At 43.7% G+C, this 72089-nt stretch overlaps 1 protein-coding gene across 4 annotated transcripts; it reads right to left on the bottom strand.

Annotated features, from left to right (window-relative positions):
* Nucleotides 1–35239: 35239 nt before the first annotated feature.
* TGIF1 (TGFB induced factor homeobox 1) lies at nucleotides 35240–61693 on the bottom strand. Of its 4 annotated transcripts, none has more exons than XM_069219954.1 (3): nucleotides 61621–61693; nucleotides 43024–43244; nucleotides 35240–36266 (listed from the first exon to the last, which is right to left on the bottom strand). In XM_069219954.1, coding segments are annotated over exons 1-3 (801 nt in total). In that variant the 5' UTR covers nucleotides 61622–61693; the 3' UTR covers nucleotides 35240–35687. The 4 variants fall into 4 exon arrangements, with proteins under 4 accessions (XP_069076055.1, XP_069076053.1, XP_069076056.1 ...); XM_069219952.1 differs by lacking the exon at nucleotides 61621–61693 and adding an exon at nucleotides 59873–60479; XM_069219955.1 differs by lacking the exon at nucleotides 61621–61693 and adding an exon at nucleotides 59575–59844.
* Between the last annotated feature and the right edge of the window lie 10396 nt (nucleotides 61694–72089).

Here is a 72089-nt window from a genome sequence, read left to right as displayed (position 1 = left end):
ATTCCATATCATAGTTTTGATGTAACATGGAGCTCCTAGCTAACAGCACTGCAAGCATCTTCCCACTTAAAATTAAATTAAAATATTAATGAAAGTTAATGCATATTGAACTGAAGTCAATAACATTGTACTAAAATACAATAACTAACCCAAAATATAGTCCTAGAGTCTTGTAGGAGGATTTATTGAATGATGTAATCAACTTTTTAAACTTCGATTTTTCCGGCATAGTTCTGAATCATGTACTGAAGTCTAATCAGCATTAAGATTGCCTTCAACTCCAACCATTCCACATCAGTCTGCTGGAGTGGTGGAACATGTGGTTCACAACTACCAGTTTACAAGAAAGTCTTACCAACTCAAAGTGACATCCCAGCCTCTAGGCTACATGTATCTTTGTTGTTAGATGAGATTAACCAGGATCTGTATATATGTTAATTAGTCATCCCAAGTTTAATCTTTCTTAGTCAATAATGAGAGTTTGATATGAGTTCAAAGGCTTTATTAATGAATCTCTTTATATGCTAATCTTTATTAGAGCAGTATAATTCGTCAAATAATCAATACACAGAATAATATTTAATTAATATACCATAAGCAAATTCTAAAAGCATGTTCCATAAAGGAAGGAATCCCTATTCTAGGTATGAGTATGGGTAGGAAGGGGTGGAGGATCAAGAAAAACGTGTTAGTTAGAATCCATAAAGAGTTCTTTATCAAGAGATCAAGCATAAAGCTTCAAATTCAAATATCAGAATCAATCAAAGCAGAACTTACGATAAAAATAGGTTCCAGAAAAGTCAGAAGCCTGAGCTGCAGAACCTCAGTCAGGGTAAGTGTCAAGGTTTACGTGATCAGATGAGATCAGATTTAGTTTATTGTTTCAGTTAATTAAAACCATAACAATTTTACCACTCTACATGATAAAAACATTCTAATAAAACCTTTTCTAATACATAATATGTATTGAAAGTTAAAAAGAGAAAAGAAAACAGTTTTACGTTTTAATTTTCTTGAAATAAATAAATCTTATAAATGTCTCGTTTGTAGTAAAAGATGTGCAAGCCAGGTACTCAATTTTTTTTAGATTAGACACATCACTTTATTACTGTCCTGAGTTTAAGATGTGTTATAAATGCCTGTGAAATTTCCAAGGTGTGCATCCATCCGACCCACTGAAGCTAACACAATTCATCTTAAAAGCTTTTTAGACATGGTGCGAGAAAGGAGGCGGCCAATAGTGCCCTATGTAGAGAACTAGTACCGTGAACCATTTGGTCTCTGTGCAATAGGAGTGATCTCTTTATGACCTGGAGGAGTCCATTAGACGTGCTATTGTGGTTGTACCCTTACTGGCACTACAACCCTGAACATCCCTTTTTTGCATGGCGTGTTTCAAGACCTTGACAAACTTACAGTTTAGCTGGGGGTCGTGCGGGTTGAAGCAGGCTACTATGGCTCCCCTGCAGGTCCTTACAGACCTGTCGATGAACATTCATTTAATAAATCTCCTTCGAAGGTCTAACAGGCCCAGACAGATGCAGATTATGAGTAATAGGTCTTCCTTTTGGCATGAACAGTGCCTACACTGCTGGTAAATGGTGTTCCTCCACAACAGCAAATTGGCTGAGGTTGGTAGCTTGCCTAGTTGCATTGTCATAAGTTCATGTTTTATATGCGGTGTGTCGGTGGTGAAGAGATAGGCAGCGGTTTCAATTTGGCGTAGTACTTTATGGTCATCCACGCGTGTGCCTCTGCACTAAATTTGGCTTTATCTTCTATGAGCAAAAGCAATTTACTGGCCTTATTGGCCACTCTGGAAAATGAATTGGATGTTGGTGCTAACTCCCACTGAGCCTTTAGTCGTAGATGGATAAATTAAGCTTGAAGGTATTTGTTGTAGGATGAGTGCTGGTCATATTCAAGGGCACACCAAAGTGCCTCGTTCAATTTATCTGCAAGAGTGGCTGATTTTGTACCAGGTTTTAGCCGTCTCCGCTCTTGCGGCTAAGTCTTGTCTTACAAGACCGAATTCAAGGCGTACATACCTGCGCCGGTGAGGTGGAGTTTATTCACTTGAATATTCGTCTGAATTCTTAAAGCTGTGTTTTGTCTATCAGGAGCTCGTCCTGACTTTGCATTGCCACTCCTGTATAGGTTAGTGTGGGAAGCAATTTTGATGAAATAACGATTAACAGAGGATGGAGTGATGGACCGTGTAGCCGTTTGGCCAGCAGAGAGAAAGTATAAATTAGAGCTGGCAATCTTTGCACCATGTATCTCTTCTGTTGATGGAAAGAGCCCTGAGTGTCTAAAATTACCCCAAGATATTTATAGTGCAGCACCATCTCTAGCGAGACGTTGCTTAAGTCCAAATGTTGCATTTAATTACAGTAAGGTACAGTGGCATAAGGTTTTTACCCATGGTCACACAATCAGACCTAGTTAGTTATTAAGAATTTCGTCATAGTACCCACCCCTTTCCTGAAACCCGTTTGGTTAATTGGAAAAATTGTAAGTTTTTTAGACCATGTTGTTAATTCAGCAAGGAGGCATATTTTTTTGCCTCAGTGTCGATAAGTGGGATTAGCCTGTAGTCACCCGGATTGTCTCTGTTGCCTCCCTTAAAGATTGGATTGATTATAGAGCCTCGCCAGCTCTCGGAGATGCCTTCTCCTAGACTTGCTTCCTGGTATAAGGAAATTAGCACATTTGACCACAAGACAGCCTCTTCCCTAAAAATGGCTTGTGGTGGGCCATTTAGCACGGAGGCTCCTTCCCGAAAGGCCCTAAGGAGTGCTTGGGATGTCCTGTGAGTGGACAGAGTAAGTTTGATCGTCTCCCCATTGTCCGGCGGGAGGGTATTTCCCCTCACGGGTGTCCATCTGCCAATTGGGGGGGTGTTTCCACAGGGGTGCCACTTTGCGTGAAAATTGTCTTAAGATAACTCACCCAGTTCCTTTCAGGGATGTTTGAGTTATTAATTGGGTTCACTCTGGTGTTTAGATTATTGATGATGCCCCAGAAGTGCCTGGGGTTATTTCCTTTTGCAGCATGCATTACTTCTAGCCAGAGGGATCTCTTACCGTCAGCCTTTCTTTTGTGTATTTGTCTTTTGTACTTCTTCTTTGAATTCTTCTGTTGTTCCCAGAATAGCTGATTGCCTGGGCAAGCCTTTAGGTGACTCACCAGCTTCCTTTGGGCTTTTTTAAGAAGTGGGGCTTGTTTTGATATGCGGGCCGGGGTGGTTCACAGAGTTGGCCGTGATATATTGCGAGGAGGATGCTGGTCCAGTCTTTTTACTCAGAAGTCTTCCCAGGCATCCATTATATGTCCATTATTTTTAAGGCTCTCCAGCATCAACAGCTTAGCAGATAAAGATAAGGCTCCTTTTGTGTCAGATGACCAACATAGTCTCTTCAGGCTCGTAGACTCTATTGAGCCAACTTGTGCCAGATCAGGTTCATGCACAGGCAAGGAGTATTTGGTAGGAATGGTCACTAGATGTAGTGTATTTTACTTTAAATTGCCGTACCAAGGGGATCAGGGGTAGCATGACTAGGGTGTAATCTAAAATGGACAGTGAATTAGGGCCATAGATGGTGTGGCTAGGGGGGGAGTCACCGGGAAACCTTCCATTTAGGACCAATAATTTGAGGTATTGCAATGACATCACCAACTGTACTCCCTGCAGACCACGACGAGAGTAATTCAATGACACCTTTGTCGGGACATTCCAGTAGGAGTTGTCGGCACTTGGTAGTTTGTCTTCCACTTGAGTGTTAATTAAGGTCGAGTTGAAGTCTCCTGTCAAAATGATGTCCTCATCAGGGTGGGACTGCTGGTAGTACGAAATAATTTGCTGTTAGCCTTTTGTTGCGGCCCATTTGGGGAAAAGCCGGGATGTATATAGGCGTTAACCAGCAGCATTGGTGGCCTTTTGTTAGAAGTCCATTTGTAGAGTTTGAGTACTTGGCAGTCTTGGCCTTCTTGTGGCAGCTCTTCAATGTTCATTTTCAGGGTTAATGAGAAATAAACTGCTAGAACCCCACTTTGCCTTCCTTGCTGCTTATTCTTAAGTGTATTTACTGAAAAGGATGTGAAACGCGACAGCCGAAGACCCTGTTGTGACCAAGATCATTGCAATGCGATTATATCCATGTTATGCCAGGCTTCAGGTGGGGAACCTGTTTCCAGCAATGATTGGGCACCTGCTATGTTCCAGGATAGGAGCCTTAGATGTTTCTGAGCAGGGCATGCCTGTGATGTTGTGGTTCTCGTGCGAGATGCGGAGTGTTACGGGCCACCTGGAGCCACTCCTATCTGGCTTTGGCAAATGATGTTTAGATTTGGATTGGCTGGTTTCTTTGGTTGCCAGGAAGCTTGGGAGAAACACCTAGGGTGCCCCTCAGGACCATTGTGGGTTGTTCGTCCGATAAGGTGGAAGCATTAGAGCTTAAAAGCAGAAATGGATATTTGACCAGTTCTGGCCCAGGTCTTGAAGCGCGATGCAAACGCCAGAATGTGATCTACTATTTCCGCTGATTCCCAGGTTGTTAGTGTGGCTTCTGGTCTGTTGTTGTCTTTTGCTGATGGAACTTCTACAGATGTTAGTTCTGCAGAGGACAGGGTGTTGAGCTCTGGAATTGCTTTGAGGAGCCTCACGATATTCCCTCTATTCAGAATGTCATAGTTCCCCTGAGAGGTATAGTGTGGTTGAAACTGCAGTTTGAGGGGAAATCCCTCGTGCTTTGATGTTTGTGATTGCCGTGATGATGCCTCGTGTGCAAGTACCATTCTTGGTGTTTTGTCGCACGCAGGAGAGCGTGGATGAGAAACTGGAGCCTTCTGAGTTGAGCACCTTATCAGGTATTGGTAAAGCTTGGGGTGAAGGGCTTCGATTCCAGTGGAGGGAAGCGGCTGCGAGCAAAGTTGGGTAACTGATTTTGCCACAACAGAGCGCCCATGGATTCCTGCGTTCACTATTAGTCTGCTGCTTGAAAGAGAGCCAGATACTTGTGTCACTGTGTTGATTCTTGGGACATCCGCGTTGGCGGGTTGGAACCCTTGGCCGGATGTGTAGCCAGGAGGCAGTGAATTTTGTACCTTTCGATGCTGACACCAACAGCCACAACCGACTTAAGGCAGCCGAGCAGTCCAGAGGCTATGGGTTCAAGGGTAATTGATAAGGAAGCCACAGATCTTCGAGAATCTCCAAGCATCAGAGTAAGTCCTGAGAGAGCGCAACCCTCCATCTCACTGCAAAATAGAGCGAACATCCTTCTGTAATCTGGCATTCCTAGTTCCGGGGTACAACAAAGGCTTTCTCTTAAGTTTAGAAATGTTTTCAAACACTTGTTGTCCCATAGAGGCAGATCGGACACATCTTTGTGTGTTAGCCTCAATAGAGGCTTAGCCATTAGGGAAATGCTTGGAATCCACTGTCTACAGTAGCCAATCATTCCCAGGAACATTCTGACTTCTGTCTGAGTTCTAGGCAGACACATGCGCAGTATGGTCTCGACTCTCTCTTGTGACATCTTTCTTTCTCCTTTTTTAATGATACATCCCAACTGTTGGACTTCTCTCTGACAGTACTGCAATTTGTTTGAATACACTTTATTTCTGTTCTCAGCCACATGATTCAGCAAGACTGTAGTATCTTGTTTACATGCTTATTGAGTACTCGATTCCATAAGTAGATCATTGATGTACTAGGACTAAGTCACAGGGCATATGTTAGTATTCAAGGATTTTCTTCAAAATCTGCTCAAAGATGGAAGGACTTCTGGTATATCCTTGTGGAACTCGACACCAGGCATCATTGGAACCTGTGTCTGCATTGGCACTTGAATTTGTTGAACAAGTTCATTCTGCATTTGCATTTGATGTTCTCCTTGCATTTGATGATTTCCATTCATTCTATCTGGATTCAGCCTACAATCCCTTCTCCAATGCCAACCTTGTTACAAAGATTACAAGGAGTCGTTCTCTTCAACATTGCAACATCTACACAAGACTTAAGATCAGTCCCTACTCCTTGACCTCTACCTTGCGGAACCATCATTCACCCTGAAACACCTCGCATTACGACTTGTAAACCAATGCCTTGCATTCCAACAGAGCTCCCTACAGATGAATGATTTTGAAAACCTTTCTTTGCTAATGTTGTCTGTGCCAACATTCCATTCTCTTTAATTTTCCCCTGTTTCATTTCTTGTTCATCACTGCAATACTTTGCGTAGCTTAGGATTTCATATAGTAGTCTTGTCTGCCAACAAAGTTCACTCTGTTATATATGTTGACGGATCTGTGGTCTCAACACAATAATAAACCGTGTCACAAGGAAACCCATATGGCCTAGATCCAAGTGTGATTGACCACTATGCTGTTGAAAGGTTTATCTCAATCTCTCATAGTATTTATGCACTGACTCTTTCGACACTTGGTGAGTTCTGTTTATCTTTAAATAATTCGGGTCTTTTGGAGGAATCTTGCCTTTCAGGTAAATAATTGCCTCATCTTAAGTTTTCATTACCTCAAGTGACGGTGCATTAGTTGGCCACTGTAGAGCAAGTTTACACTCTGTCCACAAGTCATTTGGGAACTACGGAAAGCATTGAAATCCAGCCACAGCACTTTCAGAAATCATAACAAATCTCTCAACCTGTGTATACCACTGCATGGGATTGTCTCTTATTTTTGGAAATTTGTTTGTAAATGCTGCAAGACCTCCCGTATTCCACAGCACAGGAACATACCCTCCACGTTGTATCTCTTTCATCAGATACGCCAAAGCTTTTCCTTAATCTGGGGACCTGGAGGTGGCTTTCCATTTACTCCAGCCACTTCTTTCTGGGTCTTTTCCTTTTCATGTTTCTTTGCCCATTTGTTTTCTAATTTCTTAAATTCACTCCATCTGTGAATGCATTTAATAATTCAGGGATGTGTAGTCATATTCCTGAATAACACATTGTCTCAATATCTTCATCATCGAACTGTGCTCTGAAACTGTTCTGTAATGGTTGACCCTTTGAGAGATCAGTCTCATATCTGTGTGCAAATTTGGTGTGTAATTTCTTTGCACAAATAACTCAGTTCTTTTTCTTTATATTGGTTCACATGTTCAAGGTTTAGACATCCCCTAATTATTTTCTCTACTTCCACCTTCAGTCTCTGGGCATTTAATGGTCTTTCCTTCTCTGTCTCTTGTGTGATGAGAACCTGATTTTCTGCTGTCCCTATCTTTTTGTTCTTTGCTTGTTCCTCAAACCATGGGGGAAAAATCCCATCATCAAATATGTTTGTCACTCATTGGGCTAAGGGTGCCATAAGGATAAGACTCTTCACCTTCCTCAATGTCTGAACAGTTTGTGGTGGTGTCCAAGCAACAATCTGTGGATTCTAGGGTTGGGATAAACCCTGTTTCAGGTACTCCTTCAACAGCTCCCTGGGGTAATAGTAATTGGAGCAGTTGCTGTGTGAACCTCTAATGGCTTTGCTGCTATAACTCTAGTACCAGGTGCTGGTACAATTACCATTGAAACAGTAACACCTGGAAGCATTCCTGTCAGAACATAATCAACTTGCTTTGTCATAAGGCATGTGCATGGACTCATTATAGTTATGCCTCATTTCTTATCACTCTAGAAATCACAATGTCTTTGCTTTGCATTGTTGTACATTGCACATTTTGTTTGTGCCATTGTTTTGAAACACACTGTAATTTCACTTGCTGTGCAGCCTCTTTCCTGGATTCTGTCTGTACATTCTCCGACTGCTCAGTGCACATAAGTGCCAAGTGTTATTTTCTGTCCATCCAGCAATCATTCTCAGGCTTTTATACACATAACACAGTAGCTTTTCACTGTATGAAGCTAATGTTATAAATTAGGTCCAGTCGTGTTTATTTTTAGAGAGGAGGATTCTAGCAGAGCTGACACATCTGGAGAACAGAGGCCCTCCAGGGCATGCAGCCTGTGTAAACTGGGTTTACACTTCCCTATGAGGACCACCTGACTACGCAAACGGAGGTATGGGGTTCTCCACTCCTAGAGATCATAAATAACAGTAATAGCCTTCCTGCGCATATAATTACAGGGTAGGCTCAGGCCACTAGATTTGCATTATGATGCCACTATTTGTGTTAATCAGTTTTCTAACTGCTATACTGATTTTTATAATTATTGTCAATATTGTAATCACATCTAATTTGTTTCATAATAGACTATGTAGTTTTAAAAAAAAATATTGTGTACTTTCATTGTGTTTTTTACTGTTGCTATGGATATTTATGACTGAGATAATGTATGAAAAGGACTGACCTGTTTTCCACTGTTCCCTGAGGAACGGAAATAGAGTGTTGTGCCTCTTGGGTTGCCACAATTAGTTGTCATTCTGTAAGGTTAGTAGGACAAGTAAGGCACTGCGAGCTAGTCAAGTATTTTGGGTTGAAAGTATTGAGTGGGCAGAAGTGGCGCAGCCCCTTTATTTAGATGTTCTATTGTCCCAAGGTATAATTCTGCAAACGCAGACTCCCTGCGACAGAGTAGACATAGGTCTTCAATATGAACCTGGTGGTAATCACTGCTGACCGCCATGCCGACAGTGAACAGAAGACCGCCAGTAGCGGTGGACTGCATTCCTGCCCCCTCCAAGTCCTTGGGATGGTGTAAGAGCTAGTTTTGGCAGGCTCTAAAGTCCTATGAGGGGTCCCCTTTATGTTCTCTGGTATTTATTGTGGCCTTAAGGACTTGTACGTGCATTGGCCGGGCATGGTCTCTCATGGGTGTACTTCACACAGTGTATCAGGGTTGTGTTTCATGAGGGTTATTTGGTGAATTCTGGGGTCATGCCCACTAGTCAAGGGCACATTCATTACGTATGTTGTTTCTGCTGAGGGTATGAGCGTGACCTGGGTGGGAGTGTGAGCCAAAATGTACATATATTCAGGATTTGACATAGTGCTTTCTTGTTTTGTTTCCCCACCCCTGTGCTCCTGTGTCCTTTGTGTACATTAGCATCATCTGGCGAGGGAGCTGAGGCACCGGCAAGTGGGGATGCAGCAGCCCACTGTTCCAAGGAGGCAGAGTCGACCAACGCCAATGGGACCAGTGGGTTGGAGGGCAAGGGGAGTACCAAGGGGGAGGCAACTACCACTGGAGGTAGTGACTCTGATACCTCCTCCGATGGCAGCTCCCTGCTGGTCATGGACCCTACTGGGCCCACCCATTATTTGTCATCTTCTGCCACCCCCATACCATCACCGCCCTCCCAGATGCTCCCTACCAAGTTGCCCGTGCCCACTCACCCAGGAGGGTGGGCATCTCCTTTGCCCCAGGCACCTCATCCCCTGGCCCAGTCAGCCCTGTTGCCCTCACTGAGGAGGCTATTGACCTCCTGAGAACCATCTCTGTAGGGCAGACAACCATTGTGAATGCCATCTAGGGGCTAGCATCACAGATGCAGCAATGCAATGCATACTTGGAAGGCATTCACGGTGCCATGTCTGGCCTACAGAGATCTTTTCAGGCTCTGGCCTCCTCTTTGACGGCAGCCAGTGTCCCTGGTCTTTCCGTCCCCCCTCCCACCACCAATTGTAATACGATAATCGTATGACCGCTAACTTGGCAATGTTTTAGCAGCCGCCACCGTGGCGAACTTCCCCAAAAAATGCCAAAATTGTAATGACCCCCTAAATGTCACACATTCCCTTCACTCAATCTGTCAGAATTGTTCAAACTTCTAAAACTTTCAAATATTCCAAAAATATGTTTTCACCATCTGGGAATCTCCCCATCTTCTCTTTATGGAGCCATTTCCCTCCTGACCAATTATCACTGATGATTCTTTTTAGTAGAACCTCTCTCACAAAAATGTAATCTAAAAATTCAACAACTGCTTCAAAATCTGCCCTCAAAATTAATTCCAATTCCACCCATTTAGAAAAATGATCCACTAACAACAATAACATAGTTACTAATACCATCTCCATATTGTATGGAACCCATGATATTGATTTCCACTGTCTTCCAAGTCTATCTTAGGACACTCAATAGGACTTAAAGCAAGTTGAAAGATATTCAAAGTGTTATCAGTATCAAACATCCTGAACAATTTTGCATAATTCTTTCTGCATCAAAACCAATGCCATCCATCTAACTCACAGATGGAGAAATCTTTTCACTTCTCATTATAAACTCCACATCCATACTCAACATATTCTTGATCACCCAACATTTTAAATACCATGAGTAAGTTTATCCTTATTTTGGCAACCTTTCTTCAAGAATACATTCACTTCCCACAATTTACTTTAACCTTGTAGGAAGTGATCCATTCTTTACTAATGCATTTTACTTCCTCAGCCTTCACAAACACCACTTGACATTTTTCATGTTCCAATGTGATTTTTCTAAGGAAGAGGTAATGTACTAATCAGCCAGTGTTTTTGACACCCGGTACATTTTTTGACACCTGATACATAGCTTACTCTGTAATTGAAATGCTGCAACCTTACAGATAACCAGGAAGTTCATGAAAATGTCCTTTGCAAACCACTGCTCATCAAAACTATAGCAAGTGGTTTGTGGTCAGTAGTTACTTCAAGCTCTCTTCCCCAAAGAACCTAAAATATTCTACTCCCAAAGCACATACCAAAGTTTCTTGTTCAACTACCGAAGAGCACTGTTCAGTAAGTGAAAAGCGCACGAGATGCAAAAGCTATTACCACTTCTTTTCCACCCGCTTCCTACTATGTTAATACAGCACCCCATCCTTTACAACTTGCATCTGTAGTAATCACACTTGGGGCATCCACATTAACTCCTTTTAAGGGTGGTGCTTCACTAATATAATTTTTGATACATACAAAACTGCCATGCTTTCATCCAGAAAAATTCTGACTTACCTTTTAGAAACTGCCTCAAAACATGGGTTTTCCTCACAAAATGGCATACACATTTTGAATAATATTAAGTTAAAACAAAAAAAGATCATAACTCCTCCTTAATTTTAGAAGAAGGAGCATTCACAACAGCCTCAACCAACTCTTTTTAGGTGTAAATCCTTTGTAAACAATCTAATGACTCAGATGTGTTATAGATTTTTGTACACATTTGCATTTCTGAAATTCATCTGTAAAGTCTTTTTCCTAAAACAATTTTTACTTTTTTAGGACAATTGTCATGTTCCTCTCTGTCTTTACCACCACTAGAATATCATCCTGAAAGAACAATATCATATGAATTCCCTTGAAAAGTTGGTACATAAATCTTTGGAAAATAGCAGCAGCTGACAACACCAGATGAAAGACATTCTAAGAAATTGTAAACAACCCACACAGGTAATAAATGCTGTCAATCTTTTACTGTTTTGGCAAAGTGGCAATAGGCGGTATTTGGAAGACAAGCCAATTGCTGAGAACCATTTACTTGCTTTCATTTTAGTCAGCAACTTGTTGATCCTTCGAAGAGGAAATTTATCCACCAAAACGTTTTTATTTAAATCATGCATGTCAATGTAAATGTCTAATCTTCTTGTTTGCACATCCTACCACAAATAATGGAGTAATCCAGCTGGACGATTCCACTGGTTCAATTATGTCTGAATCTTGAAGCTTTTTTAAATTCTTGCTTACGTTCTTCCTTTAACTGTTGGGGAATGTTACTGATTTTATGGATCATAGGGCAAGCAACATCCTTCACAATTGTTGTATGCCGGAACACATTCAACGTTCCCATTTTTCCAGAAAATACCTTAAGGAAGTCTTTTCTCCTTAGAGCTCGAGCATTAAATATAACTGTACATGGACCGTGCAGACTTAGCTGGCTGACGAGCTCGCTAGTGTAACATGTGAAAGCAGAGGTCTGAGTGAGCTATATGCCAGTAATGAGACAAGGCTTTTGAGGTATACAAGGAATAACTATGAGGGTTGGATTCCCACTGTCCTCTGGCCCATATACCCTCACACCCAGACACCCCATCCCTAAACCGCTGGGAAAGTGGCTTCTGAAAAGCGTAAGGATATATGATACTGGAAACACTGGGTAAACTTGAGTTAGATGTTAGATTGTATTGTTCTTAATCACTCAATGGTTAGAATACGCTGGGCCTTCATAAATGTACTGGAAGATAGATCCTGGCAACTCAAAAAATAACGCAGATGTATTTCTTGTACTAACTACAGACCTTATATTGTAGCTTTGATACGCACTGCATAAATTATCGATTGTGTGGCTTTCACTAAATGTCTAATGCTATGCTGATATATACCATAAACAAATAAAGATATATGTTGAAAAATATGCCTTTTTTCAATTTGCATCCTGCCTCAAAGCTCTCCCCCACCACCAACACTTGCTCTTGGCTATTATGATCAATAATTATATCCAAATATATTTGATCTACTCAACCTAAACCTGAAGACCTAAGCTCTGCCACATAAAGTTTTCATTCTACCCTCCTTCAGTTAAATTCTAGTGTAATCTAGCTAAAACACAGCACCGAAATGGGTTCTACCTTAAAACTCTCTAGTGAAATATCAGCTGGTTCCAAACCTTCTCCAATAGCATTTACAACATTTCCCTCTATTCTTCTTTGTTGACAGTTGTATAAGGCAAACCTTTATCAGTTACAAAACTTATCGTCACAATCAGCATTCCACAAAAGGTTTTTAAGTATGATAATTTTCCACTTAATTTTAACACACAACTAATATTCAATGAATCATCACTTTCTGAAGTATTCGGATCTTGTGTTTCTCAAATGCTCCTAACTTTAGGATTAATGCCTCTCCTGTTACATACCTTTACAAAATCCCAAATCAACCCTCATGCGGAACATGTTTTTATTCCTAGCTGGACATATTTTGTTATTAACTGAATGTTCTGTACTCCTGAGTCTAAAGCACGTGTTTGAACTTGACTTTGAAATGTACTCATCTTTGTATTCCTTCTCTCATTCTTACTTTCATCACTTTACAATTTCCTGGTGTGTTCATTTGACTAACTATCTCTGTATCCTTCCCATTATTTAAAACTGCTCTCACAAACCTCTCGAAAATTACAGTTTAAGATTGTCAACACATCTCTGAGGGCTGCATCATCATCTACCCATAACCTCTCTTGTATAGGGCTATTTTTAGCAGCATTAATAATCTGGCCTCTAATTAATTAATCATGCAATCTCCAAACCTGCAATAAAATTGCTTTTTTAGGGGGACACATAATGTATAGGCTCCCACTGTTCTTGTTTCCTATTGCAAAATTGTATATGTCTCTGGCAATACATATAGCAGGGGAATTAATAACTATATAAAACACCTAAACATTCATGAAAATGTCACCATTTCTTGCTGCACTGATTGTTTCCCATTGGATTGGATTGGCTTAGACCTTTAAAGCATGTCTGCCATAAGATGTAAGAAATGTCAATGTCTGAGACACAAAACCATCTGCAGACATATTAATAAAATTGCAGTGAAAGTTTCAGATATCTTGTGAGCAGCCCCAATCCTAAAATAAACTGTGCAGTTTAACTGAAACTCCCAACAGTACCTTTGTCTTCTTTCACAAGAGGCAATGTGTGTACATCTCTTCAGACCCAGCACGCTTCACAATAACTCTGTCTGCATTCATAACAGGCATTGTGCGTACATCTCTTGTAAGAAGACTAAAACCAAGATGGCCATAATGTGGGTCAGGTAATGTCATCTTGCGTGTCCGCTTCCCACACCAACTAGGTTCCTTGTCCAATCAGGAACTAAAGCGAAACTCTGCTACATTTACTGACCTCATGACAGAAATAACAGGCTTTTCAAATTTCCGTTTCACTTCTCCCTTCAGCAGCTAAAGATATGAAGCTCCTTGAAGAAATGTGAGGGTAGCCACAGAGTTGTGCTTGTCACTGTAGTGTCCTGCTGGACACACATCTGCCCTTCTGCACATATTAGTTGGCCAGCCACTCCACGAGGCTTGGACTTTTCACCTACCCCACACCTATTTAACACATACATCACTGGTCAGGTGATCCTGCCAATAAAGCTGCCCACGTGCACGTGCTTGAGACCAGTTCAACACTGTATACCTACATGTTTGTGTGGTCCTTTACTAAGCATGAGGGCCTAAGGCTCAAAATGCAACATTTGCCATGAGAGTTCTGACCCCTAGTGCTGTGCTGCCTTGCTGCCGACTGCTATGAAGGTGGAGAAGAAACCCATTGGCACTGCTGTGACTGTCTACACATCAACCCAAGATGAGGGTGTACCCTCTCTCTGTCTAAGACGGGTGAAGCTGTGACCCCACCAGCACCTTGTCGCACCTGCCACCTTCTGCCTGCTGAGGGACTGTGCGAAGAAGCCAGCACAGCGAAATAGAAAACAGTGACACCATCAAGAAGCCCATGCACAGCAAGGTATGCCAGGGCCACTGACTGACTTTGCCCATTGCCTGCTGAGATGCCCATAAGCTGTGCCAGTCTGCCACCATCAGCGCCGGTGAGAAGAGAAGAGAGAAGTACCCTCCTGACAAGACCCAAATGCTCCCAGAGTGCCGCTGTGACCCCCGCAGGTCAGAGCCCCCATTGAAAAAAAAACAAAAAAACACGAGAGGTTTGACAGTTCCCGGGCTGGGGAGAGCCTGCACAGGCTCCCAGTCTGCCGGGGAGCTCCCTGCCTGGGTGCTCCCAGACAATTCTGAAGCTGCTCTTAGCAGCGTCAGGATTGGCAGCAGGTCCGGCTGCGAGCCTGTGCCTGCAGCCAGCAGAGGAGCAGATGGAGCTGAGTGGCGCGACGATGGAGGTGTTATTTTTATTTTTTATTTACCCCCCCCCATGCGCGCCACCCCACTTCTTCGGCTCACTGCAAGCTGCTACTGATTTACACCCATGCCACACGATCCAACACAGGCGTCACTGGTCAGGTGACCCTGCCAATAAAGGAGCCTGAAGGCATATGCTCGAGACCAGTGATATACAGTATATCTATGTGTCTGTGTGGTCCTTTACTAAGTATGAGGGCCTAGAGCCCCAGACACGACAGTCACCACTTTGTAGTGTCCAAGTGATGAAAATTCCAATTCTATGTCAGGACCGGAGACTTCGGATTATGCTTTCTCTTTCTTTACTGTCAACACACAGTAGCCAATAAAAAAACAGCACTACATTTCACAATATTTTTACAGCCTCGTTATGACCCCCAATCAAGGCCCCCCATCTAGTATATATATCCTGAATGTCATAGTCCGCCCTCTTTCTTTGCTTGTTCACGCGGAGCTAAGTACTTTCACTATTTGCCTTACGAATTGTTTGATTAACTTTATGTGTCTATTTATATTCAGCGTGGCTTATTGCCTTCAGGTGCCTTGATTGTGATAGTTTTCGCTAGCGCTCAAGGCGATTAGGTTATTCTTGGCATTGGCATAAATCTTTGCCGATTTCTATTAACGCCGGTGAGGAGTGCTATGAGAGGCCATGCCATGTGGAGCTCAGTCCTCTTTCTGTTGCTGTTTTCACACATGCGCACAGACCCGTTTTTTCGGGTTCGGTGTGAGCGTGCTTCGGCAACAGACAGTTACTTAATTTTGTGCTCTGTGCGCCCCCCCGTTCTACACCCGGAGGGGCTGAAATAAGTGTCAGAGCTTTGCTCAAGGGGATTCTGGTGCTGCCTCCTACTGATTACTCCAAGATTTGAATGAAAAACACAGGCAGGGAGATTTTAGCTCCCTTTTTAGCACCTGGGTGTCCCCCCCATTTATATTTACAGTGCACTGCCACTTGGGACCTCTAATATATTATTATCTTATTTTGCACTGAAAATGGCCCAACAATACACAGATGATGACCAGTATGGGGCTTATGATGCTGGACAATATGATCAGCACATGGAGGAGCTCCTTGTAGAAGCTCTATACTTCCCCGTTCAAGATTCTGTGAATAAAGCTTTAGTGAAAGCCCTGCGCCCGTTTGCGCAACATATCTTCAACTTTGGCGTTAGGCGCTTTGGCGCAGGCTCGGGCAGTGCTTAAATTATAAATAAAAAGGTGCTGATGCTCAAAGCCCTCCTCAAACACGGGGCTGCTGCAGTTAAATGTGTGAACACGGAATACTCAGGAAGCGTAATCCTGAAGCCATCTCGGGCCTCCTCAGTCCATATAAAGGCCACTCCCTGCCCCTTGAGCTCACACTTGCAGCTTTCTACTTTCTCTCTTTGTGACGCTTTTTCGTTTTTCCCTTCATCCATTTTCCCATATGTGTCTTCTGCTCGCAGCAAATGCTTGAGGCAGAGGAATAAACCCCGGCCCGCAAAAATAAGTGCCGGTGCTCAGCACCAGAGACAATAAGCACAAATTAAGCACTGGGCTCGGGGAACCCCACCCCTGCAGAGGTCAATATAAATGAGCCTGGCAAGTCATCATCATATGACCCTTTGGAACAGTCCATTAATGCAATCTTGAATGATCATGAGTACGAAGCCTTTAAGAGTCATAAAGCTACTCCTCCTTTGCAGACTACCCTGAATACTTCTGACGAGTCCAATTCTTCTGATTTGGACAATAATTCGACCCCTGACAAAACTCAGGGCAAATGCATCATGCTGAAGCTCCTTTGAGCTCCCCCCTAGTAAGAATTCACTATTTGACCCTGATGCTTTAATACATCCAAGATCCACAGAATGTACCCCATGTCAGGAAGTGGCCCTGTATGTCCAAACTAGACTCCGGAAAAGTTTTGAGAAGGACATTCGCAACACGTTGCGTTCAGAATGCCCTCGCCCTGTCCCGGCAAGGTCGCAGAGACTCCTGAACTGGATCCTCACATGGTAAATTTCCTTAAAAAATACGCTAAGGATCTGAAAAAAGGCATTGATAGAGCCTGGCGGGGATGCCAGGCAAGTTGTTAGATATTTCTGGCCCCTCAAGAAGATTTTAGATTTAGCGGTTCAAGCTAAGGAAACACAAGAATCAATAGATCCGGACGTCCTGCTTAAATGGGCCCAAAGGGCCATTTGTTTCTTAGGAAACACTAATTGTTCAATTTCCACAGAGCGTAGGAAGTCTCTCCTACTGCGCATTGATCTCAAATTGACAGAGTTTGCGCCTTCTGATGCAGTTCCTGCGGCTAATGGGCTCTTGTTTGGCGACAGATTCATCAAAGACCTGGCCAAATATGTGGCTATCTTCTCAGCTTTGGATAAGGCCCAAACCTCAATCAAGAAGGTTTTTAACAGTGGCTTTTTTTGCAATTCCGGATGCTTCGGGGGTCGAGTGCTAGGCCGATTCAACTCCCAGACTTCCCGTCCATACTATAGAGGCAGAGGAAACTCCAGCTACCAAACCAACTTCAACTTTTACCCCTGGAGAGGCAGAGGTTACAGAGGTCGCAATCCCAGAGGACCTCACAGAGGAGGACAACACAACCAAAGTTCCTCTCAACCAGGTAGCAAATCTTTCTCCCAGGGAGATTTTATTGGGGGGCAGAGTGAGTATTTTTGTGCACAACTGAGTCTTAATCATGCACAATGTATGGGTGCTAGAGATGGTAGCAGGTTACCATCTGGAATTTTATTCAACTCCCGAACAGATGTTCATTCCGCTCCCTCTCAGTTTTTTCCATCTAGAGAGGACTTTCATAGATCAAGAAGCTCTTCTTCGGAAAGGGGCCATTGTTCCTTCTCATCCTCAACCCAGAGGGTTTATCAGTACTATGTTTCTGGTCCAAACGAAAGGAGGGGGTTCTTGCCTGTTGCTCAATCTGCGACAATTCAACGCATGGATTGTGTATTGACATTTCAAAATGGAAGGCATTCATCTCCTCCGAGATCTTTTGTTAGAGGGTGACTGGATGGTCCCTTTAGATCTCAAAGATGCTTATCTGACTATTCCTATTTTCGCGCCTCATCGCCGTTTCCTGCAGTTCTTGACGAAACAAGTGTTACGAATTCTCAGCTCTTCCTTTCGGGCTGTCTTCCGCCCCTTGGTGTTTTACCAAACTCATGCACCCAGTCATGCAGTGTCTCAGAGAAAAGGGAGTGCGCCTCATAGTCTCGACGACATTCTTATCATGGCGCAGGAGAAACGTCTGGTTCTTCTCCACCTTTCCTGGACAATTCAGTTGCTTCAGGATTTAGGTTTCATTATAAACACAGAGAAATCCCAATTAGAGCCTTCCCAAAGGATAGATTTTTGGGGTTTCAGGATAGATTCCATCTCGACCCAAATGAAACTCCCTTTGACCAAGAGACTAGCTATCAAGAAGGAGTTGAAGGGAGCATTGTCTGTTCCTTTGATTTCCTTGAGGGTTCTTGCCCGATTGGTAGGCCTCCTAGCTTCACCTATTCAAGCCATTTTTCCAGGCCCTCTTCACTATCGGGCCCTCCAGAGACTGAAGATTATGCATCTTCGAAAGTGTCTTTCATATTCAGAACTGATTGTTTTATCTCAGGAAGCCCGAACGGAGCTTCAGTGGTGGTTGGCTCACATGGACGCTTGGAACGGCAGGGCAATTTTTGTCTCTGTTCCGGAGGTTGTCATAGAACTGGATGCGCGCAGATGGAGCTGGGGAGCCAGATGTGGACAGATAGAGACAGGGGGGTGTGGTCTCGGGAAGAACTAGAGTTGCATATCAACTGCCTAGAGCTTTTAGCAGGCTCTTTTGTAGTGAAGACTGTCCCCGCTCAAGACAAAATTGTAATATGTTACTTGGTTTATGTCTCATGTACTTTGTTCTGTGTTCCATATTCTATGTTCTCTATTCCACATTGCATCAGAGTGCTGGTGAGATTCCCGAATCAAGAGTCAGTTTGACTCTGGCTCTGGACTTGTCAGGACTCCTCTTGCTGTCGTGGATCTTTATCAAAGAATAAAGAAGAATCTACAATTTGGATGTACGGTGTCTTTTTCAGTTTTTCCTGTACTCTGCACTTCACCCACGCTACAAAAATGTTGTATCCTGCTGAAAATGGACAACATATCGGCAGTAAGGTATATCAACAAACTTGGGAGGATGCGATCCAGGATGTCAGCGGAGATTGCAAAGGACTTTTAGCACTTTTGCCTAGCTCATCAGATTTCGATTAAAGCGGAATACATCCCGGGCAAGGTGAATGTAGTAGCAGATTGGAATTCTTAATATCTCCAAGATGTCAGCGATTGGAGATTACATCCCAGAGTATTTCAGTTTCTGAATCATCTTTGGTGTCCTTGCTCGGTGGATTTGTTTGCGTCCTGCCTGAATACTCATCTTCCCCGTTTCTACAGTTGGAGGATAGATCCGATGGCTCTCAGTTCAGACGCCTTCCTTCAGTCCTGGACAGGGAAACTGAACTACCCGTTCCCCCCTTTTCTATGATTCACAGAGTTCTCTCCCAGGTCCTTCGTCAGAAGGTGGAGATGATCTTGATAACTCCATGCTGGAAGGCCCAGTCATGGTTTCCAGTAGCATTGTCCCTTTGTTGTGCTGCCCCAGTGCAAATTCTGAGATCGGCGGATCTTTTATTGGATCCAATGGGGCAGCCACATCCTCTCATTCTGGAAGACAAGTTGTCGCTCATGGCCTGGAGATTATCAGGATGTCAGAGCAGGTCTCTGAGGTTTCGGAGGACACTAAATTCTTCCTCTCTCAATCCCTGGCACCTAGTACACATAAAAGATATGCCTCCGCCTGGAAGCGATAGCTGGATTGGTGCAGTCAGAGGAGTGTGAATCCCTTGGGGACATCAGTGCAGATGATTGCTAATTTCTTGTCTCAGCTAGCGGCACAAGGTTTAGCTTATAGGACGATTAACAATTTTAGGTCGGCCATTTCGACCAAGCATCCTCGAGTGGATGGTAAGTCTGTGGAGAACACCCTTTAGTATGTAAACTTCTACGTGGTAAACGCTTAGTGCATCCTCTTCAACCAAAGTATTCCTCTTTATGGGATGTAAATATAATTTTGAAATTTCTGGTTGCGTGGCCAGCTAATGAGGGTTTATCAAGAAAGCAATTACAAGCAAAATTAACTATATTACTTTGTCTGATTTCATGTCGGAGAGTGTCAGACATTAAAGCTCTGGATATTGCAGGTAGGGTATTTACTCCTACAGGAGTTTCTTTTCGGATTTCTAAATGCACAAAATCGAATTCTGCATGCATTTCTGATCCAAGTTTTAGAGACAATTCTAAGTTATGAGTGGTGAATTGTTTAAAAGTCTATGAAGATGTTACTCGTGAACTTCGGAGAGATCATTCTGGTCAATTATTGATTTTATTGCAAAAGCCCTTTGGCCCTGTGTCTTCAGTGACTTTAGCTAGATGGGTCAGGTGGTTATTACAAGAAGCAGGAATATATGTTTCTGTTTTTTGGAGCTCATTCTGTTAGAGGCCCTATGCCTTCAAAAGCTTTTAATTCAGGGTCTATATTGGAAGATATTATGACAGCGGCAGGTTGGTCTTCTGACTCTACCTTTAAACTGTTTTATCATAAACCTATTGTAGATGTAGCTTCTGGGGTTATAGCTCAGCTTTAAAGTAGCATAATCCAAAGCCTCCAGTCCTGACATAGAATCAAAAATATTATAGTTTACGCAGCAAGAATTTTCAATTCTATTAAGGACGTGGAGGCGAGGATTATCCCACCTATGATATGGGTAACTTTTACATTTAATTTCTATGGCATATTGTACTATAATATAAATGTTGTCCCACCCTAAGTAATATGTCGCATTTTCTCATTTTTTGGGATATTACGTCATTTTTTCTTTTACAGATGAGAAAATCACTTGAACGTGTTCAGCTGAGATCTTCCTAATTTCCATTATGGAGAGCTGTTCGGCTATGAATTGCACCGTTGTGCTATTTCAATTCCCTCATCGGAAAGATTCCGTGGGTTGGCGCCACAACTATGTTGGTTAGTGTTGGTTCGTGTTTTGATTCTGAAAATTACTTGAGCAAAGAAAGAGGACGGACTATAACATTCAGGATATATATACTAGATGATGGGCCCTGACTGGGGGGTCATAACGAGGCTGTAAAGATATTGGGAAATGTAGTGCTGTTTTTTTATTGGCTGCCTGTGTTGAAAGTAAAGAAAGAGAAAGCATAATCCTTGCCTCCGTGTCCTTAATACAATTAAAAATTATTGTTGCATAAGCTAGAAAATGTTTGACTCTCATGAAAGTAAGAAATCACTTTTATGAAGCAAGCCCTGTGATACAGTCTTTACACTTCAGGTCTGCCTACAACTATCATATAATACAAATTCTTCCAACCGTTAATTCTATGACATCATAATTGTGATGTAGTGTGGAGCTCCAGGCTAACAACACTACAGAAGATTCCCCACTTTTGATATTACATAGATTTACTCCCGTCTAAGACAGGAGTAAACCCATACCAAGGTGGAAATGGGTAGTATAAACCCTGAAAACCGATGGGGTGCAGAAGCAAGTGTTTCTCTACAGTGAAAAAAGCTGAAAAGTGTAAATGCATTTGTGCAGCAGGCTTGTTTAAATGTCCAGTTAAAAATGGGAATTATGAAATAAACCAGGAAGTGAGCGTGCGTGCAAGGTCGTCGAGACTCGTTATTTCCCACCGGGAATCCACTCAATGGCTTGGCGGATGCCTGACGTATTTCCCGGACTCCCCGACACCTGAAAGCATTTCCCATCCTCGGCCTCAACCGAGAAGCGAGTCTGAATCCTCCGTCTGCCTCGCAGTCCGCAATAAACCCCATGCATCTTGTAAGATACCACAGCGTGCGTTTTAAAAAGACAAGCTCCTTGGTCACTGTGGTAACTCAATAGTAATGAGGAGACCTGCAAGGATTACCATGGCAAACCGGTGATGCGCTGGGAAAATCCTGCAGAGACCATCCAGCTTGTGAAACTCTGATAATAATTCAACCACAAGAAACTGTGCTAATATTTTGTTCTGACATGTCATTGTAAAGAAGATGTCACGCTTCCTAGTAAACATGAAGGTTGATGCTGTGTTTATGGAAGATGTGCTCTGCTCTGCAGTTAAAATTCGGTGCATCAAAAAAACTACAGGAACTGTGATCCTGAGTCCAATTATACTCGGTCATGGGCAGGGTGGGCGTTAAAGAGGAACAACAAAAAAGGCGTGGCTAAAAAGAACAAAATATTCTGTAACTATTTTTTTTGGTCTTTCACTTTCATGTAACTGTATGTAAAATGACACACTGAACTGAAGGCACTGACCTGCAAGCTTTGGTAGTGGGCTAGTTCTCGTCCCTACTCCGTGATGATCAAAAACATTCACCGAGTGGGTCACAGGATGAGTGGGATTTCTAGTGGGGTGACAGTTGTTATTGATAAATTTCACACCCTCGGGTACAGGAAGAGGTCTGAGTGCTGCAAAGCTAAGGATATATTTTCTTTATAACAATTTTCAAGTGTTAGCTCTTCCAGGATATTGGGTCCGCGGCCTTACAACAACGTCAGCACTTCCAACAAATCAACAACAGATTCAGGCACACTAAGATTATGTGGCCGAGGGCATATCCTGTTGGCATTGCTCTGATTCCACTATTAAAATGAGGCAATTTGTAAAGCGAGAAGATGCAACAGAAGTATTTGACACCCAGTTCGAGACCGAGCAAGAACACGCTGACAGATCAGAAGTTTAACCAGTTAAGCCGGGATGGGAAAAATGCAGGTCGCAGGTCTCAGCCTCGACTTGATACCACGAAAAGTTATAAGGCCGTAATGAAGAATCTTGACTTAGCATGAAGAATCCCATTATCTACTGATGGGCGATTGTATGGTTCTGGCTGTTAGGTTTGTGGGAATTGTCACATTAGACAGGGAAATTGACCAGGATTTTCTGCATAAACCTGACCCACCTGCTCGCCACTGGGGATCTTCTACTGAATGTATTGGTACTCTTCACCTATACTTTACAAATTCTGGGTCAAGGGGTCTTCAGCGGGAGGCTCCACCGAGAGCCCTTGTAAACTAAGGTAACAGATTTTGATGCTAGTCACCAGCGACCAACTCTCCAGCTGGATTAGGGGCCACGGTCATGAACTAATCCTTTTATTTTTTGCATTTTGCATACTATGTTTATAGCTGAAATCTTATGACTTATTTGTTTAGCGTTTCTCATGTTTGACTCGTTTTTTATTTCCTCAAGGAGAGAAAGGGGAAATCTTCATTGGTGTGTTCGTAATTTATTCTGGTACTCAGTAAGTGGCTGCACAGGGAGCAGGCTCTGGATTCCAGCTTTCACCTACTACCACATTTGTGAAAAGGAAGAGTGGCTAGCTTCATCTTCTTTCACTTATGGTCTGAACTCACCTAACAAGAGAATTTAAATGAAGATGCTTTCTGAGGGTTAATAAGGTATCCTTGCCATGTAGGAAAACATCTTTAAACAAAGTTATGAGTCCCGTCTTAAGCACATACTTTATACCTTGGTATTATTCGTGTTATGTTATGTAAGTAAGCAGGTTGTATGTTTCGAAGTTCTTCCCACAATGCACTTATTTTTTATCAGAAGTGCTTCCGCACGGGAACCCAGTGGAGGTTTTTCAGCCAGGAGGAGATAGACTGAGGAGGAGGCTGCTAAAGGACAGTACAAGCTGTCATGTTCTGGCCAACCTGAAGGCGCCTAATAAGTGAATGATAATGAACAATTGTATAATGACAGTGGGTAGAAGAGGAATACTTTTCCTGAGCATTTTAAGCATCTTTAAGCTAGTGGCAGAGATCCGATAGACCTGAATAGTAAAGGAAATATTAGAGTGAATAGAATACAGGTGGTCTTGGCTGTGGAGGGGGGGTGGCTCCAAGTTCGGAACTATTAGAAGAAGCAGAAGGATGACCGCCATATAGGATCGTCTGTATAGTCTGTGTTATGTTTGAGGTAATTAGCTCTCGCCCAGGAGGCAACTATTGTCATGCAGGAACAAAAGCTTTTTTGAGTGGAGAGGAATGTTGTTTTGAGGTGTATTATCAGCAGATGACATTATTTTGATTCCGAAAGACCTGAGGAGAGTGGAGAGAGGTTTTGATATTAATATTGAACAAAGCAGGGCTCAACAAAGAGAAACTCCACAGACAGTGGGGGGTTTAGGTGGAGCAGAAGGCTGTGAACATGATCAATTACGAGCAGTTGGGTAGGAAAGATAAGAGCCATTCAAGAGCCTTTCAGGAGATACCATTCTCCATAATTTGTTTATTCAGAATGGTTTGGGAGACAATATCAAAAGCTGTTCAAAGGTCAAGTAAGACAAAGGCTACAGAGTGCTTTGATCTAGAGCTATTTGGATGCCACCAGTCTTGGCAAATGTGGCAGATTCAGGTCTCTGGAATGCTCTGAAGCAGATTGAGTGATATTAAGAAGATTGTTAGATTACAGAGAGGGGGAGAGTTGAGTGCTGACCTCCTTCTCAAGGATTTTCTATGGAATGGTAAGGAAAAAATGGACCTATATTTATTTAAAATAGTTGAGTCTGCTGTGGATTTTTTCAAGAGGGAGTACTCTGGCATGTGACATGTTTCTTAGTAGAAAGAACAGCAGAAGTTGAAAGAGAGATATGACAAAGATTAGGTTAAAATAGAGCCTGTATGTATGATGATCAAAGTTAGAACTGGTTGGCGGTGGGAAGGGGTCAAAGGATGATCCTGATTTGATGGTGGTGCGCAATAAGGAAATGGATTCACTCAATATCGGAGTGAAGGTGTAAAGAGAATTCTTAGAAAAGGAGGGAACATTTTCTACTGAATCAAGAGAAGGTTGTTCATCTAAATGTGACTGAAGCTTAGCAATTGTATCATAAAAACAGAACAATATGTTATTGCAAAAATCGTGACGTGGAGAGGTGATTTTCAAGATTTTGAATTAAGCAGATAATTGATTGTCTTCCTATACTAAACACAATGTCATCATCTTCTTTTTTAATAAATCACTACAACTTACACCCCTATTCAGCAAATTGACAAATAAGTTAGATACCTTATGGTACGTGGGGGACTTCAGGGAAATAGTAGATTTGCTACAGCATATGAGCCTAATAAAGAGCAAGACTCCTTCTTGCAGACATTCCTAACTAACCGGGCAAGTTTCACCAAGGGTGATTAGGTGGTTGCAGACAATTTCATCTTAGTCTGGAATTATGATTTTGACAGATCTAAAATATATTTAAAAAAAGTGAAGGATGAAATACTTGAATTAAGCCACTGGCACTTACTTGGGTTGCATCCCAGGCCACTGTTATTTTGCACATCATGCCACCTGAGTTTGGACTGAGCCAAATGACCCTGCTCCAATGGGAACAGTCCTACTTGAACTGCCAGGCCAGGTCCTACCTGAACTAAACACAAGCAATCCCAGACCAGCTTCGCCATGATTCGGTCTCTTGAAGCCAGGGTACCTTGGTTCCAGTGGCACAGTAGACATGAGATCCACATTTGGGCATACTTGTCACAATTTGGGTGTCTCACTGAACTATACAAAAAAGTGATAGATGGAGATCTGAGAAATAATCTCAGATGCTACTAGTAGCTCAGAGTCGCATACCAGTCCATTGCTATTTTGTACACCATGCCACCACAGACTGGAGCCAGCTTTATGCAAATCATTCTTGACCGGGCTCGAATCAGAACAGTCTAGCATGAACGTCCAGGTCAAGTCCTCCCTGAACCGCACAGAAGCAACGCAAGACCAGTTTCTCCCTAATTGTGACTCTTCAGTTGTGTGTAGCTTGGTTACAGTGTCATAGTTAACATAGGACCCATGTCTGGGGATGCCCATCTCAATTTAGTCTCCACACAGACGTATACATAAAATTGGGCTACATCCCAGTCCATCACTATTTTGTACACTATGCCACCTTATTTTGAAGCCAGTGTTATGAAAATCAGTCTTGACCCTGCTCCATTTGGAACAGTCCTGCCCGAACTGCCAGGCCAGGATCCAATTCCCATGTTCTCTTGGACACACATGGCTAGATTCACAAAGGTAATGTATATGTAGTGAAGTTATTAGTGTGGATTCTCTGCACTTGAGGCAGTCTCTGCACTCGGGTGAAGGTCTCTGCACCTAAGGTGGAAACTACGCACTTCGCACTCTCTGTAATAATTTACTACATGTAAGTTACCGTGGTGGATCGGGCACATAGGTTTTAACCAAAAGTCCGACCTATATATTTAAGTCAGGGGCCCTTACAGGTCCTGAAGAAAGCTGCAGACCCAACGGACTAATGAAATGACGGCTGAAACACGTTGACCCTATCAGATGGACGTGCAATAACAACCTGTATCTATCCCAAATAACACCTAGTGACTTTCTACTTTTAATCCAGCCAAGATAACTAGGAATTGTAAAGCATTTTCTTAGGGTTATCCTACAGTGTTTTAAATGTAAATGACTTGTCTGGTACAAGAAGAAAAGCTTCTTCTTTGGAAAGCTTCAAAATTCCCTTGTTCCTACTACTAGGTGGTTGTAGCCCACCTAGACTTCTGTGAGTCAACGTGTGGGAGGCCCAGTCATGAAGCATACAATATTTACAGGTGAGGGTCCTGCTTTTCCCAGAAGGTGTGTCCCCAAATAGGTGATTACAGATTTGAGTGGCCCTATTTTATGACTGGCTCGGAATTAACTGAAAGCTGAGACAATAGAGTAGTGCATGGCTGGGGGATCTTCCTTTCCCCATCCACAGATTTAACTGGAGGCGGGAGGTGAGTGCTGGCAGCCAAGGGATACCACAATAAGGGTGGCAGGGCCAGCTGGGCTATTAGGAGCACCCTGGAGGTCATGTGTCAGAGAGGCAGCACCAGGGACTCATGAACATCAATTCACCAAAAGGCCAAGGGTAGCGGAAGTGACATCAAACACCATTTAACATTCGCTCACACACATGCTTACACATACACACAATCCCATGTACACACACTCTCTCAAATTAAAACACACTCACTTGCATGCATGCATGCAACATCCATTTAAAAGCATTTTTTACTTACCTTAAGTGCTAGGGCGTCATATTCCAGCTAACTGTACTCCATTTTTATTATACTAATAGTGAATAATATGATATTATTCACTATCAGTGTAATAGAAATTGACAAACAACAAGGAGGTTGCAGCCCCATCTGATGTTCATTTAGGATGAACTGCTCCTCTGTTTCTGACACTGATTTTGCCACCTCTGTGGCAATGGTTGCAAATCTGGCACCAGGTGTCACAAGGGGAAAGCAAGGGGTCTCAGCTGCAGCTTGGAGGTCCAAAGGGGAAGAGCTGGGTCTTACCACACACCTCTTAATCAGTGTCCGATGGGCCAACAATGGCTATTAACTACTGAGGGCAAAGCTGTCAAAAAACAGTAAGGCATATTAGTTATGGAACCAGGGGACAGATGTATCAAAGGGTTTTTCCCATTCTGTGTCAATGTGAAAATGTGTTCATACATATGGCCCCAGGCTCTTCCAATAGCCTCTTGATCACATAGACTGGTGAGTGAAGGGGAGTAAGCGGACATTCAGAGGTGGCCATGAATGAATGCATACACAAGACCCTGTAGCAAGAACAAATAGGTGTGGAGTATAGCATGAACATAACAATTATGCCACACAAGAAAGTAATAGTACATTAAATAAAACACTCACAAAATAATCAAGCCTAGGTCAACCACCCAAGGAGCGAGGTGTTTCCTTAGTAATATGGACTGGCCACACATATCTCTAAGTATATAAATGTACAGTGCATAACTAATATTATCACAAACAAATGAGCAGACGAAGATAATTAGACCGACAAACAACCCAATTTGTTTACCCCAATAACTGCAAGGACTGGGCACAAGCACAGCAATTTGGACGGCCTGGGAAGAATAATCCATAAAACAAAAGACTAAGGGGGTTATTACAACTTTGGAGGAGGTGTTAATCCGTCCCAAATGTGACAGATATACCACCAGCCGTATTACGAGTTCCATAGGATATAATGGACTTGTAATACGGCTGGTGGTATATCCATCACTTTACCGTCACTTTTGGGACGGATTAACACCTCCTCCAAAGTTGTAATAACCCCCTAAGTGACAATAGCAAGGCAGAAGGAAGCCTGTGAAATGCTCTGTGAGGAAAGAAAAGCTTCACTACAGTTGAAGAAAAACACATAGTTCGTGATCAGAAGCAGTCGCAAGAGTCAGCGAATGCTTATCAGGAAGGAGGTCAGACAGACAAACTAGATAAGATACTGGAAGCTATCAGCCAGTGAGGTGACGGAAACTAAGATTGATGATACTATAAGGGAGCTAAGATTGTTGCAGGATGACAATCTAAAACTGACAGACAGGGTCAAAGAGACTGAAATAGCAGTCCCACTGTTTTAACAATGCACGTCTGAAATTAAAAGCAAAGTCTGAGCACTCAAGGAGCGATTGCAGTGCTTTAGGTGTCAAGCTGAAAATGTAGAAGTGAGAGCCAGACGTAGCAACCTCAGAGTGATTGGCCTTGCAGAGGGTGTTGAAGGACATGACATGCTTAGGTATCTCAAGAAATGACTAGAAATGACGGTGGCACCTCAGTGACTTACAAAGTTCTATGTAATAGAGAGAGCTCAGCGAACACCTGTGAGAAGGCCACGGCCAGACTTACCCCTAGAACAGTAATAGCCTGCTGATGCACTACCAGGATACAGATATTCTTGTACGGAAAGGCTGTGAGCTAGGCAACATTGAGGTAGAGAATAATGATGTCCACATATATCCGGATTATACAGCAGCAGTGAAATACCAGAGACCTCCTTCGCAACACTCACAAAGCAGTTAAGAGAAACAAAACTGCATGTCAGATGAGCAACACAATGGTACTAATGAGAAAAAGGAATGGATTCTTCCCTAAGACCACAGCATAGGCACTGAAGATGTTAACTGCCAGCATACAGCCTTATTAAACCTTCCAGGACCCAAACAGAAGGAGGAAAGGAGGTTGCAATTGCTCCCGCCTTCACCTACATTCAGGCACAGGCTGAGACAGCCCACAGATGGACATTTGCAGACTTTTCTGTGGATAAGAAAAATACCAATAACTCTGACCGTGAAGAGGCGTTGCGGCCAGGTCTTACACTGAGAACAGCAGGTGACATGAATGAATACAATTATCTTACAGTGTATGATAATAAAAAAAAACATTATTATATTGGATGTTGTGCATCCACATACAGTAAATATAATCCTGGAATGGTCGATCATGAAGATGCAGCATAAATTTGGCAATTTGGTGGGGGAGCCAAGAATTTAAACCAAAGATAGTCAGTGTCTCCCTTCCATACTGCTCTCCCCATCGGATAAGAGCTGGTTTATTTCAAAAGTTTGCGTTTTGGGTGGGTTGGACATACACCACTGATTTGGGGATCGGGAGATGGGGAAAATGTCAAGTTCTGGGCTGAAGTGCATGAAGCAGTAAAACTCATGAATGTGAGGACAACAGGAGGGCAAGGCTAGACAGAAATGGAGGGACGCACCAGGATGGGTTACAAGTGTAACAAGAGTATGTGCTACATAAAACATCTTGATGACAAGTATAAACTCATAACATAGAATCCATGGTTATGGAACCAAGCAGAAAATGTTTTAACACATGCTTTTCTGAAGCATTTGAGCCCCAATATAGCATTTCTGCAAGAAATGCACCTTACCAAGCAGGAAGCTCTATCATTGCAGCACAAAACGAGGGGGACATATCATAGCAAATTACACATGTGTGGACATTCTTTTGGATTAGACACAGGACACTTTCAAATGTTGGACATGTTCATAGGCTAAGAGAGCAGATAGTGTCCTATGCAGATGGCTCTCAGCTACTCTTTCCTTTTAGGAACGATGAGTCATTGGATGAAGAGGTCATCAACCCTTGCCTTTCTGTGGTCTTCCAGTGAATGGCTTTCAACCAACTTAAATACAACCCATATAAGACTGAGAATCGCTGCTTTGGTCATCATTTTACTCTGAACTTACAAGCTCACTGGCTTGATGATACACCTCCACCCAATGCCCATGTCAAAGCTGTAAAGAGCTTGGACATTAAGATTGACAAACAGCTGACCTTTCAAACCCAAATAAATATGGTTGTTGCCACTTTTTTTGGGTTGATGTGCATGGACAAAAAACAAATCTTACAATTTCTTTCCCTACCATTTAGGACCACAGTTCTTCTTGTCCTGGTAGTGTCCAGGCTGGATTTTGCCAATGCACCTTATATAGGACTTTCTCAATATCTGCTTCAGAAACCTCAGACTGCTTAGAATGCAGCAGCTTGCTTGGTACTTTCCTGTGCTAGACTAGCCTCAATGACATCCCATTTAAAGAATTTACACTAGTTACCAGTCAGAAAAGGATTATGTTTAAAACCTGAACACTCTTGCATAGGGCTCTGCATCCGTCTGGTCCAGAGTAACTGTCCTCTAAGATTCAATTTTACTTGCCACTCAGAACTTTGTGGTCATCCTCTGGTCACTTTGTCAAAGTTCCTGGAATTAAGCAAGCAAAAACAGGAGGCAGATAATTTTCCCAACTGGACCCACAGGCATGGAATAGACTGCTGGCAGAGTTACGTCAACTGATCAATGAATGTTGTTTCAAAAAACAACTGAAGACATGGCTTTTCAGTTCTTAATTGCAACTCCCTTCTCACGTACTTTCCCCTAGTTCTGGGATACTCCTTGGAGTAGCTGTGCGCTTTATAAATCTTGTAATTCATTCATTCATTAATTCATATTCACTAGCTACAAGAAGCTGGATGGCTGACACATAATTTTGGGGCGTATATATGCCCAGAGTCTAGATCTGACAGACATTTTAACAGCACAAACAACAATATTGGCCGGATGGCCCCAAACATATGCACATTTGGGTGGGGATTTCAATTTCATCTTCTTAGACTTAACAGAGATTGATCAGCAAAATCAAGCCCTTCAAACACTACTGTTAGCAGGGTAAGGCTGTCATATGTGAGGTGTCAAGGAATGGGGTGACGTTTGTGCCAGCAGAAGCAGACAGTTGCATGAACTAACAATCTCATATTTGTTGCTGCAGTGATGAGTTTTGATCAACTAGACCCAAGTTCCTGACTGTTACAAAGGTTAGTGCTGCGTGGCCCAGAACAGATGACTATTTAAACCAGAGGCCACAATACATGAGTCGTTAACTGTGCAACCTGTTGTGGTCCATTTGAGAACAAATTTGGTCTGCCTTATCCACAATCATTCATGTAGGCATCTGTGAAAGGGTATCTCTGTGTTATCACTTGAGATATACTTTCAGGCGATGGCTATCATCTTACATATAAAAGTCTAGATGGTTGGCACTGAGTAAACAAGCGACTATTCTTATTGCCATTGAAGAGAATTGATCGAACTAACACTGGTACAGTCCTATGCAGCAAGAAAGTATGTTCAAATACAGGTCCATTTTCCTTTGGGTGTACCACAAAAGGTACATCCAAACTTGAGGGTGATATATTGTTTAAGAACCAAGGACTTCATGTACAGCTAAGACTCACTACTCCTCGTTTTCCATCATCAATGCAGTCCTCTCTTTATATTTTAAATCTATAAATTATTTATTTTAAATCACAGAATATATTAACCTCTGCTCACTGGGGGAAGCAAACCCACCAAAATCAATTTTCAAGTGAGGATTTTTCAACTGATAGTTGTGAAACTACAGGCATCCCCAGAGGACTGTCCACAATCAGATGATGGATGAGCAAGAGGACTAGGACTGAAAATCGACAGCTTGTGTAGGTTTCCATGAATACACCTATGTTTTTCTGATAAATCCATAAAAACTTTAAACTCTATGTAAATAATATACTTAAGACTACATTTCACAGATTTTCAGCTCTTTTAAACCTTTTCCCCATGGTAGGCCCTAAATCTACGCTCAATCTATTTTGCACTTTTTCTTTACTAGTGTGCACAATTACATAAAAAATATTTTGGGCTATGAAAGTGAAATTCACAACCACTGTTGGCATATAATTATTTAAATCCTTGAAATAAATATGAAGGAGAAATTACAAAAAATTCGTTTAATGGGTGGTTATTTAAAAAAAGGAAGTTAAACAGTATGCTTGAACATGGTTGCCCCTCATTAGATCGGACTCCACGGCGCAGTTGTGGGACTATTTTGCATCTGAAAATTATGCTTAAGTAGCACACTGTCACATTAAATTCTAACAGTCCTTTTTTAAGTCTGGCTTGATAGCATAGCTGTCACTAGACTTTACGTGAGCAATAGAAAAACCGCTTTAATAACTTTGTGAATGAGGGGTTTTGGCTCCAACAAAATGTTGATTTGTTTGAGCACGTATTTTAATGGGCCAATTGTTTTATATATCGTCTTAAAATTGCTTATTTTAACATATAGATTGGTATTGTTACATGGAATCTCACAGGTTACCACAGTAGGCAAGGGTTTTGGCGTTGGTTATCTCATATTATAAACCCTTGGGATAGACGTCTTGGATTTTAAGACTCTTGTTATGCATTTTTAGGAAGGGGTGTATATTATTATGTCAACTGTAATTTTGTACATATTTGTAATTGTATGATTACTAATACAGGCTCTTTGGTTCCGCCCAGATGTTGATTTCCTCGAGTACATATGTTGATTGAGCTGAAGTTGTGAGTTAATGCTGAAAAAAGTGTTTGGATTGAACAGTTTAGGTTCAGTACAGCAGGAGTGGGTTAGTTATGTAACAAACTGTTGATCAGGGCTATGGGCTTGACTTATTATGGAGTTGTTACAAAAACAGTGGGCATGACTTTGTTATTGTGAAAAGCATGTTAAATCCATTAGGTGTTTCAGGGTATATTATGATTACACTTTTAACGCAGGTATGTTACAGGGAATCTGTCTCGCACATTACCAGAGAAAATTTTGTGTATAATTTTCAGTCTGTATACCCGAAGATTCCATTGTGAGAAATCTTAAACGGAATAAACTAGGCTATGATGATAAGCCAATGATAAAGGCTATAGACATGATAGGTTAATTGGGAAAATTGTCAATGCCATAGGACAGATCAGTTTATTATGAAAAGTTAAGACAAAAGCAATAGGCCCGACATATGTACTGTAAAATATTAGGCCTTTAAGGATGGTTTGTAATTAAACTATATTATAGTCTGTAGACAGGTAGTGAATTACGTGGATTTTTCATGGATTACTGTACCAGAAAGGGGGTTGGAGTTGGTTGCCTCTCTGGCAAAACCTAGGAGTAGAACATATGCACTGTGAGAGTTATTGTTAAGCCATCCTGGGATCGGCTGTATATTGTTTTTCCAACTCTAATAGTAAACACAGCTGTAATTGTGTGACTTTATACCTAAGGGTTACCCTGTAGGAAAATGTATGTTCAATGTAGTAGGACTGAGTTTGTTATGAAAACGAGTCGATGATAATGTGTATAGGCTGGAACGGTAGGATGCCAAAAATAATCTGTTGAGTATGAAAAATTATAAAAGGTGGAAGCATAATTTATTTAATATGAAAATCATATGTGACCATCAATAGGCCTTTATCAATGTACTGTGTTAAAGTCTGTTGATAGCCTTTTGGTGACATGGAATCTCACAGATTACTGCAATTAGCAAGGGTGTTGGTTACTTCCTTTGATAAACCCTGAAGGTAGAGGACCGGCACTGTGATAATCCTCCTAGACCAGTGGTCTCCAAACGTTTTTATGCTGCGCCCCCCTAGTTGAAAAATAAAAATCATTTGGCCCCCCTCAGAATTTTTCACATTTTTTAAAAATAAAGTTGGCAATGTTTAATTATGTCTAGACGTATTTAAACATTGCAGTTAAGTACTGTTGCGTTTTAAAAAATATAACATGTTTCTGCTTAAAACAAAGCACTGTTATCTGTGTCATGCTTATTATGTCCAGAGCCTGGCGCCCCTCCCGGGATCACTTGAGGCCCCCCAGTTTGAAGACCTCTGTCCTAGATCCTCTTGAGAGAGCCTGGCAGGTGTAGTTGCCTGCCAATCCCTTGTAATAAACGGGGCCAATGAGTTAGCCTATTCTGCTGTTTATCAGTCACCTGGTCAGTACTGGCATACTGCCTGATCGCAAGTGCACATGTGCCTGAAAATCTACTTGATTTAGTACCTCTGCTGTTGGTTAGTCCTTTGACTCTAATTTATTTTCCTTGTAGAGATCAGCTTTCAATCCCTTCCTTCCAATAGGAGCGTCCTGAGTCAGTCATACCAGCCAGCTCATTGCATCAGTAGCGTGTTGCATCTTGTGTGGTCGCTACTATTTCTAAACTGGGCAGCCATGTTGAAATGATTTGGTCCATAGAGCATCACTGCTTACCATTCCAAGCTGGCCTCCTTGTATTACTAAAGCAGGGATATACATACACTTAAGTATTTGTTTGTACAGAATGGCAGCCCTTAAAAGGAGTACAAAGGAAAATAATTATTTTGTCAATCAGGATCTTGGAATGTGAGCCCATATCATATTTTTTTTATACTAATCTCAAGCGTAACGTACACAAAAACATCAGAGCCCGCATGTACATTCCTGACAATACACAGTCGGAACGAGGGTCAATAGGAGACGGTATCATTGTGCTTATCATGGCCTGTGCTAAATTAATTTCAGAAAACACCTCTGAAGATGTGATTTTTCAGAGTATCATTATTACAGATTACTCTACTGAAACTCGTTATGGAAATACACCGCCATCACTCACAATATTGACATACTGTGGAGCTAAGCTATAGATGCGATTAAATGACTTATTGGATGTTTTGGAACACGGCCTTGACAAAGTCACTTTGTGACGAAACATGTGTTGGCTGTCAAGTACGAACAACTGTAATAACGCTGTCAAGTACGAACAACTGTACGAAGACATGAATGGAATTGAGGTTTCGAAATAAAAGAAGAGTTTGCAACACAAGAGGGATCTGTCTGAAACACATGACTTTTTGGATTACTACTAAGAGTACTTTGGTTGTAATGTGTAAATGTATTATGTATTAAAGAATACATATTTCTACCTTTGGGTAGCAGGATAGTCAACCATATAGCACCATTGGTAGACACTCTGAAATAAGTTTAGTCTACCTGGATACTGTTGGACATTTATGAGAGGCGCATTCTTCCTGCCATTGCTACCCTCCATAATAAGACGTCTGCGTTATATGTACATGCATAGCTTAATGACACAAAAAAGTGCAAGAGTCCCAAATTCTAAAGCTATTTGAACGAAACACTCAATGGTACATCGCCCTTACAGAAAATATTTTATTTACATAGTGAAATGTTAATCATCCAGTCTCATTTTGTAAAAAAAAAAGAAAATGAAAACAGTTGCTTTCTTGGATGAACAAGAATACAAACAGGAACGAATTTGTAGCACTAAATATTGCACAGTATAAAAGGAACAAACATACAAAAAAAAATCACATAGTTTTGGGAACCATCTCACATTATGTATCATCTACTAAGAAACAAAAGGAACAAAAAAATTGTTTCTAAAGTAGCTCTAGGTTTATTATTCTTGGAATGACTACATCCTGTTTAAGACAGCCTAGTAACAGGATGCCTCATTTCGGCTATCCCTTGTGCAAATAATAATTAAAAAAAAGTTTTGTCAAATAATGGAATCAGTCTTTGAAATTGGCCAGACAACATAACCGAAAGGATATTAGTGAGTTCTTGACCTGTAAGTCTTAAGCCACAAGCTTGGCCTGCAGTTCCATCTCTGCGGCCCTTTTGAGTGCAACGTCCACCAGAAGCTGAAAGCCACTGAAGTCCTGGTTGAGGTCTGGTGGGGTTGGCGGAGGAGTGTTAAAGAGTCCGCTTTGCGTATGTTCCCCGAGTTCAGATTTACTGGCCTCCTCGTGGTACGAGAAAGAGGTTTCGTCGTCCGTGCAGCTGCTGTCTGTCTGCTCTTTAAGGTCTGTGGTTTGGTCCAGGTGAACAGGCTGGTAGAAGCGGAAAGGAACGTCGCCTAGGCCTGTGACCGTGGTGTGGCAAATCACAGACGGTCGCGCCAGCGCGGGCGGCGGGGAAGGTCTGAGGGTCAGTGGTTTGGTGGAGATGAAGTAGGGCTCGGCAGCAGTGGAATGGAATGAGAGGTCGTCAAACGCCGGCATGTAGGTTTTTGTGCCTGGGGGAGACTCCGCTTGGCCAGATTCCGAAACTTTGCTTGCCCTCCGCGAAATTGTAAACTGATGGGGGTCTTTGCCGTCTTTCCTCAGCATGTCTGGCAGCAGCCTGCGGCGGGCATTGATGAACCAATTGCAGACCTGAAAACACGAACAGAAGAGATTTTACTTTTTTTACTCATACACAGCAGTCCTCATTCAGACAATCCCACGAAGCAGCTGTTTTTGTGCCAAGAAGGGCTGGCTCGCCGTTTCTGACACACCTAAACTGAACGCTCTGTTCCGCTGCCACGCCACTCCTGCCTCCCTTTCGTAAGAAGAGCCCCGAGCCACCAGCATGCGCTGAAAAGCCTCTTTGTGTGCCTGCCTGTGCATTAACCCATTTACTCTTTGTTTCGCTCTCTCAGGTGAAAGGCAGGGAAGTGTTTCCTCTTGCAAAAGAGCCTCCCAGCCCACACACGGCACTAACTGATTTTCAGTGCTCAACAGCCTGTGTCAACAAGCAGAACTTGAATTACCAAACTGAAATGTGTTCCTGTTCAAATAGCTAACTTATTTCATGGGCAAAGGAGCAGGAGGAGTCTGGGCTTGGTGTTGGATTTCGGCGAATGCGTTTTCCCACCATCCCTGCACAGCGATGAAAAACATGTAGGGGTGACATCTGAGGAATTCGCCCACAGACAGCCACATGAGGTTATTAAGGCCGGCTTTTTTTCGCTGATTATATGTTGTTCGGCTGAGCCTTCTGATTATGCGTCCCAGTGCACGCTGGAACCCACCCCTTTCCTTTAGGCTTTGTTTTTCCAAAATAATTTCTGACAGATGATCATGGTGCCTGTTTGCTTCAGCAGTGCAACGGCCCTGACACAACCCGCAAGTGGCAAAAGGATAACCACACCAGACAAACGGTCACCCAGACTTGTGTTTTTTTCAAGAATGTGCCCACTTCCTGCATCACTAGCCTTTGTAAAATTCATTTAATTTGAAACGGCCACACATTATAAGGACTGGAATCTCAGAGAAGCCAACACTTAATGTAATAAAGTGACGGATGGGTAATGGACTGATTGGCTCCAAGTAGATTCTACAACCCTTCTGTAACCACATGATGAACGTTGCATTAATTTAAAAAAAACATACAAAATCAATTTTGTGACAGTTCAACAGGTTTGCATAAGTGAAGACGGGTCCCACTAAAATTACAATTTCAGAGGAGCTGGGCCTATAATAACTTGCCCCTGAAGGGCCCGTTAACTTTAATCCTACCAAAATTCCCACTAAAACCACGGACTCTTATATTGGGCACTAGACAAAAACTGTCCATAAGTAGAACAGGCACCATCCCATTTGCCTTGGTGCGTTTTTACTCCATTCTAACAACGGACTTATATTCAACACAAACATGGAAGAAGGACACACTACATGTAGTTACATTGTGCGAAATCTTGGTGTCTAAATTCTCCGTTGTGTTTACGTGTATGTGGGATAGGGGCCATATCCAAGGTGAATTGAATGCATTTGTACACCAAAAAGACTACTAATTAATCCAAATCTCGGTTACTAAGTGGAAGTACAGGACTTTTTTGGGCCCCTATCACTTAGGCTTTATATTGAAGGCTGGGTTCACAAACTCCACTACATGGCTCGATCGTGACTCTCCCAATCTTGAAACCTTGTTGGTGGAAAGACTACAAGTAACGCAAGAAAACCTAAAAAACGAACAACGGTTTTTTGAGGGTATCAAAATCTAGCATATGCAACCCCAAGCTTCCAGTGGAACCTTTAGGGAAGGGGCTAATTTCACGCAGCGGTGTTAAATATTTACCTAAGTAAAATAGTTGATACAGAGACCCTTTATAGGCCTACAAAGGCTGAGGTTTTTTGGGAAGGCTGAGTGACATCTGCCTGTGGGTGAGGTAGATTGACTTGATTTTCAAAACCCAAAACCTAGATCAGCATAGTGCTGAGATCTGGCAGCGATTAAGGATGCAGGATTCTAAAAACACCAAGCTCCAGAGACGTGCTTATATATATCAGTTTCATTTATACACTTAATTAATAACGAGATACTCACTTTAAATTCTAGATAGGCATTATTATAGTAATTGCATAGGGAAAATTAGTTCAAATTTTGTGATCCATTTTAAATGTGTATACTAGGACACACATGCACGTCAACAGCTTTACCGTCAGCAGGTTCAATGAAGACAAAGTTGGTCTAAGAACCTAGACCAGTGGTCTCAAATCCTTTCTTTACCACAAGCTTCTTATGTTCAACGAAAATCACCGTAAGCTACTAATAAATATTAGTCTATTAATAGTGATCATATAAGACACAACTGCAGTAGTGGCCCGCCATGCAAGATTACAAGCAGTGATCACCTCAGTGCATCGGCACGACTGCCAGCAGGAATGCAAGAAGGCGCTATCAATTTTGAATGTCTGTGCTTGGGTCATGCAGACTTCCCTGGCACCAAGGTAATCACATTAGTAATAAGTCTTTCTCACGCTGAACCATCTGTCAATAAACTATCAGCATTAAATATATTTTAGGAATTTCTCCAAGTATCAGGTTATCAGTTCTGGAACTGCACACATTTTTGCCATAAATACACACGTTTAAATTTTGGTATACATCTATTAATTCATCCAAGCAAACACATTTAATATAGTATGCTGGGCTGTACTCAAGAGTGCTATGTAGAGGCAGCTGCGGAACTCCAAGTAGCTCACGAGCTACTCTCCGAAGAAGACTGGCCTAAACCACGGAAGGGGCCAGGGAGTAATCTAAACGGAACTGCAGCTTGCCGACTTCTAATCATTTTTTATATGTTTGGTTTAACACAGGAGGAGTCTTCAAGACTTATTGTTACTGAGTCTTTAAAATATACATAGTGGGCTTTGGCTTCACCCACAGGAATATTTATAGCTCGCCTTACGCTAGTGGCCGTTTGGTGCTCTTTTTCGACCCTCAGTGGAGTGCTTGCATTGCAGTATAATAAGGACTATTTTAAAACCCACAAGTACAGTGAATCGTCACAGATTAAATAATTTATCACATATCTGCATTCTTTATGGCATAATCATTTTTAGTTTGTTTTTACACTACAGCAGGACTTTGTTAAGGTTTTACTCAAGACTCAAAGAGCAAGCTAAAACCACTGGCTTTGCCAATGCCTGTTCTAAAAAGGTCACACTCATTCTGCATGCCACAAAACAAAAGCGTCTTAGCAATGTTTAGTTACAAAGCACATGCTGAGACTTGCTGTGCGAAACGCTACTTGGATGTTAACCTTTTATTTAAGTGATAATGTATGAATGCAGCACATGATAAAGAGACACCGCTGCCGCACAAGAGAGAGTCCGCCAGAAGTGTGAGGAAAAACACCAGTTTTAAGTGTAGTGCTAATGGTCACCCTCTCTTATAACCAGGACATTTGTTTGATTTGAGCCTCGGTGACAGACAGACAAAAATTGAAACATCTGGTCAGCGAAAGGTGTATGACATCTCAGCCACCTAGCTCTCCAATTGTGGTTATCACAGGTGCAAGTCGGTGAGCCAATGGGTATCTATCCATATTTGAAGATTATTGTGGTACCATCCACCCAGGCACCTGGTTAGGCAGGGTAATATAATTGCCATGTGAGTGATGCACCAGGTTATTTATGCACAAGGCTGCGAGGGGGGACCTGTGTGTTATACTTGGAAATCCAACTTTTTAAACTTAAACCTGGCAATAACACGAAATCCTAGTGATAAGATTAGCCCTATCAACTCATGAGAACCAGTTTGCTAGGTTCAAAATATTGGGGCACTGCTTAGCGCCGATTTGACTCAGAAGTACAAGCGTCCCAAGTCAAGCTTTTTCCATCTGAGAATACTGTGCAGCAATTCCTAAACTTAACACAAATATAACAAGCTGCAATATATCCAAAGCACAGCCCTCCCACTCCCTTCAAGGTTTTAGAAATGTGAACATGTTTCAGGAAAGTGCACTGTCTTCCGGTAGGAAAAACAGTGCAGTGTAAGGCAGGTGGTATAGTTTATTGTGTTTATCAAATTTGTGATCCTAGCTTTCTTCCAAAAAATAAATAAATAATCAAATATAATCCAAACAAATAAATGTTTAATCAGCTTCCATCATAATGCTAAGAATTAAAAGATTCAAATTCCAAAAAAACTGAATAGAAGATCGTTCAGTGCAGCTGCTGTTCACCTCAGGCACCCTCCCCCTGAAGTTCTACTTGGCTGCCACTCCCCTAATCTTTTGATACAAAAATAGAAACATGTTCTTTCAACAACTGAACATATGCACTTGAATCAGCTTTAATTTGTCAAAATTCCTCCAGATCACCAAAGACTCGGACAGTGATTAGTGCTTCAACAAATACCCTTTAAACCTTAAAATAATAATAAAAAGGAGAATTAATGCAAAAAAGTCACTTCCTGACGGTTTAAATATTCTCAAAAAGAGGGGGCTGATGTATGAAAACATTTTTAAAATGTCCCTAGTGGAAGATTTCCCTGGACACTGCATCACTCTGTACACAACTTACTGCAGTTTGTATGAAGGCTCGTCTAGAATTAGGAAACAGGCTGATGAGAAGCGCAATGTTCCTGGCTTTGGCTATCACTCCCTAAAGAAGGTGAAGAGCTTTCTGAAACTACTTTATCACCCTTCTAGGAACAAAAACATCAGAAACAAACCCTCCCTGCTAAAATACAGCATTTGGTATTTCAAAAAATAAAATTTTAACTTGAAGTGATACGCTCGCCTTCTAGAGGGTTCAAATCCAATCTAGGATTGCAGGTGATGTAGTAATGCTTAAGTAGAAGGACTGGATGATTTTCTAAAGTGGGTATACGGGCAATAGAGTGATGGGGAACATTACAGCTGGTCTTCACTGCATTAAGAATCCTCTCTGCTCCACTATCAAAGTAGCAACATCAGAGACAAAGATAGCTGCCCAGCAGAAGGGTTATTTACCCAAGACTTCTACCAAGTGTCGGAGATTGTCAATTTCAGAACCTAGAAAATCAGGGTTTCTGTCCTAAGGGCCTCATTATGAGTGTGGCGGTCCTTGGACTGACATACTAGTGGTGGCGGTCAGACTGCCGTACTCCAGGCGGTCCGACCACCACATTACAACCCTGACAGGCGAACCTGCCAGGGGACAGCCATCCCCACAAGGAACATCGTTCCTGGTGGGCTGATGGCGGTCTGAGTTGTACTCAGAACTCAGCGCCGCCATGCTAATTACAACTCATCTTTTCGCCAGTCTTTCCATGGCAGTCATCCCGCCATGGGAAGGCTGGCGGGAAGCCAGTGCCAGGGGCCACAGGGAGAGACCCTGCACTGCCTATGCCTTCGGCAGTGTAGGGACCACCCTGCTCAGCACCATCAGAATGCGCACTGTGTGCTTTGCAGACAGTGCGTATTCCGAAAGTGCTAGTGTGCTATGGTACTGGCCTCAGCTCCCTTAAATGAGCCAACACAAATATCGTAGCACTGTTCTCGCCGGTCAGCCCAGAGGAAATGCATAATACAATATTATCGCCGGTCAGCCCGGTGGGAACATTGTAATACGCTTAGGAAGGGGGTGGCGCTTATGGTTGGGGGGACGCCACTGGTAATCGGTGGCAATCTCCATGTGAGTTTCGCGGTCGGCTCGTCTGACCGCCAAACTCATAATGAGGCCCTGAATCTTGCTTTATGGGGTAAATCTAATTTATTCAGTTTTAAGTAATCTCTCTTTATATATCCCCTTAATGGTATATTCAAGAGATTTATTACATATGGAGTTTCGCTAAACGGTTATTACAGTCCGATGTGTTTCCATATTTACTAAATTTTATGGTATGGTTGTTTTTCAATTTTCCTTTAAAAAACCAAGGCTGTAAGGAGTAAAGGAATATATGTTATTCCAAAACACTACACTCCCTCATCATCTGGCCGTAACAGAGTTCTGCCCTCATAAATTCTGCTATACGTTCTACCCATTCAGTGTTTGTTTTTCTCCCTAGAGCCTTTAATGTGTTATCCGAGTTAGAGTTCACTACCACTTTCTACAAAATTACACTACTGGGTTTGTCTCCAGTTTATGCCACTTAGAAGAGCCTCTTGTCCCATGCAGAAATCTTAAAACGTTTTGCTCTGCCCAACCTATCGCCAAATAAGCTCGGAATGCCATGGCTTAGGGTAAATCGGCCCTCAACATGGACAGCACCTGGAAATCCAAACTCCCTCGGGTCAGTGACATGGAATGTAATAGTGTATTGTATTTATATACTGTTGAAGACAAATGTATTGCAGCCTCGGTCATGCGTTATTAAATGTTTGCGAGAGACAGCATCTGAAGAAGTCGATAGTCGTTTAGCAATGCAGACAGGGTTAGGTTTGCCAAATTCGGCAATTAGAGCAAGGAGGCACTCTGGAAGCAAGTGTGTCCCCAGTTAGACCATAAACCATATTGGTCAACCAAAGCTACACAGGTTCGGTTTGCACCCCCCAGAGGCAGTAATGTAATCCTAATATGAGCAAACTTCTGACTGTGGGACCATAAAAAGAGACAGAAAGGGGAAAGAAGAAGAGAACAAACAAAAATGACAGAAAGGCAAGAGGCTTGTGAGAAGGACTACAATGTTAACTAAGGAAAGGCATATATTTTTGGAAACAAAATAACAAGAGATGTAAGACAGAGAATGAGACTGTGGTAAAAGAGGAAGAGTGAAGTACATTTGTAACTAAAACAGGATCACGGGAATGCTTGAAATATTCTGTGATGCAAGGCTCTTTATAGCGGGGCAGTGACATATTGGATCACTATTCACCATTCATACTGTTGATTGTTCACCACGCCTTAACTGTAAACTTTAAAAGACCATTCACATAAATACCTGTAGTGTGGAAAGCTGTGTTTGCTGGGAAAGAAGTGCCTTTTCTTGCTCGGAGGGATACGCGTTGTATCTGTGGTCATACAGCCAGTCTCTTAGGATCTGCACGGACTCCTTTGGTAAGTTGCCGCGTCTTCGCCGCTTCCCCGAACAAGCCGTGGAGGAGAGGTCGAGAGGTATATCCATGCCGTCGTCATCATCTGTGTCACTGCCCGATAACGTCACTACACGAGAAGCAGACAAGGGTGGCATCAAACAACGGCCTAATTCAAGCAAATTTACATTTTTTTTCTTTTTACAAAGTTTAAGCTGCTGCAACGTTTTAAGAAGACAGACAACTGAAGCAAGTGCATTAAGAGCTCTGCCTCGCAGAGTGCTTCTTCCACCTCCATTTTAAACAGGAACCCCAACATGCTGCGACTAACACCGTGCTTTCATTCTCTGTAGCTGGGTAAAAACTGGAGAAGGGGCAAGGGCCTAGCAAGTTTCCGCACCGTACATAGGTTCAAGAAGCAGGTAAAATAGGACTACAATCTGCATAAACAAACAGGTATTATTTATTTTACTTTTTCAATAGAGCGAACACAGTTTAGACGAACACCAGAGCGCTGTTTTTTGTCTGTAGAAACTACAGAGGAGCAAATGTTATGAGATATTACATAGTCCCAGGGAGTCCAGTCTTCCGAGTTCGAGTCAGGAGCCGTACAGTGCAATGAGCCTCACTAAAACACTGTTCAGAAGTTATAGCTAACAAGGGTCTGTTGAGGAGTGCAAAAGTTAAGATAATCAGGGAAGGAAGGAGCAGAAGAGAAGGTACAGCCGAGGAGGTGGGGGGTGGAAGGCCAACTCAACGAAGGAGGAATCATTATTTCATATGGCTGAGTGGAGGCGGTGATCAGAACAACGTGTTCATTCCTCGAGGCACCTCGAGTTAAGAGAAAGACTCATCTGCCAGAGTGTTTGTGGAGCAGGTTGTTCTTAAATCTCCTTTTCAAATGATGGAACAGAGATACTAATTGGATATCTTTAGCTATGCTGATCCATATTTTTCAGGAACACCCTAAGAAGTGCGTGGTAAGGCAAAATAATTGTGTGTTTTCTAAGCATAGAGTATGAAACTAGAAACCTTTCTCTGCAGTCCAGAAACTGAGCCACGAGATTGGTCCGAGATCAGAGGGAGTGTATGATGTCAGTTTGCTTAATCTGTCACTAAACAACTGCCTGCATATTTTAAACTAGAACCATATACTAAAGTTTTCGTGTCAATTACATGTCCTGGAGCCATTATTTAAATTTCTAGCACACCCACATTCCCAACACACTGACAATGGTCATCTGTGCTTGTCCCGCTTTAAGCCCTCCCTCTTGAAACTGCAACTGTACCTGTGAACTCACCCTTATTTGGTGGGTGTCGTCATCTGTTATATAATATCCACCCCTACAAAAAGGCAACATGTATCCAGTGACTTACATTATGTCACCCTCTTTGCGAACCCTGCATCGCCCTCCAAAAAATATATTTACTCCTTTCACTTTAATGGGATCACTCTCTTACCCACATAGCCTCACCCTCCACCAACATCCAACTGGTTGACATTTATGGCAACCAAATTTAAGCGATCACACTCCTACATTGGACATTAGGTCTCACCTAGGCAGCGCATGTGCTGTCTCTTCGATACATCCTGTATCTACTCTGTGGGCTTTCAGCACACCCATCACTTTTCATTGGTTCCTTTGTGTGCCTTTCCAAATGTCTTCATTTTGTGTGGTGAATTGGTGCCATTTGTTCCTCCTTTTGGTGTGTGTCTCACCCATTGAGGCTGGCCCTGCAATATGGATTATTTGGCTTCAGGACATTTATCTTACTTATGGCACTCTATTTTTGTTCAATGGTTTCTGGCTGGAACACAAGCGTTTATATTTTGAAGTGCTGTTGGTTTCTGGCTGGAACACATGCGCTCATGTTTTCATAGGCTCTGTTCCTGGGCTTTGTATAGTTTAATTTAATTTTATATTATTTTGGCACTTTGCACTGTCCTGGAGATGCCCTGTGCCCCCTCCTGCTCTTCCTCACACACACACACACGTGCGCATGGTTTACTGTATCAATCACTCCCCTGCAGCAGAGAAACACGCACGCAACATGCATCATCAAAGGAAATGCATCCACCCTGTTCCAGCTTTCACCCAGTTTGTGCTGTGCTTTCTCCAAGTACCAGCAACTCATGTGCAGGATTCCTCCCTTAGGTGTTGCGCATGAATTTTTTTTGTATATTTTTAACTCTGGCCTAATCAGACTGCATGACCAAGTATATTGTAATTGTATAGCTAAACAAACACATGAGAATGTTTTGCTCTTGAAAACTGCGCTTAAATCTTCTCCCCTGCATGTTTTTTCGCCGCCTTCATGGGAAGTCCTCACGTCAGGTGTGTGCATTTGTAACCCTTAAAAAGTGTTCACCAGATGGCAACTTTTTTTTCTATATTTGGATTTGGGATTACTTTTGTTACATTGGAAAGTACCTCACTGCTTTTTTCATAGGCTGTTCAATACTCTAGTAATGCAGTTGCATTCAGAATGTTATAGTGCTGTTGACTTGCATCGAGGCACTTGTCTTGCTGTCTGTGCATTAAAAAGCCTTGGAATGTGCCCATAAATGTTTCCTGAGGCAAGCATTTATTCCTCAATCAGACTGCACTCCCAAGTGTGTAGTAACTGTATAGCTCTTCAATCCCTGGCGGCACAGCACCCACAATAATATGCTGCATGGCTAGACACTTATAAAGGTCCCAAAGGAGAGACCTATTAGCTATGCCAATGCTTGTTTTTCATTAGTCCACACATGAAAGACATCGGTTCCACTTATATTTTATCGTGCCGGACGTTCAAAGGACAAATATTAAGCCACAGCTCTGTTGAGCAATCCTACCCAAACCAGGCCCTTCCCTCGCAAGCCCGCTCCCAAATGACATCTCCTCACGCTGTCATGTCGGCGGCAAGTAGCACACCTGGCTGACCCTCTGCTATTAATCTTGACTAACTTTTCCTGTCGTGACCGAAACGTGGGAGATGAAAACATGTGCTGGTTTGCGGCGGCATAAATGCAAAATGTATTATATGGCAATGAATAAATAAATACACTGGTAATGTTGAGCGAGGCTTCCTGTTAACGAGGAAACATGTCCAGGCCTCACAGGTGGCGCGCGGGAGGTGTGCAATTATGACACAAACATGACTGGGTAGAACAAAATGCCATAGATTGCTGTGCGGTTCCTGATTCAACATGTCCGGCGCGTTGCATCTTTACTACAGCACAGTTCGTGGGCTCATTTAGTCACAACACTAAGATGTGCAGTCTGTTTGCTTTTCAAGTGTTCGCTGAATGGGAGAGGCCCGAGGCTGTCTTGCAAACAACTTCCTACAAAAGAAAATCTGTATTCCATTGAACCGTGCCGTACACAGAAATGCTGGGACGCAAGTGAATTCATGCACAGCCCGCACCAGCCAACATGTCCGAGCTGTCCACCTTCGGCGCAGTGCGCTGCGCAGGCGCTGAGATCGCCAACTGAAGTCAGGCCTTTTAAGCAACTCTTGCCTCGCCATAAAACGCAGTGCACGAAAGAGAATAGACAGTAGCAGAGTCTACGGCAATGAGCGCTGTAGGGGTGGCGAACCTCTCTTGCAAACGGGATCGCAGGTTTACCAATCCATTGTGAGTTAATACTGGCTCGTTTATGAAACCTTTCATTCCACACCAACTGGTTGGGACAAAAACTGTGCTCATCACTTATATTTTTTGCAAGCGCATGTTAGTGGCGCTTTCTAAAGTTCGAGCTGCTGTGCTTGAAAACGGGGATTGAATGGGTTATGAAAAACTGACACAAAGAGAGAACAGCAACCCAAGGTTAAAGTGTCTGACATTCATTCTTGGTGGATCCCTGTGACAATAAATGCGGGGGTGCAAATCGAACGTCCCACTAAACACTGTCCCCAGTGACTTAGTGCTTCGAAATACCACAACTACAAAACGTCGCCCATAATCCCACAAAAAAGGGCATACACAGCCTGTACCAGATTACTTTACAATGTATATGTGGGTGTGCCAAGCGGGGCAAAGACACTTAAAGAATCACTACTGAAGAAAGGAGATGAGGCTCACTGACCTAGTCTGGGGCACAAAATGCACCCTCAATACATTGAGGACATTACCTCCACCATGGCACTGCCTCCATTCTGGCCGAACTGGCACCTATACATAGTAAGAGGCTAAAGCAGTGGGATTAGGGTGACACCTGGATCCCATGACTCTGCTCGAGCCTTGCCAGGCTGCCTGTGCATCCTTTGGCCACTTGACATCTCCTTGAGAAGCTCTAGGGACCCATCTCGTCCCAGGGGAAACCCACCCAGAGACTCAGGCTGAGCTTAGTGTCCACCTGACCTCCTCCCAGGATTCTCCCGAACGCTCACCCCAAAATCCTGTTGCACTCACTGGTAAGAGCTTCCGAGACAGAGCCAACCCCATGGACACTTCCCTGGAGGAGTGCACCTCATGTGAGGGCTTCTCTCGCACACTCTCCAAGCTTTCCAAGAGATCTCTCTCAACCAGCCTTTGCACACTTGTGTTAAAGGCAATGCCTAGCATGTCCCGAAGGCACTGCTGTGTCATGGCGGCTTGTTAAAACCCGAAAATTATTGCCAGACCTGGGAGATAGCAGGGGGACATATGGTAGGGTCATGTACACAAGTAGGTTTGTAACACCATCATCGTTTAAAGAAATACTTCACCCACAGTCAGACACCACAATCGTGCTGTATGCTGGACAAGAACACTAGCGATTGTGCAGCATAAGGTAACTTAAATAAGTCAACGAATCTGTATGCCACGTTTTCTGAATGTAGCTTCAGAAATGACAATTTGTCCCATCTCGGTCATGAGCAGGCTGAAACTACCACATTCTTATTCTGCATTTAGGTGCATCCAACGTTACTTTATTATGGGTAAAAATAAAAAGTACCTTTGCAAACCAACTTTACACGCCTGATGGGGCCAAAGTAGATGAGTTCGGCACTGTCCACTTCCGCTCTACTACTACCGTGCCCGCCTACAACTCTCCTCTCCCTACCAAAAGAAGCTATGACAAACTTTTCAGGGCAGGCAGAGCAATTAGTGGGGCGCCTTGAAATTAGCACTTAAGTTACATAGGTGCCATGTCTATATGCTGTAGGAGCCAGGACATACTTTAAGAGAACATTCTCACCACGCACTGATACACCATACATTGCTCCTAAATGTCTATTCAGTACTAAGAACTTATCACAGAAAGTGTACAAACTCACTGCAGAAACTTGCTAATGCACATTAGTGGCACAACACCCTCATCTTGTTCTCTCTTTGGAGCAAACACTGCAGGCTGCGGCTTGAAGGCCCTACCTGTGGCAGGAAAACCAAATCTGAAACTTCCCAGTGGGGCCACTTGGAGATTCACTACTTCATGCCCAGCTTAACACTTAGCTTGTGGCACAGACCTCGGTTCTAAAGAAGCTATGCTGTCACAGAGCAGTACACATCTGACCACGGCGTTATCCTCCCAGGAGCACCTCCCATTTAAGCATCATTTAATCCTGTCAGAAATGTCAGGAATCTGGTGAGCCGTGCACACGTTCTATAGCCACTACCGGCCCCATGAGGCTTCAATTACCACAGTTCGTCGGCCCTATAGAAAAGGCCTTTCAAAATAATTTTCCCATCCATTTTTTTTCTCAAATCCAGAAAGTTTTGAACCAGGCGAGAAAAGAGAGTCTAGGAAACGGTGTTAAAATGTAATTAAGGAGCATTTATCTTCCAGGAGAATTCCAATTCCGCCGGCCCAGCATGCACCTTCTAGCTGTAGCGTGCACTTTTTGAAAACTGTGAACACTTTTCAGAAACAGTAATTAAATAGCTCGTGCTTTCAACTGCCCAGTGGATCCCAGAACAGCAATCTCAGTGGTATGCGCTCCGGTGTGAGGAAATCTGTGTCAACGTGAGGTACTTACTGCTAGGCAGAGAATTCTGTCAACAGCACAACCTCTGAAACCGGATTTATTGGGTTTATATTTTGGGGACGGTTGAGAATGAACAAAGCCCATCTTTTAAAAAACGTTTTACATTTGTTTACTCAAAAGCACATATGCTAGTAGTTATAGATTATCTGGGGAGGTATTATATGTAGTGCAGACCCTTCTGTAATACTGATAGCACAGGCGGCGCCAGCAACCTCTTGAGAGGGTGTTCCTTCATCTGCATGGGGGTGCAACCCCCTGCAAATGAGGAAATCACTTTGCCTCGGTGCCTGCACCAGATTATGGAAAGGCCTAAGGCCGAACACGCCCTTAGGAGGCGCATTGATTGTGTGCCTCTCTAACGCATCTCTCTGGTGGTAGAAAAGGAGGTCCCATATACACCCCTAGACATTCTCCTGCAGGCGGGTGCAGTCACTTATTGCACCTGCCTGCAGGGGGATCTCTGTAAGCATTTTGAAGTGCAGGCACGAGCTCCTTGGTGCCATGAGGGCAGCACATTAACTGTTACAGGGCACACTGTCCCTGTTTGCGCTTGGCTCATCGGTTTAAGGGTGCGCCCAGTATATAATATGGGCCCATGGGTTTCATTACACATGGGGTGCACTGTCCCTGTCGGTGCCTTGACGCTCTTTTTGTAAGGTGCATCTGGTGCAGACTGGGCTAGTGCACTCTGTTAAAATGAATGCACTATTCCCTGGGCAGCTGCAAACTCAAGCTGCTCTGGGGGCATCACATTTAGGGCCACATGTACGAACACATTTTCCCATAGACACAGAATGGGTAAAACCCTTTGCTACATCTGGCCCTTGGTGAGGTAAGCAGAGGCTGCTGACAAGCCACACCGTGCCTCACAGTACAAGTGGCAGCCTCCGGCACTTTAAAGAGGAGACAGAAATCCCCCAGTAGGAGGGTGCAGTGAGTGACTGCACTCATGTGTACTGGGATATCTGGTGGGTTCCTGGACCTCTTTCCCCAAGTCCAGAGGGCTGAGCACAGGGGACACACCTACTGTGTACTACCTTTTTGTGGTGCACTGCCTGTGCCCCTCCTAAGGGTCTGCTTGCCTCTGCGCTCGCATCCCTAATAGCACATGGGCAAAGAGGCAAAGTGACTCCCCCTTATTTGCATGGGACCACGCCCCCATGCAAATTAGAAAACGCCCTCTCACAAGCATTGGCACTACATGTGCACCAGCATCATTACAATTAGAGAAGGGGCTGCACAACCGTCCGCAGCGGCTTCTGTGATACCATACTATGCTGCGGGCACACAGAAGTTGTGGCCATGTCTGTTGTGAGCCACCCCTCCCCCGGGGCACTTTGCATAATATGGCCCCTGATGTCTGTATAGCACATGGAGTATCACCAAGGCGGTTTTCACTTTGTCCAGTGGTTTGTAAGCCAGAGCGAGCTTGTGTGGTTGTTAGTTATCTGAATGAAGGTTTTACTATGTGGGAAGAATTGGAGAAAGTAGGCAAATGCGAGGGATGTGCTCCAATCGTGTGTTGGGTAACCTGGCATTGCTATTCAGTGTGCAAGTGTCAGATACGTGTTAGGTATTGTAGGTAGTGCATGTTTCACACACAGCTCAATCAATTATATGTGTGGTCAATTGTAGTTCTCAGTATTTCATTGCAAATGCAGCAGGCACCTTATAGAGTGGTAACAGAGATACTGCTAAAAGGGTGAAGGTGGGCAGTGTCAAATCAAAAGTTCCAGGGCGGTCAAGCTTTTACAGCTTTCCAAAATAAAGGCAGTTTGCCACTGTTTGAAGTGAAATGGTAAAGAACACCACAGTTTAGGGGTCTGGATCGAGAACAAGATGGCCTCGTTAACAAGTTTTGTAAACATGATCAAAAATCCTAATGATTACATTTGGGCAGAGGCTATAGTTAGACCAGTGTCCGTGCGGCTTCCATTGTAGGAACAATGGCTTCGAAGAGTTTGGCCTGTAGAGCAGAGGGCATTGGAAGCAGATGGATGGATGGCAGTCAGCCAGCGGAGTGCTTGTACTGCAGAAGGTGTGGTCCCTATTTTATTGGATATAGATGAAATATTGCAACTGAGCTCTGAAGCTGCTGGAGCCTATGTGGAAGATATTCGGGGGCATTGAAGTACATTGTTTATTGCAGTAGAGAGTACAAAAGTTGTGGTAGCTTACTCTCTCAACACGAATGAAAGGAAAGACTCCCCCTAGGGTGTATGAAGTGGAAGGAAGACCTGACGACTGAGTTGATCCGTGGTGCCCAGAGAGATCTGAGTCCAAAAATAACTCAGAGGTGCTCCATAGGTGGAAGGGAAGTGCGGCAAGTATGGCTATGTTGGCAAACAGCGGGTTAATTGCATGGCACAACTTAAGTCGTATTGCCATTTAGGTTTAGATGGTCCAAGTTGCCTAGTCAGTGACAAACAGTTACTAGATGCCTTACTACTTTCTCAAAAAGTGATCTCAGTGTTGTTTGTGAAATTAGAACACTGGTATATTGGGAGCTCTGTGTAAGACAATGGCCTAGGCTTAGGCTTATAATGGCTGGTATAGGACAGAAGCTCCAACATTTCAAAGACTGTCTTCCTACTTCTCCCTTTTTAAATTAGTAGTAAATTTACCCTTAGTAGGTGCAATATTCAATAGACTTACAGTCCTTCTGCCTCACACTATACCAACTGTTAAAGCCCGTCTCCCCCGTTATAGGCGGTTTAGGACCTTTTACAACCGGTACAGCCTTCAGCAGGATATATTACAACATTGGAATGTTGAGAGCTCCACTGAAGTCTGGAGTTGCGCTGGTCTTATAATGGCTGGTATGCACCTTCTGCTCCAACAATGGAATGTTTATCTTTCTGTTTCTCCCTTTTTAATTTAGAAAATTCTACCCTCAGTGGATGAAATGCCCCAATAGCCTTATAGCTCATCAGTCTCAGGCAATACAGGTTGTTAAAGGCCCTTTCCCATCACAAGACCTCGCCTGTGGCTAAGACTTATAAAGCTGGTTCAGGATAGTGGCCAGGCACTAGACATGGTTCGGGGGGGGGGGGGAGGGAGGTGAGGAGGGAGACCCACTGAAGTACTATGGTGGACTCCAGAAAGAATGAGGGAGACTAGAAGAGGTAATAGAGACATTTTTTTTTAATCAGGAAAGATGAAGAGTGGGTAACTTATGCTGTCAATGGCTGCGAACACGTCCAGCAGGATATATACCTGCTCCATTTCTGTCTTGTGGCCATCTTAGGAGCCAAGATGGACAAGTCTATCCAGCCACATCAGGAAAATAGATTAAAAAGTGATCGAACTTGATAAACGCCCTAAGCCGGAAGTATGCGGTTGCCGCTCTTTCAAATACTCTAGCCATGAAGCACTGCACTGCAATGAGCTTGTACATATAGGAGTCAATGACATCAGGTTCACTGGGATACATTCCACTGAGCATGGTTATAAGCAGTGTGCCAGCAGAGGTAAGGTGCAGGATTTCCCCAAGAAGGGGTGGTGGCTGAGGTGTGCCACAAATTCAGACTTTTAACATATGGCCACGGAAGGCTGCCTTTACCACACGAAGCAGGGGGAGATGCAAACTGATCCTCCTTGGATTAACAGCGAGCAGCGTGTTCACATTCTCAACAAGCATTTGCAATGCAATGGGTGCTGTGCCGTGTTTACTCAAGTTGTGTAGGAAATAAAAAGAAAAAAACTAGTCCAGCAACCATGCTAAAAACATGGAGCCTTGTATGTTTTCAGTAGTTGGCCGGTGCTCTCGAGGAGGGCTAAACACCGGAAAAGGCATGACAAGTGCATGCCTTTCAGTAATGAAATCAAGTGAATTTTAAAAGGTAAGCCCACGAACCAATGAAAGTGATGGCGTAATACGGGCATGGTTAAAAGCCCACATAGAGATTACAACAGGGACAGAGCGCTTGCACGCTCTCGACCCCAAAAAGAGAGCGACTCACTAGTCTACGAAGGATAAACCAGAAACATATATATATAAAAAAAAAAATGCCATCTGTTTAAATAAATTAATTGAGAATTCACGTCTGAATACACGCTTACTTGGAGTTCAAGAATGTGGAAACGAGTATTACTACTTTAGGGAGTGATAATGTCTGAGACACTACAAAAACTGACTGGTCAGTGACAATTCCGTACACCTCAACAGCGCACCTGCTCTGAGCCGGTGCAGAGGTTTATGTACAAAAGAACAAGCTGGGAACAAAGGCCAAAAGCAACCAGCCTGCTGCGTAAGGTGCAGTGGAGACTACTTTCTGTGTAGCCAAGTGACAGAGACGAGAGAGAGAGAGAGAGAGAGAGAGAGAGAGAGAGAGAGAGAGAGAGAGAGAGAGAGAGAGAGAGAGAGAGAGAGAGAGAGAGAGAGAGAGAGAGAGAGAGAGAGAGAGAGAGAGAGAGAGAGAGAGAAGAGAGAGAGAAAGAAAGAGAGAGAGAGAGAGAAAGAAAGAGAGAGAGAGAGAGAGAAAGAAAGAGAGAGAGAGAGAGAAAGAAAGAAAGAGAGAGAGAGAGAAAGAAAGAGAGAGAGAGAGAGAGAAAGAAAGAGAGAGAGAGAGAAAGAAAGAGAGAGAGAGAAAGAAAGAAAGAAAGAGAGCGAGAGCAAGAGCAAGAGCGAGAGAGAGAGAGAGAGAGAGACTGAGAACAGACCCTCGGTCATGCTGTAATCACTGCAGTTTCGGCCCCCAGGGCACACCTCCCATTCGTGGCCAGGGTGAGCTCAGCTCAGGTCTGCTGATGCACAGCCTGGGGATTTCCAAAGCGGGGGGATTTTGCGATGAAAACGCACACATTCTGCCAACCATGAGGTTATCTAGAAGAAGTCACGTGATCACAGGGAGAGGTAAACAAGTTGTATCATAGTTTATTTGCATCGCGGATGTGGTGGTTTGTGTGTGTTGGGGAGGAATAGCAGTCATTTAATGAGCAACAGGTCGGCCTTAAGTTAAAAAGTCTAAAAATGTTAGATTTTTGAAATATATAAAAAAAAGTTTTTCCCACAAACACTGAGCTCACGTGGATATTGTTATGCTTGTGATTTCTATTTACTACACGCAGATTCAGCCCCTGCTGTCTTTTCATATTATTGAACAAAGGTATTGAAAATGACCAGCACACAAGAGGCTATAAGAGGCCCAGTGAGATATAACTTACATAAACATGCCATAGGATTTCCAAGGTGATTATAAAGGGATTTGACCTTTGCACTGTAGTTACACAAGTATGAACGTGATTTATCGGTACACTTGAGCGAAATAACACGTTAAATTGACCCACATTTATTTTCACTGGCATGACATGCATATGAGTGTTCATGCATGACATAAGGTCCTGTGCATGATGACCGGCTACACCACTGAGAAACATGTAATATCTGGTTGAGTTCTGACAACAGGAAGTAGACGCTTCAGCTGATCTCGCCGCATCACACTATGCTGACAGTGACTTCTCGCCCTGATGCTGCTGGCATTCAGTGCTGTGCACACAATGACAGCGCTCTACTGTGACTACTTCCCTGATGCTAATCTACCCCTACTTACGTCCTTGAAAAAGTGACAGCGTTTGGCTCGTGAGGGAAGTTCTATCCAACATGTTTTTCGGGGATTTACATTCCCTGCAATACAAAGCCCAGAATCATCCAGTCATTTTATTTTCCCCAATGTAACTTGTCATTTGAAGTTTAACAGCTGAAAATTAACACTTGACAGACATAATTTTCCTCATACTTGTTAGTCACACACATTTCCAGTATATAGTTTTTCTCAAAGCAGCATCTGTCTCTCTTCTACTTGAAATATGTCAGACAAAAGCAATGGCAATAAAAAAAATAAAAAAAACAGCAGCTGTCAACTGTTAGCTTTCACTTCTTAAAGGTGGAAACCAGCTACAGAAACTACATTGGAAATAAATCACTGGAGGGTTATGGTAATTTGTATTGCAGGTCATTCACAGCCTCAAAATGTCTTTAGCCTCTTTAAGTCTCAGTATGGGCACAGAAACTGCACATCCGGGCTGCCAACAACCCGTTTTGGGTTTTCTTACTAGATACATTATTTAGGATTAGGATCGGAGGCAACTCAGACGTAGATTTACTATCACGTCACAGAATGCAGCAAGACAACTTGCAGCTCTGCAGTGTGTGACAGTGCAGGAATGTGCCATACCTACTAATACAAACAAGCTGCTTTTCTGCTCTCTCCCTGTGCTGGCGCACTAAGTGCAGTCTAGGTCCAACGCAGATACCCTTCAGCCATGGTGCAAGGGGGCCCGAGTTACAACCAGGATTGTCTTGTCTCTGCAGGAAGGGAACGCTTCCAGCACAAAACAATCTTCCAAGGCTTTTACCTCTTTCTGTGTGTGCTGCAGAATGCAGCACATGCAAAAAGAGGTAAAACAAGGGTAAATACAAATATTTCTCCTTGCTAAGCCTCACCTGGGAAGGAGTAGCATTTTAATGCATTCCCAGGTACACTAGTGTTGGAAAATCTGGGAATGCCCCAAAAACCATAGCCGGATGTTTAGAACGCCTCATCAACGCAAGCGAGTGATTTGTGCTGCCTCACGTTACTCGATGTGTATGTACTATGCCACACGAGGGAGCTGTGTGCGGCACAGTACATCTGACTTTAACCCTTGTGATGCCCTGCTTGACCTTGCGTGACACAATGGCAATGCAAGGGCTTAGTAAATCTGATCTTTAGTTCCCTTATAGAGTCCCTCAGGGCTCACGCGTGTGGCCATCGCTATTTGTTTCTCAGTATTTTTGTCAGATACTCAGAATCAGGAATTTGCTCTTTATAATCCGTGCAGCAAATGATGAGCACATCATCCCCATCACTTTTCCCTTCCTATAAATATCCCTGCTGGGTGACTTGTTATCGACTGAGCTGGAATTAAGCAAAGACAGTTTTGTCTCCATACTTTCCACAATCAGAGTACTAAAATAAACAGGACACTTTGTCCCTGTATATCTTGACACTAGTATGATCTCACAGTAAACCCAAAACAACTGGACTCTTGTTCGAATGCACCCTTCAAAATTATAAATTTACTTCTCCTTTAATTCTTGAAAATTCAGTGCCGCATTTGACACTGTTTTTTAAAAGAACATTATGCCGCTGTGGCAAGACCAGTCACTAACTCCAAAACAAATATATGACTGGTATGGTATTGATATCACGAACAAAAGGCTTTAAAATAGCCAAGTTCGTGTTAACTCTGCTGCTTATAATCTGACTAGTACAACTGGACGGGAGCTTATCTTCCATACCCTGGGAAACTGCAATAGTTTCCCGTTAGTGGCATAATGACGCATACCTTGCCTGATTAGGTATGAAATGTGGATAATGTCATGACAATCAGCAAGATGACAGACAATCCGGTTCTGAATAATGATGTATTTTTATCTGGATTCTTAGTGTTTGGATTTACTCACCAGGCTTCCCTCCCACATAAAAACTACTGATGTGGACACTTCTTCTGACCTTGTGATGGGGCCAGCAGTCAGTTTTCTCCTGACAATGGAGAGGTAGGTGGCTTTTCAGGTAGAACAATTATGTACAAAATACAGTTATTTGCAGGGGCCTTCAGTCAGCCTTCTTCATCCTTTGGAATTTTGAGTCATTCACATTTTTCTTCTGCCCACTAAAGCATACAGTGGGTGAGCCCATTTCCGCACCTGGCTAACTTCACAGTGAGAGACCGTTCTGAAGGGAACATCTGAACACGACGGTGTTCCTCCAGTGCCAAACAAGAATACTATGGTGATTATGCTTTTGAGGCCCAAATGATTGAATATATATATATATATATATATATATATATATATATATATATATATATAAAATAATACACACACACATATATAAACATCCAAGCACTGACAAATTTGCAGCTACTTCACACCTTTTAGCATTACCAATGCTTGTTGCTGTATGTGAGCCACGCTTTACCATCCTCCATGGGGAAATCAGTACATTTTGTGACCTGTAAGAACTTGCGAAGGAACATGCAAATTAGAATGACATGCCTCCTGAGTTGGCGAGCACACAATGACGCTGATTGTATTATCTAAAGTAAATTCACTCTTTGGTCAGTATGTCTCATCAGGCCTGAGTCGTTCTTCCCTACACCTTCCAGGTAAAGGGCTACGAAGTCTCCGGTACCCTGCCGATAACATATCGGCATTAAAATTTATCAGCAGGCGTGTAACCAGGAAACTTCCTCTCCATGCACAGCTCCAGTTGAGGCGGATTTTTTGTCCACTCAACATTTCATTCTCATTTTTTTAGTTAAAAATTGGGTACATTGCTCTGCGGGTACCTTCCAAACCTTTTCTCCACTTAAGGAAATTTAACGGAAGTTAAAACTAGTGTCGGTGGAATCCCGTTATAAGTGTCAAAGGTCAGGAGACATGCACACGCTGCCAAGTATGCCACAGCCCTTTTGGCAACAGCATTAATTTTAGGTAACCCTAAAGATTTTTATTGGGGCGGTTGGAAGTTAGAAGGAAAAACTGTCCATTTCAAGATGTCAACGTGTATTACAAAAGTAGGGTCTGACCAGGGACATAGATCCATCCGTGCGTCTAAATTTGGAATGGGTTCAAAATTTAAAAGGCTGGTCAAACTCGGGCATTCACTTACATGCTTTGGGGGGTCGACCTTTAGGGGCACAGCTGGACGCTCGCGACTGCTGCGTAAGAATGTGATCCAGATGAGCATCGTGCAAAACTATGTCTTTTCAAACTGCGGCCCCTCCGCCGAAACGCCTCAAAGTGGCCAATTATACGGGAGTTACTCGTTGCCAGCGCAGGGTGGCGAGGGATTGGTATGACAGGGCCAGGGGTTGCAGGGACTTTCCGCCTTTTCACTCCTCAAGCTTCAATAAGCAGCTGAACCAGTTTCCCTTCTCGTCTCTTCCCCCTGCGTGAACTCAACATCTTAAGTTCCCGCAAAAAAACAGAAATCTGCCGCTGCCTTGGAAAAAAAAAAATCAAAGGGGTTTTAAATTACACAAAACAGGACTCGTTTGAAAAGAGCCTTTTTTTCTACCTTCCACCACCTTGCGGGTGGGTGACTCCCACCACCTTTGTCAAGCACCAGTGGCTGACAAACCAGAACAAAAAGATCCGGTCTCACGCCCGGAGCCAAGGGGAGAAACGCAAGCCTTTGTCCCAGCGAGCTGGAGGAGGGGAGGAAAAGTTTCTGGCATCTGCGTGTTCTCTCGCCTCGTGTGTCGGTCGACGGAGGCAGCAGCACTGCCCCCTCCTGTCAGAGGCGAGCGCTGGAACAACAGAGCACATGGCTGGCAGCACACAATGAGCCGCGTGCACATGTGCACACATGCCAACCTCTGGAGCACGCACAGCGAGGAGCACTGCACGAGCACATGTGCGTCCGTTAACATAAGGGTGAAATGCTTACAATTTACTCGGCCGCCGCGCAGTTTTGATTGGGACAGATTAGAAAGTCGAAAAGCACGAAAACAGAGGTTCTCTGCTTCAGGTTCAGTTATGCGAGTTGAAGGAAAAATATTTGATTTTTTTTCACACGTGCTCACTTCTCTAGACATTGGGAGTCACGTACGTTCTGAAAGAACACGAGAAGAAACAATGTGAGTGTTATAAATTACAGGCTGCACGTGTTTCGTGAACTTGGAGGACGGAAAAGGTTCGGGGTGCAGACAGCCCCCAGTAGCCCACCGAAAACAATACACTGGAATTTCTGGGGATGGTGGGAGGGCTCAGGGGTGAGCTAAGGCACACCAGTCAAGAAAAAGTCAACAAAACAGGCAAAGACTTTTCCAGTTGGTGTCTGTTGTGCAGATTGTTTACTTGGTGTAAACGTCCTTAACTGTCTTTTCCTTCCTTTCCGGTTCCTAATAGGTTGTTTTATGATATTTGTTAACCAGAACTTACTTTAGGATTTCTTGTAAAGTGCACCGCTGCCTTCGGGGCAGGTTCGCGCTACATAAAAAAACACAAAACTCAGCAAAGTAAATATTGCTGCGCATGGACTGCTGGACATCTGTCAAAATTCACGTATACTTTGCAAAGCGCCTTTGTGCTCTTTGAGGGACGTGTACGTCCGTGGGCTGTCACGCGAACCACAGAGGCACCTTACTTTCTTTAACTTTCATTCCGAGAATGGAGAAAATGTTCCGTTTCTCGCTCACACCCACGTGCCAATTCTCAAAACGGGAAACTGCATAAAATGAATACTACGTTCAGTGTAAAAAAAAAAAAAAAAAATTGGAGGCATCGCCGAGCCCCAGACAGCAGTTGGAAAACACATGACGCATTCCCAGCCAGAAATGCCAGCGCTGCAGACAAAGAGCCCTGAACCGGGCTGTTGGGCTAGTACATGACTTTAACAAAAGAAAATATTCAACAAGTTGAAATAAGGTAAAAGATGCTCCCGGTTGCTCTTCGAAAAGCTGGGATTCGGCAGACGGGGTACGGTGCAAGAACAAAGAAAAGTAAGAAAACTTACAGGCAGTTAAGGAGGCAGGCAGTTGAACACGTTGTTTTTGACAGCGTGCCAGCAGCTTGGAGCCGCGCAGGGGGCCCGCAACGGGGCTGTGGGTGTTCTGTCTGGACCCGAAACTCGCACACAGCAGCCCCGCTTGTACCCAAAAGCCACTGGGTCAATCCACTTTTTATTACCTCAGCTCGCGCACCTTCAGTTAACCAAACGTGTCGCCGATCCCCATATGTTCTATAAGCACACGCTCGGCTCCCGGCATAGTAACCAGTCTCGAATCACTCCCCGGCAGTCAGACACAACTCACCTCGCTTCGCTTTCATCCTGCTCCGCACCTCAAAACTTTCCCCGGTCGGAAAGAACATAGGAACAGCCCGGGAAAGTTCACACGCGGGAATCCCCTGGCTTTGAAGGAGTTTCGGCTCAGGCTTGGAGCAGCAGGTGCCCTCTGCTAGGTCTGTGGGGTGCCCACGGTGTCGCTGCTCGGTGGTCTGTGGCGACGCTCCTCTCAGGGCAGCACGTGCGCTGCCAGCACACCTCGGTCTCGGCCAGGAGCTGTGCCACTACCCCCGGCGACTGTCAGAGGGAGGCGCCGGTCTGGGGGGCACTGGGACAAGCAGCACACACCAGCACCGCAGAGATACAGCAGACGACTGGCCACAGAGCCTGACTGCCTGGGCCGCTTCCTGTGTTTCCTTTCTTCCTTCCCAGACAACCGTTTGATCATTAAACTGCGGCGAGGAGGGGCAGCTCAGACTCCCGGGCTGCTTTTTTTGTTTCCCTCTTGTTTGACAGCTGCCCTCTACTTCGCCTCCTCTCCCTGGCGCGGTGAAACCGGATGAGTGCGCCCACCCCCGGGAGGAGGGGAGAGCGCAGACAAGAAAGCGGAGGATGATTCAGGCAGAAATGCAAAAGAAAAAAAGCCCACTTTCGCGATTACCATATCTTTAAAAAGCCAGGTCACAAAGGAGGCGCCAGCGCCCCTTCCACCGCTCTTCTTATTATTTTGATTCATTCTTTGTCAGGGGGAGTGGTTGAATAGTTTATGGCTTGTTTGCGCAGTGACAGAGAAAGCTCCGCTGTCACTTTTTCCCCACACGCTTCCCTTAAACTCGCAGGCTGCCCGGCCACAATTACAGAAGTTAAAAAGTGCTCGCTTCATCCTTTTTTGCTTAGGTCGGTGAAATCTTTTTTACCCAATCGATCTTCAGAATTTCGCATCCTATTTTTTTGGTTTCAGGCACCATTTATTGTTATGATACATCCCACTTAAATGCACGTGTTTGCACCGTGTTCTGTTATTGTGGATCGGCACATGTCGCTAGAGGGCAGACCCCAAGGCATTTCAGTTAAAGCTCAACACAAATAATACAGTTTACTACCATGCCTAAAAAAGTCTTTCAAGGTCCTCGAAAATAAAAATCGATTATCTGTCCCACTCGCAAATTCACCGCTCCCACGGATTTTTGGATGCAGACCTCACGAATCTTAAATAATTTTAACAAAACATGTATAAAACTGTTTTGGCACCTAGAGACGATTTTGACAGTGAATGCGTGGTTTGGCGTTTATTCGCATTAAATAGGCATCTGAGCATTAAGATTTAGGAAGCAGCCCCGCTTGTGTGCGTCACTAGTACTCTTTAAATCCACCCTGTTTTTTTTTAACAGCATCATTTTGCGTTCTGGGACGTGTAGTTCCAATAGTTACTATTAGAAATATGTGCTGAAAACTCATAGCGTGAAACGCAGTTTTGTCTTTTTTCAGGTGTTTAGTGCTTGGTAGTAAACTGTTCAGAAATGTGCGGACAAGAACTTTACAATTGTTTGAGGAGATGGGGTGCACTGTCAAAACCTGAAGCAACTGCTGACAAATGTAAGCAGGCTCTTCCTAGTTTCCCTCCCAAAAAATCTGACATTCAGCTGTAAACTGCCACGTTATGCAAAATAGGTTGCGGGGGGATGGGTGGGCCATTTAAACTTTAAAAATCAACATTGCCGTCCGTTGCACGCCCCTGGTCGCCTCCACATGGCTGCAGCTGCGCGCTGCACTCACTGCTCGGTAACGTGGCTCAGCTGCTGTTGGTTCCCCCTCACACTTCCTGTAGCCCGGGGGTAGCTTGGGTGGCTCATATCCGGTGCACTTCTTAAACCCCACTGACTCACAGGCTGAGCACACAGCGAGCCAACCGTCTGAAGGCAGACAGGGAGGGCTCCAGCCCCCTCCGACAGCTCAAAGAATGTCGTGTTTCTCAGCCCGCCTGCCAGCAGCGAAGAGCGCCCTGCACACATGGCCAGGGTGCGAGAGGCGCCCTCTTGAAAACCCCACATTCGCTTCAAATAGATAAAAAGACTCGGGCTACCAAGCGCAGCCCGAGAGCGCCATAATACTAACTGCATTTTCTGGACTAAGTGGAGCGGGACCCGCTGTAGTTTATAATCATTAAAAGTTAGAAAATGGTTATTTCAAGGGGGGCGCACGATAAAGATTATACTTTTATCGCCCGCCCAAATTATAGCCCAGTTTTACAACTTGTTGCTTAATGATTTTTTTTTCTTTCTAACCGCCTCATGTTTCCTTTTGCCTTTTATGTGAATCGCATTTTAAACTCTGGAACTCGCGCGCATCTGTCTCTCGTGTGAATCACCCTTTACAGGAAATCCGTCGTATTGTCAATGGGTGAGACTGGCAAAAACCTGAGATTATTGTACTCTATTTGCATCGTGTGTCGGTGACTCACTTCAGCTGCAGCACAGTTTTGTGTGAAGTTTGCTTTGCTCCGCCTGCCCCCACCGGGCATGGGGGTGGAGGCTTTTGTTCAGCGTCACGTCGGTGCCCTTTCATGTAGGGCTGTAAAACCTTCTTGTTGAATTGTATAGCGAGGCATTCCAACGCAGAGAACAGCAACACCACTGCCAGGACGAAGGACGACAGTCATCCGACTCTCAGCGAGACGCCCTCTTAAAAAAGTTTTACTCAGACATTTAGAGCAACCGTGTATTTTATCATTACACATTTGCGGCCAGCGTGGCCTTTACAAACAAAACCCTGAAAACATTCCAACTCCTAGACAGTGCCAGGACTTGTAGTTTCATACCTACTAGGGCTCTACTGATTTTGCGATTAAATGTTTACAATTACTTCCAGCCATTTTAAAGCAAAAACGTTATATTTCTATACATTCAAATGAGACACGCCCCAGTCCTACATATGGGACTGATTTCGAGTTTGGGCGTTATCTATCACCTCTGATAAATAACTATATTTTATCTTATCAAGTGCAGTAAATAACATCTATTATGAGTTAATGAAGAATAGCATGCGTATTTTAGAGTAAATACCAATTGTTTTTCATCCATTGTATTTCAACAGGTTTGACCTGTCAACATTTAACGAAGGTTGAGTTATTTAAGGCATCTGATAGTTAAATACATTCAGACGAATGCGAATAATTCCGACACATGCGTGAACAGGTGTTTGCTCATGGGTTGGAATATAACTAACACCTCGTAATTAGGGCCTAAGAGGAATATTAGGGCAACTTGCTAGTTTTCTATAGTGGTCTCAGTAAACAGGTATCTATGTGCACTGTACATTTGTAGGCTGTCCTTTGCCTCCTAAAAGTAATTAAAGCGTAAGAGCCAATCCACTCTTCTTTGTATTACCTTGGCGTAATGCATTGAAACCTTTTTGGAGGCATAAAAGTGCTTAACAAAAGCTCCATAACATCAAATACCAGCTGTTGCAGAAATTTAGGTGTAAGTTCGGTACCAATCGGACATCTCAGCTTTTCAACAATCCAAGTTATGGATAATGAAATTTTCGATTGAGGGCACATTCATCTTTGACATGTTTCTTTCTACAAATACTCACATTGTAGGCTTTTCAAGCATGGAGATCTCTCGTTGCAATTATCCTGTTGGCAGACAGGCGTAATCAGTCATGTGTTATTCACCAGTCTTGTAAATCAGTAACCACTCCCTACTTTTCAGTTCAAATGGAATCCAAGAACGATTGCACTCCTTCCCCAAAAACAGAGTGCAGCTATTTAACAGGTTCTTAACCGGAAATCTGAAAAATTGTGACACATCTGCTGCTTAACAGCTTAGTACCTGATTAATAACATACATGTTCATACTTGAGATCACATGACTATGTTACTAAGCTTCGATAACGCTCTTTTTGGTGGTTGCTCTATCTAACAGCAGATTCCTACACCCTGTGAATCTCTCCAGGTGCCGGACTCGATAGGGAAACTCTTCCAATAGCTCTTGTACTCCAACAGATGGTGACATCAACATCCATCGCAATTCCATCCTGTCACGGGGCATGACAACATTGTGCCACATAAAGATTCCATTCCTGCTCTCTAATGTCAGTTTAATCACCATTCCTTTCTGCAGCCAAAATCTCATAGCTAATATGACAGATTTAATAGTACCTAGGAGTGTGTTAAATCTAACATGGAATCTTATTAAGTCCCTAAAGTTCAATCCACATAATAGGGACGTAGGCATGCTTTGAGTGCAAGAAATTGGGTTATTAGTTGTAAAGGTTGGAAGTTCCACTCAAATAATGAACACAGTCCTTGTCTGGGTGAAGAACAAAAGTTGCTAAATAAACCTGTGCTTAACCCTCTGGTAGCTTGGTGCAAAAGGAGTCAGGCTTAACTTAGAGGCAATGTATGCAGCACTCAAACAGTAATAAAGTGAAAATACCAGACAAGAAACATCCCAACCCAATGTGGAAAACAGACGTAATTTTAATAAATAAAATGACCACAAAACAACAAAAATCCAACCAGTCGACCTCGAGTTATGAATTCCTAAAGTTTCTAGTGCAAATAGCACGAAAAAGCACAAAGCACCAATCTTGATTGCGCTGGATCGGGTCACAAACACAAGTTCAGGCTGACCGCGAGGGAACACGGGTCAGATAAGGGGACCAGGTTCATCCTCCTGAAGATTTTCCCTTAAAAGTCCAAGGCCAGGCAGTGAGCTGCAGCCGAGTTTGGCGTTGGAAGCCGATGCAAATAGGCAGTTATTGCTGTGAGGAGCAGGTCTGGCATCAGCGGATGGTCGCTGTTCAGTGTGAAGAATCAGTTGTTGCTGGAGCTTCGCGTTGGCAGGTGGCGCGAACTGTGGCAGTTGGCGTTTGTTCTCGGAGCATATGTGAAGAGGAGGTCGCTACTGGTGATTTGTGTTGTTGCAGATAGATGGTGGGCAACATGAGAAGTCCGTTTGCGGTCAAACAAAAGCCCAGAAACGTATGGATCCTCACCTGGAGCTCAGGGCTTGCAGTTTTGAGGCAAGAGGAGTACACACTTATGTTAACCACGGGTCCAGGACCTGGAGGGGCAGCGCTTGGGAATCAGGATGCACTCCAGCAGGGGCCAGCAGCAGGACTCAGGCAGGTCCAATCGGTGCTGATCAGCTGGGCCGTTGCAGGGAGGCCTCTGGAAGCTTGTTGTGTCCCGTAGGTCAAAGAGGAGGTCAGCCAAATTACTCTTGGAGTCACTTTTTCGGACCCTGGTACATGGCAAACAAGTCAAATCTTCCTTCTTCAGACAACAGGGCAGACCTTCTTCTGAATCTTCCTCAGGATTGTTCTTATGAGGGATTCTACAGGTGCTACTTTTATCCCTAGTGCAAGCCTGTGGGTGGGTGGGTGGGTGATGCCCTTTTGTCTAACCTTCCCTATTTCCTGGGTTTGGCTGCAAACTGTCTAGAGTAACAAAGAGCAGGCAGGCTGAGGTATGAAGTGTATTTGTCAGTGGCTGGGCAGACAGCCCTTAGAAGTAAGGAAGGGCGTGGTTAAGCCCTAAGGCTACTCTTTGAAACTCAGGAAGGCTGAGTCCAATCATCCCAGGACATCCTGCTCTGTAGTTGAACACCCTGCCACACACCCAAGGCCTTTTTGTCCCTATGTCTAGAAGGAATACACAGAACACCACAGGAGAGCCATTCACAGTCATGTGAGCCTGGACACTGATAGAAAGGCGCATTTGGTTTAGGTAGAAAAATGCAATCTTTCTAAAAGTGGCATTTTCAGAATAGTAGCTTAAAATCAGACTATACCATTAAGGAGGATTTAAACTTATTACAATTCATTTGAGTGGGAACAGCATTTCTTTATCTGTTCCCAAACTGAAGTTATTACTTATTAAGTGTCATAGGTAACCCAGTGTTAGTCTATGGGAGAGATATCCTTACAACAGTAAAATATAAATTTTCACTGTCAGAACATGTAAAACGTAAACCCATGTGATACTTGTTAAATATCATGCAATCTGTTATTTATGCAGCTAGGGCCTAGCTTAGTAGTGATTTATAAGTATTGAAAAACAAAGTTTAGGCCTGGCAAAAAGTTTATTTTACAAGGTCGAAATGACAGTTTAAAGCTGAACTGTAGGTTGCAATGGTAGCCCTGAGACATAGTTTGCAGGGCTGCTCAAGTGGGTGACATAATGAGGGCTGCTGCCCACTAGCAGCAATTCATTTACAGGCCCTGGGCACATGTAGTACCATATACTAGGGCAGTGGTTCCCAAACTTTTCCAAACCATGGCTCCCTTGACCTATTGGCTGTTGGCCATGGCTCCCCATTATGTTACTTTTTTTTGGTGGGTGGGGAGATGAAAGCCCGGCCTCTGGAGTGCTTCCATTTTTCTCCCTGAAAATAATTGGGATGAAGCCGATGAAGGTGTTATAATCATGTGTGAGATCCTACCCTATCCACTGCGGAGCCCCATGCAGTGTCAATGACTGATTGGAGGGACACAGGGTTCCCAGAGAACTGAACATTTACTGCATTGTGATGTAGTGCTTTTTAAAGTGGTGTGTCTTTAGCTCATTCCTGAGCAGGGTTTGTGAGGCCCTGATAGATACAGGAATATTGTTTCAGATCCTTGGTCTGCGCCTGCCCTCTAGTTTTTTCTTTTTTTGCACATTATTGCCTCCAGTTCGATGGCACCAGGTAAACTCTTGTCTGGCTTCCTCCCTTTTAACTCTGTCCTCTTTATGAGCATGCTTTGTGCACTCTCCTGTCTGCTTCTTTCTAACACCAGACTGCGATCTGATGCATGCTGTCTGCCTTATGCCTCATGTGTGTACTTGCCTCCATTCTGTGTGTACTTGCCTCCTAACTGTGTTCCCATGCCTTCTGTCTGTGTGTTCCTGTTTCTGTCCGTGCCTTCATGCCTCCTGACTTGTGTCCTCATGCTTTCTGCCTGGGTGTTCTTGCCTATTGTTTGTGTGTCCCTTCCTCTTGTTTGTGTGTTCCTTCCTCCTGTCTGTGTGTCCTTGCCTCCTTTCTGTGTGTTCCTGCCTCTACTGGCTGTGTGTGTTTTTTGCCTCCTGTCTGTGTTACTTCCTACTGTCTGTGTTCCTGCCTACTGTCTGTGTTCCTGCCTACTTTCTGTGTCCTTGCCTCCTGACTGTGTCCTTGCCTCCTGACTGTGTCCTTGTGCGTTCCTGCCTGTGTGTTCCTGCGTGTGTTCCTTCCCACTGTCTGTGTGTCCTTGTCTACTGTCTGTTCCTGCCTCCTGTCTGTGCCTTCATGCCTCCTATCTGTGTCCTGATGCCTCCTGCCTGTGTTCTTGCCTACTGTCTGTGTGTCTTTGCCTCCTGTCTATGTGATCCTGCCTCTACTGCCTGTGTGTCCTTGCCTCATGTCTGTGTGTTCCTGCCTACTGTCTGTGTGTTCCTGCCTACTGTCCGTGTGTCTTTGCCTCCTGTCTCTTTGTTCCTGCCCATTGTCTGTGTGTTCCTGCCTCCTGTCTGGGTGTTCCTGCCTCCTGTCTGGGTGTTCCTGCCTCCTGACTGTGTGGTCTTGCCTCCTGTCTGTCTCCTCATGCTTCCTGTCTGTGTTCATGTTTCCTGTCTTTGCCCTCATGCCTCCTGACTGTGCAATCTTGCCTCCTGTCTGTGTTCCATGCCCCCTGTGTCCTCATGCCCCCTGTCTGTGTCCTCAGGCCTCCTGTCGATGTCCTCAGGCCTCCTGTCGATGTCCTCAGGTCTCCTGTCTCTGCCCTCAGGTCTCCTGTCTTTGCCCTTAGGCTTCTGTCCCTGCCCTCTTGACTCATGTCTCTACACTCTTGACTCCTGTCGCAGTCTTCAAGCCTCGTGTGTGGACACTCACGCCTTATGTCACCTGCGGACACACCTTGTCTGTGCTATGAATCTCCTGTCTGCTCTCTTGCCCCTGGTCTTTGAGTCCTCGAGCTCCCTGACTGTTCCACCCCAATGACTTTGACACCCCTGTGTCCTGTCTTTTTGGTGCTTGCGCCTCTCTCAGCTCGGATGATAATGGCATCCGTGTTGTGCCAGCCCCTCTATAGGGTCCCAGACATGTCCCTCCCAGGTCCCACCACACACTCTGCCTTTAGCAATGTTTTTTCCAGTGACCTCAGTTTGGGCATATTTTTCCACATTTATGTGCATTTGTTCTGACCTTTGGCCAATTGTTTTTACCTTAGGTTCTGAACTTATATTTCTAACCAATGCCATTTGCTTTTGGTCTTCTGTTTCTGATCTGCTGAATTGATTATGAATATTTTCATTTGTTTTTAGTGAAATAAGCATCAACATATTGACTTATTTCTTCTTTTGCAAACTGAATGAACTCAAACATTAACCTGCACCGAATACTGCAAATGTCTTGCCTCCCTTTATGAATTTTGAACACTTCAGGCAGCCTTTGTATGTTTTTAAAACATAGCATGGAACTGGTAATTGTGAATTCATTAATTTTCTTTGGTGATAACTGGAGACAAGTGCACCCGAGCATCATAAATAACTTGGCTTTGACACTTTAACTGCACATTACTGACTGAAATGTTTTCTTTCATCTGCCTCAGCTGCTTAGCTTATTATTCCCTTGTCAGAGACTGGCCTGGCCAGAGAGAGCTGAGGGAGTGAAACTGCAGTTCTGGGCTTCGAAAAGATCTAATTTACAGGCAAATTCATGTCACACAGTGGTTCCCAAACTATGTGCTTGGTGCGAGGCGCCCCTGTCTAGTTTTGACGGCGCACTGGGGTGCCGTGACGCACAGATTGGGAACCTCTGTACTAGGGGATTACAAGTAAATAAGGTACCAGTTAATTGTAGGCCAATTTTACAATTCTTTAAAGGACAAGTAGAAACCCTTTACCACTGATTAACAGGAGTAAAGTGCACAGAGTCCTAAAAGCCAACAAACATGGATTTAACAAAGGAAAGCAAATCTGGAGTGACCATGCAAAGAGGGCCAAGTCTAACAGTGAGCAATCTGCGGTTAGGGAGAGTATCCACAAGAAAGAGCATTACCAAAGGTCAGTCACATATTCCTCTGATGGATACCTCAAACAACGTAGCAGGGCAATGTCCTCTCCAAGGAGATCTGTGGAGCAGATTTTTTCTTTCAGAACTGAGTGAGCTAAATAGCCCTGCCTCCATATTTGTGAAACGGTGCAGTAGTATGGACCGGTGCCGATGTGGCTGCTTCACAGATGGTCAAAACTGGAACACCCAAGAGAGAGCAGTAGTCCTGTCTTTCCTGATGGCAGACAGTTCTGTGGCCTTGAGGGGGATGCTTTTTGGCCAAGGAGTAGCACCAGGCGTGGCTGCTCTGCTAAGGCAGAGGAGCCTTGCCTCACAGCTTTCAGCAGAAGGGGAAGGAAAAATAAATGAAAATACCAAAGCCTTATCATTTCATTTTTTTAGCTGAGTCACGTTAGGGCGGGGCTGGAGGGAGGAGTGGTTCGTGCACCATAAGTGCGTATGTCTGTTTGGCCGGCTGCCCTTTCTTTGCATCAATGAACATGACAAACGACTGATCATCCATATGATGCCCCTTAGTCCTATCAATTTAGGAGCTGAGGAGATGCCTCAATCCAACCAGTTTAGTCTTTCTTCTTTTTAGATGGATGTGACAGACAAAAGCACATGGGGCAGGTAGTGGGCTACGGCACGTGGAAAAGGAACACCCCTTTTGGGAGAAAGGATGCATGAATCCAGCTTGTCAGGAAAGAAAGTAGATTATGAAGCAGAAGTAAGAAAGCCTGCACTCCACTACAGCAACACACAAATGTAATTGCCATGAGAAAAATAGACTTAAAATTTAAGAGTCCCAGAGTACAACTATGAAGCGGTTTAAAAAGACCCCACATGAAGAATGTTAGGCTTGAATTAAGGTTGCTCCATGGCATCATAAAGGGAGCAGGAGAAAGCATTAGTAAAAGCCCTTTAAAGAAACTCATTACAACATGTCATTTGCATAATGATTGCTGAACAGGGCAATGAAGAAAGGCTGAAAGGTCCGACAAGTAATTCTTAACATTGCCCACAGCTAATCCTTCAAGATCAAAAGAACATCAGATAATGTAGCCTGTAGAGGGACATCCTGCCTTTCCTCTCGCCAGGTGACAAACTTGTGCCAGCAGCCTGAATAGACAGATTTGATGGAAGGGTGGCAAGCAGCCAAAATGAAAACCACCATGTTCAATGGTGTATCAAATCCTCTTGCATGGTTTCGCTCAGTCTCCTCACATGAAGACGTAGATTATGGATCTTTTGGTGTAGTACCCTGCCTTGCTTCTGGGGCAGCAGATCCCTCCTCAAATAGAAAGTCTGAGTGTGTATAGCTGCTCAGTGTCAGCAGCTTGGAGTAACAGAGCCTTCTAGACCAATCCAGGGCCTCAAGAATCAGTTATGTTTGGTGTTGCCTGACCTTCTTATGTATATACGATGCCAGACCCTCTACCCTGAAGAGGAAACTCTACAGCAGGGAAAGCTGGACATTGAGTATTTTTGGTGGTAGTGAATGGGTCTACTGAGGGTGTGCTCCCCCTAGGTGAAGATATTGTGCACCACCTTGGAGTGCAGGTGCCGCTTGTGATCGGTACGATGAAGCCTGCTGAGTTCATCCATCTTTATGATAAGGGATCCTGCCACATTATGACCATCTAGAAAATCATGTGGAGCACTAGACATCGTCAAAGCCTCCAGACTACCTTACTAATAAGTAATCACCGTGCCCTTCTTGTTGTAGTACCACATGGCAGTCATGTTGTCTGTCTTTAGACCCAATGGGATGGTTCACGTGCCCTGAAGATTTATATGATGATTTTGCTCCTCCTAGGTCCGGAGACTTTTGGACTCCACTTCATCCATGTGTCCCCCCGCCCCAGACAACACAAGACAACAATATCACTTCTGTGCGCTACAGAGGGGGCAGGGAGAACCATCTACTAACGTCAGGTTGGCATCTGTCATCCACCATCAATAACTCTTTGCTCCCTCGTCAGATACATAGATCTTGTCTGTAAGGCATCCCCAATGCAACCCCATTTTCCATTGAGGGGCTGCATTTCCCAAAAGGGTAAGTCACAGTAGGATGTACAATGCTAAAAGCCCAAAAAAGCTTCATAATCATTTAGGTCATAAAAGCCTGTACTATTGAGATCAAAGTCTGAGTGTCCTAGGCTCATTATGGAGGCAAGAAGTCCTTCATGGCAACTGTATCTGGAATGGCTGAAGTAAAGTCATTCCTTACCCAAGTTAGACATGGACTTTGGGTCATTGTTAGAGAACCCTAGGGTGAACAGTATTGACACTGTTGCCTGTAGGTGGACCGTGACTAACTGAGACAAGCTCACCTTCAACAGCCAGTCAAGGTCTGTTATACGTGCATCACCAACCTGCAAAACGTGCTGCGACTACTGACATAAACACTATAAAACCCAAGAGCCAGAGTAAGGCCAGATTGCAGAACAATGAATTGGGAGTGGCCTGATCTTACTTTCAAGACCGCAGGACCAACACATGAAAGTGTGTATCCTGCAAGTCTATGGACACCATCCAGTCTACAGGAACAAAGGCTATCCGGGCCTGAGCAAGGGTTGTCAATTTGAACTTCTCTTTTTTAGGAAAGAATTCTAGAATCTGAGGTGCGGAATCAGTTTCAGTCTACATCTTTCTAGGGTCAGAAGATGCAGAAATTAGCAACACAGCCCTCTCACTGCCTCGGGTACCAGTTTGATTGCTCCCTTGTCAAGGAACAGCAGGGTCTCTTTTGGCAGAATACTGGCATGTTCTGCTGACGTCTGAGTGTAAACTAGGGGAACGTGTAGGATAGAATAGCCAAATTGGACTTTTTAGAGGATCCTTAGATCTGACGTGATAGAGGACCAGCAAGGCGGGCAGTCTTGGAATTACTCCCCTCCAGCCCCAACAGAAGTCTGGAGGATGAATTACAGAGTTTTGTCCGCGGTGCAAGATGGAAAGGAGGAATTCTGCTGTTGTTGTTGACCACAGACACTGCCTCCAAAAAAGTCTGCATGGGTTGCTGTACGGGCTTAGAGGGTTTCACTGGTGATACACAACACCTCTCAAATACCCTTTTAACTTTCTATACTGCTGATGGAACTGGTGAGCATAGAAAAGTAATCTTCTGTCATTGGGCTGCAGCCCAACTGTTTTAAAACTTCAATAAGGCTGTCTCAGCCTTCTCACTGATCCATTAAAAGCATGTTCATCCAAGAGCCC

Source organism: Pleurodeles waltl, chromosome 2_2, assembly GCF_031143425.1.
Source record: "Pleurodeles waltl isolate 20211129_DDA chromosome 2_2, aPleWal1.hap1.20221129, whole genome shotgun sequence".
Classification (NCBI taxonomy): domain Eukaryota; kingdom Metazoa; phylum Chordata; class Amphibia; order Caudata; family Salamandridae; genus Pleurodeles; species Pleurodeles waltl.
Note: the sequence above shows the minus strand (reverse complement) of the source record. Positions and strands in the feature narration are given on the sequence as shown.

Excerpts from the sequence above, each read along its gene's own strand:
- TGIF1 (XM_069219952.1), bottom strand. The coding sequence starts at position 59,930 with ATGTTCTTTCCGACCGGGGAAAGTTTTGAGGTGCGGAGCAGGATGAAA. Across the intron at positions 43,245-59,872 it reads CAGGATGAAAGCGAAGCGAG|TGACGTTATCGGGCAGTGAC; the intron begins GTGAGTTGTGTC and ends CTTCTCGTGTAG. Across the intron at positions 36,267-43,023 it reads CACAGCTTTCCACACTACAG|GTCTGCAATTGGTTCATCAA; the intron begins GTATTTATGTGA and ends TCGTGTTTTCAG.